The sequence below is a fragment of the Martes martes genome, assembly GCF_963455335.1.
Source record: "Martes martes genome assembly, chromosome: 16".
NCBI classification, from domain to species: domain Eukaryota; kingdom Metazoa; phylum Chordata; class Mammalia; order Carnivora; family Mustelidae; genus Martes; species Martes martes.
In genome coordinates this window covers 3,797,060-3,868,281 of record NC_137904.1, presented here as the reverse complement: position 1 = coordinate 3,868,281, position 71,222 = coordinate 3,797,060, and the positions used below count along the sequence as shown (strand labels likewise).

General features: G+C 50.9%; 2 protein-coding genes across 3 annotated transcripts in view; both read right to left on the bottom strand.

Annotated features, from left to right (window-relative positions):
* Nucleotides 1-17,186: 17,186 nt before the first annotated feature.
* USP43 (ubiquitin specific peptidase 43) lies at nt 17,187-68,124 on the bottom strand (the record flags this gene model as incomplete). Of its 2 annotated transcripts, none has more annotated exons than XM_080826475.1 (15): nt 17,187-18,954; nt 29,129-29,293; nt 30,384-30,542; nt 32,269-32,617; nt 33,014-33,140; nt 33,710-33,787; nt 36,144-36,247; nt 40,072-40,183; nt 42,317-42,452; nt 43,610-43,745; nt 46,180-46,315; nt 47,587-47,679; nt 52,905-53,008; nt 60,094-60,225; nt 67,615-68,124. In XM_080826475.1, 15 exons carry the CDS (start codon nt 68,122-68,124, stop codon nt 17,882-17,884), a joined length of 3,414 nt encoding a protein of 1,137 aa, XP_080682601.1. In that variant the 3' UTR covers nt 17,187-17,881. The 2 variants fall into 2 exon arrangements, with proteins under 2 accessions (XP_080682601.1, XP_080682602.1); XM_080826476.1 differs by having other exon boundaries at nt 32,284-32,617.
* Nucleotides 68,125-70,224: 2,100 nt separating this feature from the next.
* The window catches only part of CFAP52 (cilia and flagella associated protein 52), a gene marked incomplete at both ends in the record, with an annotated part of 35,597 nt that continues 34,599 nt past the window's right edge, over nt 70,225-71,222 (bottom strand). Inside the window, one exon of the mRNA XM_080826518.1 lies at nt 70,225-70,400. Within this exon, the coding sequence (XP_080682644.1) occupies nt 70,225-70,400 (176 nt within the window). The remainder of the gene's footprint in view (nt 70,401-71,222) is intronic.

Sequence of the window (71,222 nt, the reverse complement as noted above, 5' to 3'; positions counted from 1 at the left end):
CCGTCCCAGGACCCTGAGATCATGGCCTGAGCCAAAGGCAGAGGCTTCAACAACTGAGCCCCCGAGGCGTCCCCTGCCCTGCTTGATTATTCTTGATAGCATTCAACATCACCGGACACGAGCAAACACAGCAAGGCTGGTATACCAGATACCATAAAGCAGCACGTAAGTGAGACCACTATGTGCCACAGTTCCTGGTACCAGTATGGGGACATCACCAGCCACATGTCCTTGCTAGACGGCCGAGGGTAGGGACCCGCCGGAAGTGATTTGCTGGGGGATGAGGAACATCCGCCCTGGTGGTAGCACACCCCCCACGGGGTCAGACTTGCACCACGTGACTGAAATTTGCAGTTTGGGGAGAGCCGCTGGAATCTGGATGATTTTCACTGGTGTTACATTTGCACACCCGGATCAGTAAGATCTTGGGAGACTTGAGTCACCAACAAGCCATTGTTGTCTCTACTACAGTGGGCGACATCACCCGTACATTGAATTTATGTGCATGTAATTGATGAGAGATCAATTTCGGTGGCTTGGGAAAAAAGAGTCGAAGCATGTAGAAATACAGCCTGTAGAAATACAGGCTGATTGTAGGTTACAACCTTATTGTAGGTTATTTTCAGGGTTTTTCAACATCCGAGAAAGAGCTAGAAGGCATTGTTTCGGTGGCCAGACACAAAATCAGCGATGACTGTGGAGACGTCCTAAAGGAGAAGTGGAATTAATTTCTAAAGAAGAGTCAGAGGGATCAGTCGAAGCATTGGTGGAATGCTGCGGGGACACAGAATTGGTGCCCTGCCCTTGGCGTGTGACATACGGTAACCCCAAGGGCAAATTCGGACTCTGACTTTCTTTTTTTTTTTAAATGATTTTATTTATTTATTTATTTGACAGACAGAGATCACAAGTAGGCAGAGAGGTAGGCAGAGAGAGAGGAGGAAGCAGGCTCCCTGCTGAGCAGAGAGCCCGATGTGGGGCTCGATCCCAGGACCCTGGGATCATGACCTGAGCCGAAGGCAGAGGCTTTAACCCACTGAGCCACCCAGGCGCCCCCGGACTCTGACTTTCTAACAGAATCCCCAGGTAAGACGCATTCCACCACGTGAGCCCTAACGATTTGGAATCCTTCTCGGATGCTGCACGTGGGTTTGTGAACGTAGGGAATTCACGGGCTGCTCATGAGCCACATCTCCAACAGTCTGAGGAGCAGCAGGACCTGACAAACAAGGAAAAGCGGATCTAAATCCATTAGGAATCTGTTTGGAATCAGGATTCACCAAGTCCGTTGCCTCTGGCTCGGCGGCAGCTGTTTTGAAGAATAACGGGCAGGTTCGCACACCCTTCACCTGAAATCTCTCCACTTTCATGATACGTTTCTGCTTGGCTCTGAAAGTAGATTGTGGAGATACTCTGGAGCGGTGGATTCCTCACAAGAGCTACGAAGAGCTATTGAATGGCTATTCACTGCATCTCGTCCTCTCTTGCTGCTCTAGTAAGCTTCAGCCAAAAAGATGGAGATTGGACAGTTAAGGGACACCTGGGTGGCTCAGTCGGTTAGGCATCTGCCTTTGGCTCAGGTCATGATCCCAGGGTCCTGGGATCGAGCCCCACATTGGGCTCCCTGCTCAGTGTGGGGGGAGTCTGCTTCTACTTCTCCCTCTGCCGCTCCCCCTGCTCGTGCTCTCTCGCTCACACTCTCCCTCTCTCTCTCTAATAAATAAAAATTTTTATTAAAAAAAAAAGAAATTTGACATTTAAGAAACATTCAAAACAGCATTTAAAAACCAGCCTTGTTGTGTTTTAATGAGGGATAAAATCTGGGGATTTAAGACCAGCCTCGTCCGACACTATCGCCAAATGGAAAACCCATGAGGGCCTTGGTAACGGATTCACGCAGCACTTATCTCTGAGTGCTTACTCCGTGCATTTTCACAGCTCCTACTATGCCTTGGAGACTGGAAGCCCTCTCCGTCACAGACAGTGAAGAACACTATTACGGAACTAAACGAAGGGGATGCTATTTTAGAGAAGGTGCTCGGGGAGGACTTCTCAGTGAGCATATTTAAGACTTTCCTGAATGCTAAGAAAAAGCCAGAGCTGGGATGGGAAGGACTGCTGCAGGCAGAGAAGCAAAGACCTGTGTGGCCAGAGCCCAAAGAGGGGATGGGGTGCACGATGGGGGTTAAGCAGGATGGGTCTTCCCAATGGAAGGTTGAAGGTAGGGACAGTTGTGAGCTAACTGCCTGTTTAAAAGCTCACTCTGGATGCTTCGTGGAGAAGGCACTGTAAGAGGCAAGAGGGAAGACAGACACATTAGGAAGCTAGGACAGTCGTCCAGGAGAGGGTTGGAATACGGACCAGAGTGACAGTCACGCAGATGGGGAGAAGTAGTGTGATTTTAGGTGTTCTGCACATCTCAGAGCAAATCTGTGCCCTTTGACTGGGCTTTGCTCCCTGACTGCACTTGGCACTAGAACATGGCACTCCCTAGGAATCTATTAAGCTCAACGCCGTGCCTCCCGTTTATACAGAACTTCTCGCTTGAAAAAGTGGGTCAATAGTATCTCATCTGATGCTCACAGCATCTGTACGAGGCAGAAAAGTCAAATATTAATCCCATCTAAAGAGGTTAAAAGTCACACAACCAGAAAGCGTCTCGCCTAGCCACTCTGATTTCGAATCTAAGCCTCTTCCCTCCCCAAATAATACACTATCCACACAAATCAAATAAATGGGTTTTCCATGCCATTACACAAGGTAGTCCCATACTGATGAGGAGCATAGAGTCCAAGGTCAAAGTAAGTTAGGGAAACATCCCAACACCTTCTGAGTGTATGTGGCTGGAAATACCAGATACACACAGAAAACCACTGGATGGGAACAGGCAGGCTTTCACAAGACCAGGGGAAGTGACCAGAAGGGGGTTTGTATAAGTCCTCGAAGATGGTCGTAAGGGGATGGGAAGATAATGGAGCTTGGCAGGATATAGAGAGTATTAGAACTGGAAGAGAATCTGAGGACAAGGCGACACTATTTCATAGATGAGGTCCAAACACAAGGTCCAAAGGAGGAAAAAGAAGATGCTGAGATCAGTCTGTTGAGTGGATGAAAGGCAAGTGGGTGGGCTGGGAAAAAACAGCACTATGCAAGCCAGTGAAAAGTAGTTGTGTCTGGATCTGTAAGAGAAACAGGGAGACTGGAAGAAAATAAGGTGAGGACTACGTCAGAGAAAGGGAAGGGCAGGAAAATGGCACTCACGGTGGGAGATCGTCACTATGTCCATACTGATGCCGGCTGGCAGGCACCGTCCCCTTCGGGGAGGGTCACGAGCTTCCCGTGGACACCCGCTCCTCGGCGTCACCCTCTGAAACCACAGCCTCCGCCTCTTCCGCTCTCGGGCGGCCCCTGGTTTCTGCTTCTGGTCCACTCCTTTGATTGAATTATTCGTATCCTGAGCCTCATCAGTCAGCCTTTTGCCTCGGATCCTTTCTTGGAACTTTTTGACCTTATCGCTGGTCTTTCCCTTCCGCCTGGTAATTCTGGAAGGGGAGAAGTTTGCAGGAAATATCTGAATTAGGGGTTCCCCTTTAGTTGCCAAATAAAGTAAAAATGTCTTAGCTGACCCTATGGTCTGGCCCAAAGACACCAGCTTTCTTCCTCTCCAGGACCCAGCCCCTACTCTCTAACTTGTCAAAAGACACGACAGTTTCTCCCAAACAATCCACCCTTCACAGCTTCCTTCCACCCAGAATGTCTTCCTCCTTAGTCTCCACATATTGAAACCCTTGATTTGGGGGATAGGCACAGAAAGCACACATCTATGGTATTAGCCTGCCCAACATCCCACTTCCTTCACATGCTTCTGTGAGAAACCCCCCTTTCCTATCTCAGTCATGTTGTCTACACGGGGCCAATCCCACCGCTGGAGCCAGCCACGGACCTGCTACCCAGACCCAGCGTGTCGGCGTACTACTTCCGGCCAGTGTTCAAAGGTGGTCAGAGGGACTCCCTCGGGCCGGTCAAAGCCAACTGCAGGATGTTGACTAGAACTTTCAAGGGGAAAAAATACACCCAAACTTTTACATTTCTAGTAACAAAATACAAACACAACAGATAAATTGGCCATCTAATGACACTCAGTTTTGAAATCTATAAACCAAAAACCTAACAAATATAATGGAAAAATCATCACCGTGAAATACTTTAATCGTCTTTTCAAAAATCAATAGATCGAGTAAGGCACAAAATCAGTAAAGTGTTAGAGTATGTGAATAACTCAACAGATTTGATCCAGTACTCATCCATGGAATCTCGTGCCTAAAGAACACACATTTTTGAGGGATGCCTGGGTGGCTCAGTCGGTTAAGTGTCTGATTCTTGATTTCGGCTCAGGTCATGATCTCAGGGTTGTGAGATCAAGCCCCGCATCGGGCTCGCTAGAGTCGACCTGAGACTGTCTCATCCTCTCCCTCTGTCCCTCCCCTGACCAAGATAAATAAATCTTTTTTTAAAAAAAGAATATGCATTTTTGAAGCACACATTAAACACTAGCCAAAGAAAAAAAAATAAACTAACCATGATAATTTCACTGTGAAAAAGTGTTGAAAAATTAAAACTTATTCTTAAACTAAGGAAATAGTATCAAAAGATCTCTTAAGTTCTTCAAGGACCATCCAGGAAGGATATTTACAATACTTATACCTAAAAGGTTGAAAGGTTAAAGTCATTAACTTGACCAGAATGCCAGCCTTTCCCAGTACAAATAAGCAAGACACTGCTCATCCTAACGGGTAGAGTAAAATAAGAAAATTAAGAAGAAATAGGAATGTTAAACTGGGAGAGACAAATTGACATTAATAAGAGAAAAAACTAATAAAACAAATGATAGTCAACAAACTGACCAGATACAAGATCCACTAAAAAGAAAGCAAAAAAAAAAAAAAAAAGTATCAAAGCTACTTAAAGTGTAATAGAGAAAAAGATGCATTTCCATAGCAATAAAAACTATAAAATATTTGCAAATAAATAAAAGACAGATGTAAGACCTAGCTGAAGAAATATGTAAGGACGAGGAGAAAAGACCTGCATTAAAGAACTTAACCATGATTATGACTGCAAACACATCAGAATCCCTGGGGATAAAAGGAAATGTCCACAAGTAGGGGTTTAAAAACCCACTGGCACCTGAGCCCTATAGCGCACAGAGCATGAGTTGGAAGGAAGGAGGTTTGTCCATACACACCAACAGGGAAACATCCCCCAGCCCTACTGTTGAACTACAGAAGCAAGTTGCAGAAAAGCAAATGTGTGAACACACATATGGACCAAAATTACCTGCTTCTTCCTATAAAAACAATGCACAAGAAAGATGCGGAAGGAAACATTCCAAATAGATGACAAGAGTTACTTCCGGGGAGGGCAATGGGATTCAGGTAGGGCCAGGAGGAAGAGACTGATTCACTTAGTGCACAACATTTTGTAAATATACTATGTCGTTTTAAAGCAAAACAACTTCTCAAAATAGGATAAAATAATTATGTAATACAGAATTGTGCTTAAGGAATCACAACGTGTGGATGACAGCTACCTTGCAAATGGCAGGCAATAAACATTTATTAACATATCAAAAGGTCTATTAGTCTTTAATGAAGACATTTTTTTAAAAACACTTGATTTTTAATTAATTTCTTTTTCTTAAGATTTTATTTATTTGAGACAGAGGGAGAGCATGAGCAGGGGGAGAAAGGCAGAGGGAGAGGAAGGGCGAGAAGCAGACCCCCCACTGAGCAGGGAGCCCGCCGTGGGGCTCAATCCCTGGACCCTGAGATCATGACCTGAACAAAGGGCAGACATTTAACTGACTGAGCCGCCCAGGCATCCCCATAATGAAGAAATTTTGAAACAGATTTTCGGTTAACCAGCCAGAAATGTTGAAAGAATTCCTTTGAGAGAATTGATCAATCATGAGGAGAAGAGCCCCAGAAACCGGACTTCCTATCAAAAAGTGAATAATTCAGGGATTTTCCCCCTATCTTTTTACTTTTCTGTAATTCTTGGCTTTCTATAAGTATAGTACTTATATTTTAAAAGAAAAAAAAAAGGCTTTAGGTCCCTTGCCACCAACCCAGTGCTCCACATCTCACCCGGATTCTGTCCAGGTCCTTGCGCTGTGTTGGCTTTCTGGAAAACAGAAAAGATCACCCAAGTTACATTCTGCCAACTGGCTTAGGGTTATTTGCTGAGGGTGGTGTTTTTATGGTCAGTGCAATATCTTCATGAGTCCCAAGTATTTTTCCTAAATGACTTTTCCTGTGTCATACTTGTATTCAAATTTTTCCCAAGTCCCTGATTCTTTTTTTTTTTTAAGATTGTATTTACTTACTTGAAAGAGAGTACGGAGGGAGAGGGATAAGCAGGCTCCCCACTGAGGAGGAAGCCCAATGCGGGGCTCGATCCCAGGACCCTGAGATCATGACCTGAGCTGAAGGCAGATGCTTAATCGACTGAGCCATCCAGATGCCCCGACCCCGATTCATTTTTTTTTTTAAAGATTTTATTTATTTACTTGACAGGCAGAGATCACAAGCAGGCAGAGAGGCAGGCAGAGAGGGGGGAGGAAGCAGGCTCCCCACCAAGCAGAGAGCCCGATGCAGGGCTCGATCCCAGGACCCCGGGATCATGACCTGAGCCGAAGGCAGAGGCTTTAAACCACTGAGCCACCCAGGCGCACCGACCCTGATTCATTTTAAAAATCAAACCTAAGGGAAGCCTGGGTGGCTCAGTGGGTTAAAGCCTCTGCCTTCGGTTCAAGTCATGATCCCGGGGTTCTGGGATTGAGCCCCGCATCGGGCTCTCTGCTCTGCGGGGAGCCTGCTTCCTCCTCCCTCTCTGCCTGCCTCTCTGCTGCTTGTGATCTCTGTCTGTCAAATAAATAAATAAAATCTTAAAAAAAAAATCAAACCTAAATGCCTCATGTTGGCATTCAGGACTCTTCAAAATACGGAGTCCTTGAAGCTTGTTGTAAAAAAAAAAAATCCATTTACTAGACAGACGGCCATAAACAAATACACTACTACATATAGACACGCACGTACACATTTGCTCTCTCTCTCTCGTTCACACACCCGCACCAAGCAAGGAGCATCTCAGATCCGAAAAATATCAACACAGTGTAAGTGACTGACCACTCAGGGCCATAGGTATTTCAATAGAGACTGGCAGGATTTTGACTCACCTGATTCGAATGTTTAAACATCAGTAACAACAATGTTCTTTGTTCAAAACAAAACTATTTGGAAAGTCGGCTTCGGTTCCATGTTGTGGACTAGCTGCTTGTCGCCCCGGAAAGTCTGCCTCTCCACACCCTGTCACCGTCCTCACTGTCGTCTGTCTCTGACTCGGACCGTCCTCTGCCTGTGTCTCATGAGGACCTTGGGCTTGACGGCGGGGGCCACGCCCATCACCCAGGGGATCACCCCACCTCTCTGTCCTTAACTTATTCACACTTTTTTCCCCTGCAAACTCCCTTCTTCCATGTGAGGGAGTGGTCTCAGGTTCCGGGGATTTGGGACATGGGAGCTAGCATGCCGCAGAGCCCACGGCCTCCACCGTGTACAGCATCCAGTGCTCCCTGGGGCTCGGGGCATCTGTGTGGCCAGGAGGCGGGCGGCGTGGCCCCAGGCTCTGTACCCGGGGCAGGGCGAGGGGGCACAGCCCTCTGCCTCACTGAGGACTTCCGAGCCTGGGTGACCCCAGGAATCTGCATTGCTGATACCATGGCCACCATGCTATACCTTCCCTCTTCCCCCCATCCTCTGCCATCCTGGGCCCCGCTGCAGGAGAAAAAAAATTACACGTGGACGAAAGGCCTTCTTGTACCTAGACTACAACATGCATGGTTCAACAGGCCCTGAAGACTGTGGCTGCCTCCCTCCACCTCCCAAGGTCTGGGACTGCCCTCCAGGGTTCAAGGACACTCCTCACACCCGAGATGGGACAGAGAAGGCGGGAGAAACTTTGGCCCCCAAAACCAGGTTTTCCGACCTTTCAACACATTTAGATACACGTGAAAAGTCTTCCCCCTGCCTCTCTGTGAAATTCAGGTTTAAGTGAGTCGGATTAGATTTCATGAAAACCCGATCTGAGTGTTTAGGGCGCAGTCTCCATGGTTGAGAATCGGTATACCTTTCCTAGCTTGCAAGCCTCTTTCCAATTTGCAAATACACATTTAAAACACGGGAGATGCAGGGCAGCTGGGTGGCTCAGTCGGTTGAGCACTGGACTCTTGGTTTTGGCTCAGGTCATGATCTCAGGGTCGTGAGATCGAGCCCCTCGTCAGGCTCCAGGCTCAGCGGGGATCCGGCTTGAGATTCTCTCCCTCCCACCACTTGCACTCTCTGTCCCCCTAAAATAAATATATGTTTTTTTTTAAAAATAGTAAAATAAAATAGTGAAGATGCTTTCCCAAATGGTCGTCCTTTGCCCCCACTTGGTTGTGAAAGCACTATTTTCTGCTCCCTCCATGTGGGGAGACTCTCTCCCCCAGAGACCATGTGCCCTTTCTAAGACACTACTTTAAGGCTGAGCACGGGCCCCATTTGGGAGGTCAGAGACCACTGACGGGCTTGCATTGCCCTTAACAGGATTCTGGATTTTTTGAAGAAGCCCACGGATGCACTCAGCCTCGGTGCTCCCTCTCATTCCCGGCGAGGGCGGCAGGGAGCTCGGTCCTGACTGTGCTCCAGGGCTCGAGTCTACGGAGTGTCGTCCTCCTGTCCTGGGAAACAAAGAGGGACCCAAGGCCGTGGGCTTGCAGAGAAAATGCAGCGTGTCAGGTGGCTGGCCTCTGCGGGGTGAAAGGGGGAGGCCCATCCCTGGCCACCAGGGATTGACTCAGAGAAGTTTCCAGAATGTCCAGGAGACCGCCGTCCTGAGCAGTTTCACGGGGACTGCTCTGACCACCCCGGACCGGGGCCAGGCGAGGGTAAGGGCTGTCCAGGCCTTTACTTTCTGGCCTTCTTCTGTTGCTCAAGGAGCTTGGCTAGGTTAAGCTGCTCAGGCAGGTGAGACGGACGCACAGCTCCCACCCTCGAGCTCTGAGGGTCTCATGGGCAATCCCGATGTTCTGTAGGAACCCAAGCATACAGGGGTGTCTGGAGGGCTCCCCAGCGTGAGGTCACGGCTGAGTTGAGGCTTGACGCCTGCATGGACATTTTCCAGGTGGAGGGGGGAAAGTATGTTCCAGAAAGAGAGAATGGTAAAGGCCAAGGGGCCCGAGAGAGCCTCCGTGTTTGGGAATTGGGGAGGAGAGCACGGAGGGGAGGGAGGAGCGGAGGCGGATAAAGTCAAGACCCCATACGTGGGTCTTTGCCCTGCCCACCCTGTCTGCACTACTCCAAGCTCGGTGCTCCTTCTCATTTGTGTCTTTTTTTTTTTTTAATTGATTCATTGATTGATTTGGACAAAGACAGAGCACAAGCAGGCAGAGCAGCAGGGAGAGGGAGAAGCAGGCTACCCGATGATGGACGCGAGGCTCCATCCCAAGACCCTGGAATCAATGACCTGAGCCAAAGGCAGACGCTTAACCGACTGAGCCCCCCAGGCGTCCTCCGATTTGTTCCCAATGGTGTTTGTTCTTTTATGACGAACAAATGTACGAGGCCCCTTCCCGCTATCAAGTTACCTACAAGATGATGCTAAGAGGGGATCCTATCTGCGATTTGATTTACAAAACCACATCGTGGATTTGCAAATGAAAAGGTGTGAAATATTCCACCCGTGTCCCTGTGTGTCCCTGTGGATGTGTGCAATGGCTCTCCGTGGTGCCTGGTACTTCTGGGTCAACTCCAGTCCCCGTAGCAGACATAAAGAAAACAGTGAAAGTTGTAGGCTGTTACAATGTCCTCAATGAAGCACGGTAGGGGCCGGTAGTGGAAATGAAGTTGAAAACCAGACGTGGGTGGGAACTGAACGGCTCAGGGGACTGGAACTGCACAGAGCCTGGAGTTCATGCCCGTAGGGGTCTCCTTACGCTTTTGCAGGGTTAGGGGAAGGGCACCTGCATAAAGATAGGACCCATGACGGGTGCACTGGTCATCCAGAAGAATCCAGAACATGGGACTGGGAAAAACACAGCTGGTACCAGTTATCAACAAATTGCCTTCTAATGCACACTTCATTATCTGCTCCGTAACAGGCATTTGGACCTTCTAAATATCTCCCCTTTTCCAGTTGGCATGACGCTAAGCTTTGTCAGCAGAGGACACTGGAGAGGTGTTGTGGAAAGAAGGGGCTTCTTGTCCTAGTTCTCGCTGCTTCTCTCAGCACACAGACGTTTTCCTAGTGCTGGGTACGCGTGGTAGCCAGCAGCCCCCAAGAGCCTTCTCCAGCGCCCCCTCTGGGGGGTTGCACTGATGTGCCTCCCGGGGGCTCCCCCGAGAGCAGCTTTCCTGCACACCCTCAAGGCCGCATTCCCATCAAATTTTGCCAGGCAGTATATTTCTCTATATTAAACTTGTCCGAATTCCCCTGTGGTTTCTGTCTCCTGGTTGGGCTCCCACAACGCATGGCGACAAGATCGGGGACCGAGCACAGGTGTGGTTCTGTCACTCTGGGACCCAGCAGAATGCTGGGCACCCAGACAGCAAGTCGAGGAGTCGTCTCCTTTCGTCCTTCCTGGAGACACAGGGTCCTGGTGGGGAGCTGGAGAGAAGGGCTCCCTCGATTTTAAGAGAGAATTAAGTACGTCCTATGTCCTCGTCGCCGCGACTGAAGCCTGCCCACTGAGCACGTGTCCCCAGCTGAACCACTTTCCTTCGTCCTGAACTCTTTCTAAATCCTGCCTTGGGACTTACGAAGCTCACCTCGATGAGAAGGTAAGAGGCATAATAAAAACAAAGACCAGGGGAGCGTTTTTATAGGCTAGGCACTCTCGTGACTCTTTCAAATAAATATGATCCTTACGATAACCCCGCAGGGTGCGCCATCCGTGATGCTCCGCCATCATCCTCAAGCTACAGAGGAGGGATGTGCCCAAACTGCAAATCTGGTAAAGACCAGATCTGGTCACAGACTCCAGAAAATTTGGCTCCAGAAGCATTTTCCAGTGCAATCACATATCCGAGTTTGAAGGACCCTTCCCGCTGCAAGGTCCTCCTTCTGCATTTTGCACACAACCACAGTGAGACCAGGGAGATGGAGTGAGTGGCTCGAGGCAGCTTCGGTCAGTGCGTGGCTGGTTCTAAAACTCAGACCAGCCATGTCTCTGGTTGCAGCTCTCCCGAGTCATTCTTCGTCTCCTCGGGGCTGTCTCTAAGCCCTGTCACTTTTTCCCCACATGGTGAGCCTCTTCCCTTTACCCAACTATGTCTTCCTCGGAGCTGCCTTTATCTGCAGAAGAATCTCGAAGGAACTCGTTTTGGCAAAGCTTCCCCGGGGAGGCCGCTTACCGTGTTTCCACTGCACTCGAGGGTCGGAGACCTGCCTTGAGGCTGCTGTGGCTGCTTCTATTTGAGGCGGCATTGTCCTCAGCTCCTGAAAAAAGATGAAGTTGTGGGGTCAACTTTGCAAGGTTGCCGCGGGGGCAATGGTTTGATGGGACTGGGGCGGGGCGGGGGGGGAATGGGACAGTCACCCCAAGCGGGTGCATGCCCTTCTGAAAAGCTTATCGCTGATACCCAGCTTGAGAGATTCACAGATGGCAAGAATTAGGGAAAACTGAAATTATTTAAAATATATTTTAAATTCAAACTGAATTTTGTTGTGCTAGAGACTTGCTATAAATTATGGGATCCATTGTTCCTCATGTTTTCCTGTCCTCGTCATCTCTTGCGTTCTCTGCTAGAATTCTATAGTCATTGGCTTGGAAAGCTCGTTCCATAGAGAGAAGCTTCTGGCTCTCCTTCCACCAGGCAGGTGACCGTGGCCAAGTCATTGGACAGCAACACACGAAATCGCCATTTTGGTAGGTTAAAAATGGTTCAATATGATCCAATCTAAGTCTGCTTCTCCCTCTCCCTCTGCCTGCTGCTCCCCGTGCTTGGGCTCTCTCTCTGCCAAATAAATAAATAAAATCTTTAAAAGAAGAAGAAGAAGAAGAGGAAGAGGAAGAGGAAGGAGGAGGAGGGGGGGCCCCAGTGAGCCCCGGGAATGCAGGAGTAAACATTGCTTGGTGGGGTGGTGGTCCTGGTTTACCTCCTGAAGCTAATACTCAGAGCTAGGGCTGCCAGCTATCAAGTTATGCCCATGGAGGCTAGAAGCTAGAGAAAGCAACAGATTCAGGGCGGTCTCTGAAAGACTAGAACTTACCCTCTAAGAAGTACGTGTTCTAGAATCCAACCTACTTAAATCCGTATGTCTTCCTTTTGGGAATGCGCCTTCTAAGACAAGCTGGGAAATTGGAGGTCCTCCTTCTCCTCCAAAGTCACATAGCTCTCTGCACCCAGAGCACGAAGGACCACAGGCTGTCCCGACCCTGCAGATTTCCAGTCTCTGATGCAGAGGAATATAGTTCTAAGACAGATCTGCCAAGAGCAGGCTTGCCAGCCCGACTGGAGGCACCCACCATGTTGGAATGTATCCAAAAAGCATCACCAACTGGTGTGCAAGTAGGTGATCAGTTCTGACGGTCTATGAAACCCTCCACGTAAATCAGAGAAGGTTCCTGCTCCTCTTAATAATCTTTTCTCAATGATTGGTGCTTGATCCCTTGCAAAGCACGGTGACCGTTTCTTGTTCAATGTTACTAGCGCCCACTGTTAACGCATTCAGTTCCTTCGTCGGCACCACAAGCTGGGTGTATTATCATTGTCCCCTCCCGTGATGGAACTCTGGTGCAGACCAATGAAGTAAGTGGCCCCGGGTCTCCAGCTGGGAAGTGGCAGGGTTTGAGGCCATGATTGGCTGGTTCCAAAGCACAGACTCGTGACTGCTTGGTATACACTCACTTTCCAGCATTCAGATCCATTTTCCTGAATGATCCCATGAAAATAACAAGGGATGGTATCATAATTTCAGTGGTGTCCTGGCAGACTGGCTCTCCAGGAGAGGAAGGGGAGGTGGGGAAGGCCTGATTTGCAGCATTTGCTGATTTCTATCCTGTAAATAATTGCACCATGACTGATTTCAACTACAGGTGCCTGGTGACTTTCCAGAATATTTAACAGTGGGCTTCCAGGAGCTGGTGTGAGCCCACCCGGCACGCCACGACTGAGTTCCCATTACACTGATGAACAGACCAAGGCCCCAAGATATCCATGTACAGGCCATGAGGCCTCCTAATAGCAAACCCTGAATTTGAACTTGGAACCTCTACAGAAAGGCTGTTGGTCGCTTGCATAACTCTATTTGTACTTCCCATCCTAGGGAAGGAGAAAAGCGAGCATCCCTACCGGACACATGGGTCAGACCACTTTTTTGACAGTGGAGTGTTCTTTAAATTTGATCTCTCCCACCTTTGTGATTTAGACACTAATGGGGCTGTTCATGTGCTGGATGGACCGAATTGGAGAGCCCTTGATCAATGAGCAAAGACATGGGAAGAAGGGGAGAAGAAACAGAGGTGTCAGGTGGACAGTAAATGGAGTAAATGGAGTAAGAAACATTCCGGGTGCCCACGGCAGGGGCCGTGAGCCAAAGTGTCTGCCAGGATTCCCATCTTAGGCAAAGAGCACCTGCGTTTTCCTTCTGGAGGGTGGACGTGCTCAGTCTGTGTAGCTTGGCTGACCTAGGTCTGACGAAAGAGCGTGTGACACGGCCCCAGCCACCGGGATGCTCCAGGCACCTGCACGCCAGCCCACTTAAAACCAGCCTGTCGGGGGGAATTCTGGGATGTGGCTAGGAGGACAGGAACATGTCTGGGAGTCCTTTGCTTGAATAGCGCCTGCTGGCCGTGACCCTGCACGTGGGGTTGAACCCCCTGAAGGAAACTAGAATTTTGGGTAACGTCAAAGTGATTTCATGAGCATGACACGGCCAGCTGACTCGTCAATATCTCAGTTCAGAAAATTCCCCGGGTAGGAACTGCCTGGGTTCGGCCAGGGACAAAAATAAATATGGCCCCTAAATGGGCTGGAACGGCAGACAGATGAAGTTCCAGGATCTCTAAAAACGGAGTCAACTTTAGTCCATTTCTAAGGCAGTGGAACAGAAGGTTTTCAAACCTCCAGAATCAATTATACATCAACGGAAGTATTTACCCAGCGTCCTGTGAATGTCTCCCACTAGCCCTCTTGGGATCTACCCTCTGTCACCCTATGATACTGTAAACCAGCTGGTTCCGAGGACTGGGAGGACCTCTGGTTCTCAGAGCACGACTGACTCGGATCGTCTCCAGGCAGCTCAGAGCCGTCGTAACAGGGATTAACTAATGTTTGCTAACTAGCTCCCTTCGTACCCTCAACCACCTGATGGATCCCGTCCTGTTGTTATCCCCACTTCACAGAGAAGGAACTCTATGAACCATGGCAGAGCTAAACTAACTTCCTAAACTCAAACAGCCACACAGGGGCTTGGAACGCCAGGCGGCCCGGCACCAGGGTCTGGTCTCTCAGGGTAAGTCAAGACTCAGGTCCGGGGTCGGGGAGGATCTGGTTCAGTGTCCGGCTGGGGCTCCCAAGTGGCTGCTCGGACCATCTGAGAAGTGACTCAGGTCCGGTCCTTCTATCGGTCCAAAGTCTCATGTTGTCTAAGCGAGAATCCCCAAACGCAGTGCTCTGGTCAGAGTGGAATTACCCTTAATTTCCATCCTCCATCCTGTGAAGACACCGAGCCCGTCTTGGTCCTGCACCACAGCTGGTTATGTCTGCGTCCGATCGGGGACTGCCTTTCTCTGCAGGAAAACATGTGACCACAGAAACCTTCGGCCCTATTGTGACGTCATCATGATGTCACAAGTGATGCGGGTGTCCCTGTGGATGTATTTGGGGACCAGAGAGGGCCACGGAGATGAACCTCCATCCACGGCATCATAACAGACAGCCACAGATAGGGAGAACATTTCAGAATTCAGCTATAGAAAGCCAGAAGTGGGTCACTGCGGGGTGAGTTATTTCTAATTCTCCACACCCAGGTTTGGAGCTGGTGCCCCTCCGACCCGTTTCTCCGACCACCTCGGCGTGTTTCTTTGGTGGGGCTGATTCACCACAGGCAGGTGTCAGTCTAGAGAGTCCTTTTCTGCACAGCGCAGAGACGGGGACTCGGAAGGGAGTGTGACTAGCCTATTTCCACCATTGAATGCGATTACACACACCTTCTTAACCTATTCAGAGCAGGGCTCTCACTAGAAACCCCTTTTTATTTAAAAGGTTTACTTATTGTTGAGAGAGGAAGAGCACAAGTGGGGGGCAGGGGGAGGGGTGAGGGAATCTCAAGATTCTGCACTAAGCGCAGACGTGGGGCTCGATCCCACGACTCTGAGATCATAACCTGAGCCCAAATCAAGAGTTGGAAACTTAACCAAATGAGCCACCCAAGTGCCCCGAGACTCTTTTCTTATCTTGTCCACTCAGGTAGAAAATTGGGGGCTGGAGGGGATGTTTGAAGGACCAATAAATCTCATAGGAACCCATCAACAGGTCGATGCCTCCAACTTTGTCCAATTTACATTAACTGTGACTTCCAAAATAGGGTGCTACAGCTCGATTTCCCTCAGAAATTTTGCTCACTTGTTAAAAGAATAAGAAAACAAGGCTTAAGGAACAGACCAATTTTCCTGGAGGGAAAACGATTGAGATTCATTCTGGAAAGATCAAAATCCTTTCCCAGACACTTATTCTCACAGCCTTTCTTACCAGGCTCCTATAGAGGGAAAAGCAGGCTCAGAGAAGGGGACACCGAGGGGTCTCGGGCATCCCCGTGGAAGACCTGGGATGGCAGACATAGCCACCAAGGTCCATGTGTCATTGTCTCTTACTAAACGTCCAAATCTGGCACCCAGGGAAGACGCTCCAGCCCGTGGTGCATTACGGACACCACCACTAACACTTGGGACCTGCTCATGGTATCCAAGGGGATCCCAAAAGTTGAGATTTTCTAGGGGAGAAGCCAACAGGGTACACATCTGAGTCATCACCCAGTCCCCAAGAGGACCAAGGAAGGGAGACTGACCTTAGAAGGGCATGGGAGCCAAAGATGACAAATGAGCACCACCAGGGGAGAAAGAACTGGAAAGAGCGGGATTCCTAGACTCCCCTAGCCCACGAGGACACGTGTGGCGCACGTTGCCTGAAGACTCATCAACTCACACTTGAGAACCTGGATGCCTTTTGAAATGCAAGCGCACCGGTCTACTGGCCTCCATGTCTCCCTGTGGGGTCAAGCGGCTGCGTCCTCCCAGCTTTTGCGGGCCACCTGGCTGGGTCAGTCAATTAAGCATCTGACTTGATTCCTGCTACGGTCATGATCTCAGGGTCTCAGGGTCATGGGATTGAGCCCCTGGTTGGGCTCCGCACTCAAGTGCAGTCTGCTTGAGTTCTTCCCTCTCTCTCTGCCCCTCCCCTGGCTCACTCTCTCTAAAATAAATAAAATCTTGGGAAAAAAAAAAAAAGGAGTCTTTCTCACTAGGGAGAAAAAAAAGAGCTCATTCTTCCTTCTTAAGGAAAAAAATAAAAGTAGCAGAGACATACCAATGAGTCACACAATAGGTATGAAGAAAACTTCATTTCTGGAGTCTAATGTTTTGTACAACTGGTTCCCATCGGAGAGGAAGTATTTCTACAAAACAGACTAAGTACAGACCCAGGGTCAGGCGTAGCAGCTTCCCAGTAGGACTTAGTGACAGGATATTTGTCAGAGCACCTAGAAAGGAGAGAATAAAGCACGAGGAAACAGGGCGGTCGACTACCAGCGTGTGGGGACAGACTCAGACTCTCAGACCTCGTAAGTATGAGCCCTCCAGATAGAGACCTGAGGGGACTCCCATTTCTTTAAAGAGAGCAAAGTCAATTTATTTAAAATTTCAGGCACAACTCAGGTCACTACTTGGGTATCGACAGCACTGAGCCAACCCGGCACAGCGGGAACAGAACGAGATCACTGGTCGGGGCGCCTGGCCAGCCTAGGCAACTCCTGATCTCAGAGTTGTGGATTCGAGTCCCACACTGGGTGCAGAGAGAACTTAAAATTATAATCTTCAGGGGAAAAAAAAAAGATCAGTTGTTAAACGTGAATAACTCAGAGAGCCATCTGCATGTTTCACCAATGGGCTTTTATTAAAACTGTACACAGATCTCATACTTAATTTTTTCTTAAAGAGAACTTCTATTCCTAGTATCAAAATAGTTCTTTTTTTTTAAATACCTTGAAAAACAGTAATATAATTATTTTGCTATATATTAAATATCTTTCTATGATCTCAATCACTTCTGTTCATCTCTCCCCGGATCCTGCCTAAAGGTCACTGACGGCATCTTGAAGGCTTTATCCCAGAGAAGCATTAGAGATTTGAGAAAGAGAAGCCAGTGGCAAGAACTGATTTGATGTCTTAGGCTCCGATTTACGAGGCTTCTCTGCAGGGTTATATGCTGTCAAACTGGGCCACGTTGGAAGTTGGAATCTCTCTCCCCAGGATGTCCTCAGGCCGGGGAATTAGGGAAACAAATCCCTTCTTGCCCTGAACCGGTAATGTTGACTCAACAGCACCATCTCGTGGCTGACGCGTATGAAAGCACCCAACGGTACAGGAAGGTATTTGGACATGCTATGTTGGAGATCTAGAGGCGGGGACCAAAAAAAAAATTTTTTTTTTTAATTTTCAGGGGTCACAAGACAACTGGCTTCCAGAAAGCCCACTCTTGACACAACACAAGCTTCTTGCAGCTGCTCTGTCTCGAGGCTCACCAGCTTGGCAGGGGCAGGGGGTGGGGGTGGCTGGAACACACCATCAAAAACTGGACTCAGGTAACGTTTTCTTCCGGCTTAAGGAAAGGGTGTGGTATTTCACCTTCTGCAAGGTGCCAACAGGAGTGTGGTCCCCAGGAACTGTCCTCTGTGACGGGCCCAGGGCACTGGTCCTCGTGGGCCTGCCAGCTTTGCGAGGGAGGCGGAGAGAGCTGGGTGCTGACCAGACGTCCCTCTCCAGGCAGCTGGCGGGCGCCCTGGCCAGGCTCTCTCGGATCTGGAAGGAAGGAGAGGAGCCTCGGGCGTGCTCATCCACAGCCGGGCTCAGCCTGCTGCTCGCCAGGGACACGGGGGACGCCCGGAGTGCCGCCTCCGCCCTGTTATGCTTGTGCTCCTTCTTCCAAAACACAGATCTCAGCAGGGTGAGGGTCCCCTGTGGGAATCTGTCTGCCTCGGGGTCTCTGGCCTCCACACTGGCCCTCATCCTGGCTAAGGCATTCTGGCGGTTGTCTGCGCTGTTTCTAGGTAACACCGCAGGGCCCAGAGGCTCCTTGGTCGGGGAGGGTACCCTGCCGTGGCTCCCTGCCTGGCTACTTCCCTCGCAGTTCGCGGTCTTCTGGCCCTCGGGCCGGGCTCGTTTCTCAGTCCCCACTGAAGGCATCACCACGAGGGGCAGGTCAAACTGTTTGGGAAGCCTGATCTCCTGACTTTCATGTTCCTTGGCTTTCCTCGCTGCGTTCAGACCATCTGGGACTCTGGGGGCTGCAGAGGGGCTGGCGTGGCTCGAGGGGCAGGGCACTCCAGTCGGTGCCCTCTCAGTGGCTCGCCCACCCTCTTCGCCCTTAGCAGAGCCGACGGCGTCTGACTTCACGTCCTCGCCGGCAGAGCCCATCAACAGTGGCACAATGGACTGGCTCGTGGATCGGGGCCTCCGCCTGGACTCCAAGTACTCCACCAGCTCGACAGACGCACCCAGGGGTTTCTCCCTGGGTCTAAAAGACCATCGGAGGGGCATGGTCTTGAAGGGCCCCTGCTTGGCTCTGGAAGGGGTGGGCTCCTTCATGCTGATGCTTCGACCTCGTACGCCCCGTACCAAAGGCTTGGACGTCAACCCTCCTGAAAGAGACACCAAGAACATCAGTGGCCAAATTTCCCTCCAGGTGCACTAAGTGACTGTGATGCCTGTCGTCGAACAGACATGGGCTGAGATCTCTGATGCATCAGGCAGCACTGGGCGTCAGGGACACAGCAGGGAGCAGGACCCCAGGGTTCTAGCTCTTGGGAGCACTCATGTGTGCACCCGCTGTCCCGTGGAATCCATTTACCTATTCGAAGCCAAGACAGTGCCAAAAAAGGGAGCTACGTGCCCAGACAGCCCAGACTCCAGGTCAAGCCCAGTCTTGGAGGCATCTAGCCCTACGGCAGAGCATCATTTTCATTTATAGCTGAGTATTTGCACAAAGCAGAATGCTCAGCAAAAGTCCCTCCTTTTCCAGGTCAAATTAGGTGCTTGTACTTTTCAAGTGCAAGACTCAGATATCCTATCCTGGGCTAAAAAATAAATCAAATGTGCATTTAGTTTTATCAGAGCTGCCACTTACTGTCTTCACTATGTGTTTCAAAGCACCTGTCTGTAGTTGGAAACACATTTTTGATGTGTAATGTGAAATGAGAGTCTAGAAAAACCGTGTGATCCCACTTGCACACGTGTTTGTGATACATGCACGTGAAAACATATGAACACGTCTGGAGCGATAAACACTAAACTGACAAGGCACCGAGGGGGCCCTGGGATGCTGTGTATGGTTGATTTTCTTTTTAATTCTTTCCTAAATCTTACTGTTTCTAAAGGGAATACACAGATAACTATGGCTGTATATTTTTTCTTAAGAAATAGTTAGGAAAACACTTCCATTGACAATGGCATCAAAAGGAATAAAAATACTTGGGAATTAACTGTAAGGGGTGAAAGACTTGTACAACACTACAAACATTAAGAAGAAAGAAATTAAAGACAGAAATGAAAGGCACCCCATGTTCATGGACTCGAAGGCTTAATATTGCTAAAATGACATTACCCAAAGCAACCGATCTACAGCGTCAGCACAATCCCCATCAAAATCCCAACGGGGATTTTTACGGACACCAAAAAAACCCATCTTGAAATTCATATGGAGTCTCGAGCAACCTCCATAGTCAGTCCCAAAACGACAAACACTGCATGATTTCCCTGCATGAGGAGCTCAGAAGGGTCGAAACCAGAGAGACAGAAAGTGTGCAGGTGGTGGCCAGGGGCGCAGGGAAGGGGAGGGTGTCGTGTTACTGTGAAATGGGCAGACTTTCAGATCTACAAGATGAAAAGAGTCACAGGGATGGATGTGAACACCTGAAATGTGTGCTTAAAATGGTCAAAATGATAAACTTTGTTCTGTGTATTTTAACATAATGATAAATGCAAAAAGCAATCGGTCATTATACTGCCTTGATGTCTAAGATGCCTGTCATTGCAGAGGGGAAAAAAAAAAAAACTTTACCCACACGAATGATACGGTGCAGCGACAGTCACGTGCATTTCAATGAAGACCTGACATCAACCACACAGCCTTTGGCCCACAGCTGACACACTCACCGGTGAACACGAGAGCAGCCCTACCCCTCCTCCATACAACACCCCCGTTGTCAGCACAGCCAACTGGGATGAACTTGAGGCAGAGGGACCCAGGGTTCTCAGGGGACGGGCGACAGCTTGGGGCATGCCGGCTGGGGATGTACCACCACCTAGGCTCCCGGGGAAGAGATGATGGGAAGGCAGAGCCCAGTGCGCACTGGTGCCTGGAGGCGTATGACAGCATCTCAGAGGTTCCTGGGGAATTTTACCTGCCCTGGACCATTCTGGTGGCTTTTAATAATTTTTTTTTCACATGGTATTATTTTCTTTAAAGCATTACCTCAGATCGGTCAGCAAGAGACATAATGTCACCCAAAATAGCTCGCAGCTTCAATTTCGATGGACCCTGTTGCTCCCCCATTAAGTTCCCATCCTGGGGTCTGAGACATACATGTTTTTTTGCCCACAACCCTGGGAAGGGTAGAAAGGGAAGCTTTTATTTGGAGGACAAAGCTGTGACTTTCAGCTTTTCAGGACAAGAGGACACAGTCGGCGGCCTGGCAGGTGGCTTGGCAGTGCGGCCCCTCTTCCTGGATGAAAGGCCGGGGGCCCGGCCCATGTCGCCCCTGCAGCTCCCTTGCACGGGGACTGCAGATGCCCACACGAGCCCTTCCTCCTCTTTCTCCAGACGGCAGCAGGGGAGGCACGGTGGGCGTGGTGTACAGACGGAAGGGACTAGAAAGAGCCCACGCTGATGCTTACTGTTCACGGAGCTCTCCCTTCTGGGGGAGGGGAGGCTGCTCCCCCTGCTCGTCCCTGGGGGACCTCCTGGAGGCCGGGAGCCGGAGGCAGAGGTGGCGTTCAGAGATGCCCAAGCGAGGGTTCTTCCCCACCCTGGAATTGTGGCCTTGTTCATGCTTGATCAGCTTGAGAACCAGGAAGGGCCTAGAGCCTTAAGCCACATGGAAGACATAAGTAGTTAAGTCCTTCCTGAAGGTTATAGAAGCCCCAGGGCCTGCCTGATGGGCCTCCCAGGTCCCGTGAGGCCTCCTCACACAGGTGGCAGCTGGGCAACTGGAGCGCACGGCCCCCGCCGGCAGCCCCGCCTGCACCGTGCCTCTGGGAATGACAGATGCTGCCCTAGGAAATGCCCTATCTGTTCCCATGCGACTCTGTATCCTTGGCTAATGAAATCAGGCATCAGTCTGACCTCCTGATGCGTGCTGTGAGCAGGGGTGGGCTCCCCCCAGCCATCCTTAGTCCCCCTACAACAGGACCAGCCTCCGGGTCCACTGGTCTCAGTCTGTGCAAGGGTTTCCACTGTGCCTCTTAGAGCCACCCCCTGACGCAGTCAAGGGACACGTAACGAGAGCCTGCTGGGTGCCAAGGACTGTTTCCGGTGCTGGGAATACAGCTGTGGGGAAAAGAGCCCAAAGTGCCTGTCCCCAAGGGGGTTTGCCAGAAAGCAACAATGTTTGCTATCGTGGAATGTAGTGCTGAGAGCTATGACAAAGAATGAGGGGGTGTAGTGTGGTCAGCGACAGAGGAGGGAGGAGAGACCTGAGGGAAAGGGAGGAGGAAGCCATGTGGAGACTGGGGGGAAATAGCCTCCTGGCAGAGGGAACAGCAAGTTCAAAGGCCCTGTGGCACTAGTGAGCTTGGTGGGTCAGGGAAGCAGCAAACAGACCACCAAGGCTGTAACCAAGGGAGAAGAGGCTCTCCACTAAGGGTTTTCATCCTCTGCCCCCATCTGCATTTGGAGACATTTTCGTCTCTGCTTGCAGAGGCAACCTGGGGCAAGCCTGACCCCCAGACTGTCCTCTGGTCCCCCTAGAGGGTGAGGACAAGATCCATGGCTGAGCCTCCTCCACCTCTGTGACGAGGCCAGTAGGATGAGGCTGGCAAGGGGGAAAGGGCTGCTGCCTTGGGAGCCAAGGGCCACCGCCCCTTCCATCACTCCAAGAACGAGGGAGCCCCAATGGGCAGAAACAAAAAAAAAACACAACACGTGGAAGGGGGTCTGGGAGCCAGAGAGTAAGAATCAACAGAACCGGGACACCTGGGTGGCTCAGTTGGTTGGGCAGCTGCCTTCGGCTCCGGTCAGGATCCCCAGGTCCTGGGATTGAGTCCCACATCGGGCTCCTTGCTCGGCCGGCAGGGAGCCTACTTCTCCTCCTACCTACTGCTCCCCCTACTTGTGCACGTCCCCCCACCCCGACAAATAAATAAATAAAAATCTAAATAAATACACAGAATCAACAGACCCGTGAGAACCATCAGACCAAGGCCCCAAAGAAACAGAGCCACTTGAAGACCAGAGAAAAAGAGCCCTCGGGGAGATTCACGTCCAGGACAGGAGAGGGCTGAAGAAAGGTCTTCTAGGTTTTAAGACGCAGTAAATGCACTGAAGGCGCGCAGGGTCCTGCTGGGACTCAAATCAGTGGCTGAAAAGATAAAGGGAAAGCAGCATCTCACACCTTAGAGCGAAAGGACGCAGAAGAGTCACAGGGAAAAGCTAGAGGAGCAGAAAATGGATCCAGGGGGCCCACCAGGCAAATACCAGGAATTTGAAAAGCCAGATGATAATTAAACAAAAGAACGGTTTCCCTAAAGAAAAGCTGTGTCTGGGGACGGACAGGCTCTGGGGGTTGTAGGTTGTATATGAACAAAAACACAGACCTAGCCACATACAGGTGCAATTTCCAAATTCCAAGGTCAAAGACAGACTCGCAAATGCTTTCAGCCAGAAAGAACAAATGATTCTCAGGAAGGAAGGGGAAAAAAAAAAAAGGCTTCTCATCTGCAACCCTGGGGCCCGGTGGATGGTGGGAAGACATCAACAGACATCAACAGATAGGGAAGAATTCTAATCCAAGAGCCCTCCAACTAGCCAAGGGGCCACTCAGGCTCCGGTCCAAGGAAATACCCGTGCCTCCGCAGAGGGAGAGGGCGTGTCACCCACCCTTGGAAAGGACTCTGACCTAACACTGAAAGATTCAGAACCCAGACCTCAAGACGGAGGAGGACAGAACGAAGACAGACGGGGTGCTCCGCAGAGCCTGCCGCCCGTGTACCATGTACCCCCGTCGGGTCTCAGGATGGGGCTACAAAGTGATGTTTGCTTGTGTGGGATCTGGAAAGGCTCAGCGCTCACAGCCTGAAACCGAGGGCTGGAGCATCTCTGAGAATCTAACAGGGGAGGGAATAAAGTGGAGGAGGGGGGCTTCTAAAACAGACCAGAGGGAACTCTCAAAAGCATTTCAAAGTGCTCATTTTGGGGCACCTGGGTGGCTCAGTGGGTTAATCCTCTGCCTTCAGCTCAGGTCATGGTCTCAGGGTCCTGGGATCCAGCCCCGCATTGGGCTCTCTGCTCAGCGGGGAGCCTGCTTCCCTCACTCTCTGCCTGCCTCTCTGCCTACTTGTGATCTCTCTCTCTCTCTCTCTGTCAAATAAATAAATAAAATCTTAAAAAAAAAAAAAAGTGCTCATTCGCAGGGAGGGGGATGACATGCAAGCATTATTAGGTCTCATCTCACTGCGGGGAATGAACTATGACACAGAATAACACGACCTGGCTTCTCATAGCACAGAACAGGGAAATGCATTTGATTGTACACGTTGTGAAGAATGAAGGGACAGGGTGCCTGGGTGGCTCAGCGGGTTAAGCCTCTGCCTTCGGCTCAGGTCATGATCTCAGGGTCCTGGGATCGAGCCCTGCATCAGGCTCTCTGCTCAGCAGGGAGCCTGCTTCCTTCTCTCTCTCTGCCTGCCTCTGCCTGCTTGTGATCTCTGTCAAATAAATAAATAAAATCTTTAAAAAACAAAACAAAACAAAAAAAGAATGAAGAAGGGACAATGAGTTAGATGGGAAAGCAGGGTAGAACTTCCAAATGAACAAAAAAAGGAACAAAGAGCAACGTGATCAACTCAGCAAAAATAAGGAAAAAAGAAAAAAAAAGTAATAAGAAAAAAATTTTTTAATGAAACAAAATCAAGTTTATGGTTGTTACTTTAAATTCTATGAATGGACACGGGGCACCTGGGTGGCTCAGCCGGTTAAGCATCTGCCTTTGGCCTAGGTCATGATCCCAGGGTCCTGGGACTGAGTCCAACTTCAGAATCTCTGCTCAGTGGGGAGCCTGCTTCTCCCTCTCCCTCTGCCTGCCACTCCACCTGCTTGTACACGCTCTCTCTCTGTCAAATAAATAATATCTTTAAAAAATATGTATGAATGGACTGAATGCTCCCCTTTAAGACAGGCTCTCAATTTCTGACATTAAAAATATAACAACAAAAATGATGAAACTGCAACAGTGTTTACTGGAAACCACTTAAAGTTAACTCCAAAGGAAAAATTCATAAAGCAAAGGATAATAGCAAAATGATACCAGATAAATGCAAACAAAAAGAAGGAAAGGGCAGAACAACTAATCTTGAAGAATACAGCATATTCTTTTTTAGACTTTTTGTATTTAACTTGAGAGCGAGAGCACAAGCAGAGGGAGGGACAGAGGGGAGGAGAGAGGATCTCAAGAAGGCTCTCCATGGAGCCCAGAGCTGGATGTAGAACTCGATCCCAGGACCCTGAGATCCTGACCTGAGCAGAAATCAAAAGTTGGACCCTCAACCACTGAGCCACCCAGGCGCCCCTTGACAAAGTAGAACTTAAGATGAAAAGCATCAAGCAAGATAAAGAGCCACATTATAATGAGAACAGTTTATAAAGAAGACCTAACAGTCATCAGCTTACAGACACCTGTTAACAAAGCAGCAAAAATACAAAGCACAAATTATTCAAGTCTCTGGATACTTGATTAAAAACACGGCCACACAGGAAGGTTGCAACAGACAGACCTCCTTCCTAGCCAGGCAGTCCCTGATAAAGTCAATTTAAAGACAAGGTGAAGTGAATCCCAAAATCAACGCACCTCATTTAGCAGTTACGACACAAAGCTCATATCCCTCCAAAGGACACAACAGGCATTATTTCATGCGTACACAGGAGACAGACGAAATAATGAATGTGTACTTAACCTGGTCATAAAGGAGGCAATGCTTTTTTGAAAACCACATTCTTGGGATCACAAGCCATAAAATTAGAAAGAATTAAAGGGAGATATCACCTCCTCCCAAAATCATAAATGCTTGAAACTCCCAGATAACCTTCAAAATGGAAATAAAACCCAGAAATAACACAGTCTGGAACCAGTAAAGCACTGATAAAATGAAAAACAAAGCCTCCAAGGCCCAATAAAAACCACAGGGATAATTCACCATCAGAAGCACGTCTGCTGGAGGGATGAAGTCCCAGGGCTCCTTTCTGGGTCGGGGCGGGGGCTTCTGCGAAGGGCCCCAGCCACTGTTTTTCACAGGGTCTTGCTTTTTTTAAAATAAAACTTGGAAAAGTAAGGTGTTTTCACATCCTCCTCCTTTTTTTCTTTTTTTTAAAGATTTTATTTATTTGACAGAGATCAGAAGTAGGCAGAGAGGGAGGCAGAGAGAGGGGGAAGCAGGCTCCTCGCTGAGCAGAGAGCCCGACTCGGGGCTCGATCCCAGGACCCTGAGATCATGACCCGAGCTGAAGGCAGAGGCTTAACCCACTGAGCCACCCAGGCGCCCCATCACATCCTCCTTCTTGAAGAGCTTCTCCCTACACCCGTCTTCAGTGACAAAAGTTGCAGTCCCCACAAAACGTGGGTCCATCCCTGTTGGTTAAAATGCACTTAGGGTGCCTGGGTGGCTCGGTCGGTGAAGCGTCTGCCTTTGGCTCAGGTCCTGATCCCAGAGTCCTGGGATGGAGTTCTGTGTTGGGCTTCCTGCTCGGCAGGGAGCCTGCTTCTCGCCCTCCCTCTGCCGTTCCCCCTCGCTTGTGCTCTCTGGCACGCGCGCACTCTGTCAAATAAGTAAGTAAAATCTTAAAAAAATAAATAAATGGACTTAAATGCCTTTCAAAATCTAATAGTATAGCTACTGGAAAGACAGAACTCCCCAGCTGTCCGCGTTCCTCTCCAGAGAACCTGAGTATTCCTTTTGACGGTGACAAAATTCTCCCCCAAACCCATGGGGACAGGGCACGGGACCAACCGCCACCAAAACCTGTATGCTGGAGTCGGGTCCTGCCCAGGCCAGAAAATAAGAAAACGAGGCTGGATTCGACTGTCTCAACAGGTTCCAAAATCCCATCACCATTTCAGTCAAACCTCGAGAGGGACGCTCCCTTTGGAAGCCAAGCTACTGCAGAGGCCACGCGGAATAAACTTGGTCTTGGAATTTACACCAGGCAGCCACGGAGTGGGGGGTCTATGTGCAGCCCTAAGCCCTATTCCAAGGAGGCGAGCCGGCGACTGGTAACTTCCAAGGCTCAGCTTTCTCACGTCACACTCCTGGAGATGCGGGTGACGAGCTGAGATACCCTAGCCCTGTCTCTCTGGAGGGTTCTCAAACGCTGGGCCTGACCGCTGTCTGAGCACCAGGCTGAGAAGCTGGACCATCTCGCAAGCTGGCCTCCCTGGGGGAGGGAGGGGGTGGGTGTGAGATGCCTTTGTGCCCGGGACGAGTGAGAAGTGGCCCGAGGCCCCACGCCACTGGACAGAACCGGGATGATCTATGAGCTCGCCCGAGGCTCACGCTGATGGGGATGGGCAAGCTTGGAAAAGAAGGCCTTTCTTGTTCTCCAGATGTGACCCTAAATGTCCATCACGAGAGGGGAAGAGGAATGCTCGGACAGGGTGAGTCCGAACATAATGCATTAAACATTTTGCTTCCACAGAAACGCATTCTAAGGAAACTGGACAAATGTCATAGGCATGCAGGGGCACTCCTATCCGTGTTCTGCCTACTCGTCTACCAACATGCCAAACCCCGAGAAACACCGAACCAAGCCCGAACCGGAAACGACCCCAAAAAGCAACCACAACAAAACGTGTAAATGAACCGTAAACGCCTCTTGCGAGGTAGGAGATTTTGATGCTGGAAGCGGACCCGTCCACCGAGGTGGAGATGCCGGGAAGGACGGCAGCCCACCTCCCACACAGAGGACCCCTCCTGTGGGCTCCCCGCAAACCTGCAGGGATTTCTGGACAGTCGCCAAACAACTGAGGAATCTCTCCGCCTGTAACTCGAGGTGCTTCCCTTGATGATGAAGCCGAACTTTCCAGGCCAGCCCCAGGTCCGTTTCAGAACCCACGGAGAGGAGGCGGTGGGTCTCCCCACCCACCCATTCACGCTTGCTTTCTTCCCAAATCCCTGCTCTTGGCTTTTGACCGGAGTGAACAATCAACAGATAATGTCTGTCTGTCACTCGCTTACTTGTGGACACTTAAAAACTTTTGTGCAGAGAACTTTCTGTGTCCCAGTTGCTTGAGGTTGTTTTTGTTTTGTTCTGTTTCGGACCCATGGAACGAAGTGGAAGAAACATTGCTACACGCAGCATACATGAATCTCACAGATCGCTGAGCAAAGAAAGCCTAATGGGAAAGAGTACGGACGACAGAGCCCCACTGACGCCAAGTTCCCACAGGGTTATAAAAGTCAGAACAGTACCCCCTTCTGGAAAGGAGGGAGACGGTGATGCTGAAGAGAGATAACCAGGTGGTGGGGGAGGCCCCGGACCTTTCACGTCGTCGCCAGATGACGCTACGTGAGTGTGTACATGTTATGATAATTCATCAGATGGACGTATGTGATGAATGCACTTTTCCGTATATATGTCAAACTTCCTTTAAAAAATAATCTTATTTTAGCAACGAATTCTGGAGCTAATGGGAAACACGGAAACTATAAGTAATCAGAGCACGTTGTTGCTTTCCTTTCCGAGGGAAGGAACACACAGGCCGAATGGCAGACACACACACGCACTCAGGCACATGCACACGCATGCTCGCGGTTTTTCCAGAAAGACTCTGCTTCTGTAGGTACCCCTGGCTCTTCGACGCCGGGTGTGGTGGCAGCTGTGGGGCGTGGTGTCAGGCTCTCCTCTTTTCTGTCCTCCCAGTTTCCCTGGGCTTTCGATGCCATCCACGTGCTGAGGGCTCTCAACTATTTACGGCCTCCCCTGGTTACCATCCCGACTTGGGAGTCTCACAGGGGTCTCGAAATGACCATGTGGAAATTCCCTTCCAAAACGGACCTCACCCTCTCCTGTCTCACAAGCTGCAGTGCCGGCCACCTGGTTAGATGCTCAGCCAAGAGTCCTCCCTGACTCCCCTCCTTCCCTAATGCCCCAGAGCGGCAAACCCCGTTAGCTCTAGCTTACCATACACCCAGAATCTGACTGCCCCCTACCCAGCATGCCAGTGCCAACGCCAGTATCTAGCTGGGACAACCATGGTCAGCCCTCCACCTGCCCTCCCACACTTGTCCCCGTCCCTGTGATGGGTACATCTTACTCCTCCCCACCCCCGCCTAGAAAACTTGTCCCTCTGATGATCTACCATTCCCCCGGTCCCTGCTTCTCATCATGCCATTAATGCATTTACTCATTTACACATCGTCGTCCCCATTAGACAGAAGGCCCCAGGGAGCCGGGAGGGAACACACCTGCGACTGGAGGGCAGGGGACAGGGGAGGGGGAGGCTGACGGCTGGTCTCAGAGGAGAGATGGCAGTCTTTATACCCAATGCCACTTAGTCCCAGAAATGGAAAATAAAAAGCAGCCAATCTGGCTGACACGAGAGGACATACCCTTTTCCTGATCGGAGAGGCTGGTGGTGAATTTGGGAGTGTCGGGCTCCTGGGGCCGGGAGGGGCCGGGGCTGGAGCTCCAGGACAGCAGGCTCCCCCGGGCGCTGCCGTGGTTGCTCTCCAGCCGAAGGAGCCAATGATCGGAGAAGGTAGAGCTGGTGGAGCCTGCACGGTAAACACAGGGAGAAGGCTGGACCCGGCCCCACCCGGTCGCTGTTCGGAGGAGCCTCTCGTGGCTACACCCCCGCCCCCAAGCCCTGGGACTACAGAACCAGAGCAGAAGGACATAAACAAATGTTAGGACCAGAGGAGAGCCCCCATGACAGCTCTGCCGTGTGACCGAGCTGGAAATGTAGGGAAAGGCATTTGGGCACAGAGGTCAGGGTGCGGATGGGTCCTGAAAGGCTATCCCTCCCCTTACTTTTGTCACCGATTCTGGTTGTCTAAATAAGTTATGTTTTCATTCATTCTGTCTCCTGCAAAAGGCAAGGAGACAGATTCAGACCTCTGGGGGCGCCGGCGGTTTAATTTGGCTTTCTGATGATTATTAGGAAGAAAATGTGAGTATTTTTTAAAAAAAAGCTCTCTCATTCCAAAGATAAGGACAGGACTGTGAGTGAGATGAATCACCTAAGGAGGTCAACTCTGACCTCTTTTTTTCTCCCTCTAGACAGCCACGTTGAGGCTGTTTAGTGAACATGTCACTGGGTATGGTGAAGGCGCTAAGTTTGTTACTGAGGCCCCGAGTCCCTCACAACCACCCCGCCCTTCCTAACAGGCTAACACAAGGGTGTGCACAAGTGTAATTAAAGTCTGGCTCGAGGGGCACCCGGGGGGCTCAGTCGGTAGAGCGTCCGACTCTGGGTTTCAGCTCGGGTCACGCTCTCAGGGTCGTGAGCTGGGGCCCGCGTCGGGCTCTGCGCTCAATGCAGGGGTCTGCTTGGTACTCCCTGCCGCCCCTCCCGCTAGTGCTCTCAGTCTCTGGCTCGAAAAACAAAAAAATAAATCTCCCAAGAAAAAAAATTAAAGTCTGGCTCGAGGAGAGACGGGGAAACTGAAACCCCCAAATCGCCAAGAGGCACCTGCTACCTGGTATTGTTCCTTCTGAATGGGACACTGGCCCGTCATGCCCAAATCTCCGTGCTGCGGGAGGAGCTCCCTGTGCCAGATCCCATGCGTCCCCCTGTCCTGGTCCTCGTCATTCGGCCGAGTACCTTCCTAGCTCCCCTCTCCTTCCTGAGCGGTCAACACCTACCTCTCAGGGAGCTGCTGGCTGACCAGAGAGGGATGCTGTTCCGTTTCTGATAGAACAGGATGTAAGCCCCTCGGCTGTTGACCTCGTCCTCTGGGAGTGGTTCCACTGTGCTGTCGTCGTAACTGTACCACTGGCCGTCCAGAGAGTTCCGGCAGTAGGCTGCAAATGTCCAAACCCCAAGTGCCAATTACTGGCGTCCCCTGACCCCACCAACAAAAAACAAAACAAAACAAAAACAAAAACAAACCAAACCGGAAAGGCATTTCAGACAAGCAGAGCTGAAAAATGGACATGTTTGTAACCAAATGAGAGAAATTGGTCCATTTTTGGCCAGAAATAAATTTTGTGGAGTCAGAAAGATCCATCTGTCACGCTCCCTGATGCTGACTGATACAAGTGTGCCGTGACTTTAAGCTGAATCCTTACATTGTAGCCCTCGCTAAGGCAAAATCTCCAACAATAGGGAGCCCTAAATTATGGAGCCAGACAATAATGTCAGTGTTCACACGGGTCCTCGAGGAGTTTCGAAATGCATTATCTGTGTCAGTATGCAAAAAAAAACAAACTCATTTGGGATTACGGTATGCCTCTTTCCTGCCTAAGACCCCCCCCCCAAAAAAAAAAAACCATTTAGGAAAAATCCCATCAATAGGATTCTCGCCACCTCCTAAACAATTATGACAAAATATTCTCCTTTCCCTCCACGTCTCAGTGAATGAGCCAGAACCCACTAAAGCAGAGTCAGCCCACTTTTCTGTAATGAGCCACAGAGCAAACAGCTCAGGCTTTACAGGTCAAGTATGGCCCCAGATGGTCCCTGACACAGATTCTCCTTTGTTGTTGTTGTTGTTTTTATCACCTTTTAAAATGTAAAGACCTTTTTAAAACTCATGGGCTATACAGACACAGGTGCTGGACTGGATCTGGCCCACGGGCCACAGTTGGTTGAACCCTGTGCTACTCCAAACCAGGCACCTAGGGGCTCATCTTTGCCCTTCCCTTCCCCACCACCAACCGCCCCCCCGCCCCAGTCCAAAAGCCAGTCTCACTGATCCTACTTGCAAAATGCATCTCGAATACCCTGACTGCCCCCTCCTGAGTCCCAGCCAACACCATCTCTCATCAGAGCCCTAGCAACTGGGATTCCAACTCCCATCCTTGTTCCCTTCTACCTGGTTTCCGTTGAGGAGAGCTACGTAAACTAGATCATGTCTTTAGGCCTCTGCCTAAAGCCTCTTACTGGCTTCCGATACCCTTTGAAAGAAAAAACCCAAACTCTCACCCATGGCCTACATGTGGCGTCTACTTCTCCAGCCTCATGTGTCCCTCAGCCCTGGGTCTCTAGACTTCAGCCACGACAGGCTTGCATCATTTCGTAAACACATCTAACTCCACCCCAGGGCCTTTGCACATACTTTTAGCGCTTCCCATCATGGTCCTCCTCCCCTTATCCACTCTGCTAGTTCCTTGAGCTCTGGGCCTATAGGCGCCATCCTCAGAGAGGCCATATCTCCACCACAGACACGGTCAGTCAAACACCCTCTATAATGCCAGGCAGGCAAAGAGCCAAAGCGACAGGCTTCTTTTCACTGGGTCTGCAGTTAGGCTGCAGAGCCATGAGGGCAGCACTCCTGTCACTCATAGAAGCTCCAGCGCCACTCACAGAGTCTGCATTGAAGGGGAACTTGCCTGTGTACCCCCCAAACCCCAACCCTGCCACCCCTGTTCCTGGCAGGTGCCCGGCATGCGACCAGGGGTCCGCGTGGGCCCAGGACCGGTGGAAGCTCGGCATTCCGGGAGACCTCTTCCCGGGGGGCAGCTGCTAGCTCGGGCCCCCGTCAGGACGCGTGACCACGGCGGCCACGAGCCAAGAGGCAAGGCTCACCTGTGTAATGCCCACCTTGCAGACTGCCGTGGTGGTTGCAGACGGCGTACAGGTCGTACAGGAAGTCCAGCGGGTAGCCGGCGGGGAGGCCGGCCGGCTGCTTCCAGGGGGGCCAGGGGCCCGTCCCAGGCGGGGGGCCAGCGCCTCTCTGGGCCACGTGCGGAGCCATGTTGAGCCCGGCGAGCGGAAACTGGACCAGCGTGGACAGCTTGTTCCTCCTCTCGCCCACTTGACAGAACCTCTTGAGGTGGATGATGAGGATGTCGGGCAGGGTCCACAGGCTCAGCTTCACCATGCCCTGCTGCAGCGCCTGGCAGTGCGGGCACTTCCACGCGTCGTCCTGCGCCAGCTGGAAAGGAAGCCACGGGGACCGTAAGCGCCCCCTTCCGGCCCGCGGACGCTCCCTTCTGGTCCACGAGCGCCCCCTTCCGGCCCATTATGGACCCCTTCCGGCCCGTGGGCGCCCCCTTCCGGCCCGCGGGCGCCCCCTTCCGGCCCGTGGGCGCCCCCTTGCGGCCCATTATGGCCCCCTTCCGGCCCGTGGGTGCCCCCTTCCGGCCCGCGGACGCTCCCTTCTGGTCCACGAGCGCCCCCTTCCGGCCCATTATGGCCCCCTTCCGGTCCACGAGCGCCCCCTTCCGGCCCGCGGACGCCCCCTTCCGGTCCACGAGCGCCCCCTTCCGGCCCGCGGCGCCCCCTTCCGGCCCGCGGCGCCGTGGCCCACCCACCATCCCAGCCGCGCCACCTGCTCCTCCTTGGTGTAGAACTGGAAACACTCGTCCAGGGTGCAGCTGTGCTGCTGGTGGGCCTGCTGCTGCCGCCACACACTGTCCGCGTCCTGGACCCGCTCCTCCTGGAGGCTCCCGAACAGGCTGCGAGCAGCGGGGACCGCTGGCATCAGGGGGAGGCCCCTCGCGCTCTCCCCCCACCCCCGATCTCCCGGAGGGACCCCGCAGGGGGATAGTCATGAACACCTGCTGGGCGGACCCGGGTGCTTTTTCCGGAATATGGACACGTGCACTCGGGGGGCGACAGGCACGGCCACGCTGAGAGGGCCTGAGAGCGCGGACTTGCACCAGGCGGCCTGGGTTCGAATCCCACCCGGAGCTGTGGGACACTGAGCAACCGCGGACCCGCTCTGTGCCTCGGTTCGCACATCTGGGAACCGTGCATTACGGCGGGGCCGACATGTGTGTTCACACGTGTGTTCACTGCTGTCACTGCCGCCGCTCCTCACACCGCCCAGCACGGTCATGACCGCGGCCACTAGCGTGTTTCCCGACAGACGCTGGTCATGAGGGTCTCCCAGAGGCTGGGACCAAACGGCATCAATGCCTTTGGGCATGTCAGGGGAGCCCGGGCACGGCCAGATTCATCTGTGCACGCAGGGCCCGTGATTCGTGGGCCTCCCCCACCATGGGCGCCCCACTCCTGCACTCACCGCTCCTTGGTACAGCTGTCCCACTCCACGGCCAGCTTGACATGGGGAGGGCCTCCCGGCCTCCTGAGGTGCAGAGCCCTGAGGGGAGAGAACACGGAGCCCGTCAGAAATCTCGGGGCATCCTTCCCCCAGCTGGGCCTCCAAGCCCAGGACGGATGTCCCAAACGCAAGTGCCCGAGGGGAGTGTGAACCGAGGCCAGGGCACACACACGTGTGACCAGAAGGGACGTGGCCCGGGGGAGGCCTTCCTTGAGCGTGGTCCACCTTCCGCGGCTTCTCAAACTACCTGTGGCCAAAGACCCGTTTGTTGGTCTGTTTCTAAACCATTACAGACAGATCCTTGGGTAGAATACAACAAAAATAATGGGGGGACAAAGTAAAAGTTCAATTGAAAAAATTATTATAGAGAATGCAAAATGATTATACATTCATCGTATTTTCAATGGCCCTGACCTATTACCTTAACCCACCTAAATGTTCCCTCTCCAGTTCTGTCATAGGCTGGGGACAATCAGTGGACAGGCAGGCATCAGTCTGTGGAATTTACTCTGAAGCCAGAGTGCTGCCAGGGGGGCCCCCTCTCAGAGCCCGCACAAGCCCCCGTGTTCCCTTTTCCCATCAGATCCAAGCAGGATGAGCCAACACTTCTCCAGCTTCCCTAACTCTGTAAAGCGGGTCCTGAGCAAAGAGGGTGTGGATGACACACAGGGCACAGAACCTTCCGGCTTATGCCCTACCCTGCAGGTTCCTGGTTTTTACAAAGGGAGGGGTCCTTCCTCACTATGATCCTGACTCCCATTCGGATTCTGACACCCGTTCCCATGTGTGCCTTCTGTCAACACAATCAAGCATCCAACTCAATTCCAGCATCATCTACCCGAAGTCAGCATCAGACCCCACAGGTGAAGGGCTCCGTCCTACAGTAGGACTGCCCCCTCCCAGTGCAGACGCCACCCGCAAGTCCGGGTTGTCATCTGGGCGTTCTAACGTGCTGGCTGCAGCTGGGAGTTTCCAGGGCCCCCTCCTCCGGTTTGATGAATTTGCCAGAGCAGGTTACAGATCTCAGAGCAACATTTCACTTACTCGATCGCCAGCTCATTATGAAAGAAAGGCTGTAACTCAGGAATCAGGTACAGCTGATGAAGACAGGCAGAGGGCGACGTGTGTGGGAGGGCGCCAGGGTTTCGATGCCCTCTCTGGGCCCGCCACCGGCCCTCCCAGCCCCTCTGTGTGCTCCCCCACCTGGCAGCTCCCCAAACCAGCCCTTCTGGGTGTTCAGGGAGGCTTCCTTACCTCGGCACACTTGATTAATCATTGGCCGCTAGGAAGTGAATTCAGTCTCCAGCCACTCCCCCTCCCGAGGACTGCGTGGGAAGGAGAGCTCCAACCTTCAATCACAGGGTTGGTTCCCCTGGCAACCTGGCCCCAGCCTTACGTTCCTTCCAAAAATGACCTCATCATTAGTGTAAACTCGGGTGTGGTCGAAAGGGGCTTGTGAGCGAGAATAAGACACCTTTATCACTGATCACGGAAAGCATTCCAAAGGTCTTACGAGCGCTCTGCGACAAGACCAAAGACATATTTCTGATGATAAATCATAATATCATGCCTGTGTTAAGGGTTCACTCAGCTTCAGCTGGCCCAGCCAGAAAGTCAGAGATGTGTACTGGCAGCTTTGTGTCAGTGGGGAAAATGACCAGAAGTACTAGACAGTTTACAGAGAAAAACCGGCCCCAGGTACTCTGTGGCATGTGTGCATCGCCCGACAGAGCCGAGACAGGTGGAAAGCCGTGGCGGTGGGGGGCGGGGGGGGGCACTGCCGTTACCCCTCAATCATAGACGCAGTGTTCTATAGCTTGAGCCAAAGACTCCGCGGCAGAATTCTCCCTGACCCCAAATGGGACATTCTGGCTGAATTCGACAGCACGAGCTCACGGAAGGAATTTGGGTCTCTCCACCAGACTGAAATGGGTTCACGTTCGGGCTGGACCATTAGCTATGTAAGTCGGAGCAAGTTAGGGGTGCCCAGGTGGCTCTGTGGGTTAAGCATCTGCCTTCGGCTCAGGTTATGATCTCAGGGTCCTGGGAATGAGTCCCGCATGGGGCCCCCTGCTCAGTGGGGAGCCTGCTTCTCCCTCTCCTTCTGGCCCATCCCTCTGCTTGTGCTCTCTCTAATACATGAATAAAAATCTTAAAAAAAAAAAAAAAGTATGAGCAGGTTAACTGATCTCTGAGAACCTCAGTGTCCCCTCATCTTCAAGGTGGCCATCACAGCATCTCTGTAGACTTAAGGGTCGAGAGCACAGAATGTGTCGAAGGATCTAACAACCAGGAGGCAAGCAACCAGGAGCAGATACGATAATCAATGTACAGATACAGAACCTCTAAGACCCTGGTCAAATACAAGGACGTCTGTTGTCTTACCCCCCCTTACCTGTCCACTGCCCAGTGACAGAGGGGATGGCTGTCCTGCGGGGATAAGTAGCCGCAGCCCAGAGAAAGCCCCACAACCCGGACGGAGAACAGAGATCCCGGGTTCTGAGGAGACATCAAACAGAGGAAATAAGTCAGCATCACGTGGACTGCACTGAGACGCTCAAGGGCAAAATAAATTACCCAAAGACCATCACCCTTTTTGCTGATAGCCTATTTTGAGTATTCCCTTAAAAATTACTATTCAGGGGCACCTGGGTGGCTCAGTGGGTTAAGGCCTCCGCCTTCGGCTCAGGTCGTGATCCCAGGGTTCTGGGATCGAGCCCCATGTTGGGCTCTCTGCTCAGCGGGGAGCCTGCTTCTCCCTCTCTCTCTGCCTGCCTCTCTGCCTACTTGTGATCTCTGCCTGTCAAAATAATTAAAAAAAAAAAAAAATTACTATTCAGTGGGGCGCCTGAGTGGCTCAGTCATGAAGCGTCTGCCTTCGGTTCAGGTCATGATCCCAGCATCTTAGGATCGAACCCCGCATAGGGCTCCCTGCTCAGCGGGAAGCCTGCTTTCCCTCTCCCATTCCCCCTTGCTTGTGTTCCCTCTCTCGCTGTGTCTATCTTTGTCAAATAAATAAATAAAATCTAAAAAAAAAAAAAAAACTATTCAAAACCTGCACATATAAAGGTCCTTTTTAAAATTTTTATTATAATTTTTTTAAAAGATGCACACCGTAGGGGTGCCTGGGTGTCTCAGTCAGTTAAGCATCCGACTCCTGATTTCGGCTCAGGTCATGATCTCAGGATCACGGGATCGAGCCCTGCTTTGGGTTTCGCATTCAGCGTGGAGCCTGCTTGAGATTCTCTCTCTTCGGCCCCTCCCCCCTTTAGAAAAAAAAAAGGTACACACTGTACCTTGTAACACTTGTAACATAGCAATCTTGTAACACAGCAATCTAACACTGTTTAACATACTGAATTTTCCCAAACAAGGAATAGCGTTTTTAAATACTGACGTTTAATTGGAGATGCTGGCACAATCAGTGGAAATAATCACTCCGTTCAGTAACGATCCTTTACCTGACTTGAAGATGATTATCATCCTCACCAAACGGCCCAAACAAGGCAAGGATCTAAAAGCAAGCTAGGGTCTATTTTATACCCCAAATGCTTCAGGAGTATTTATATACTTCAAAATAAGCCACATAAGGAAATACTGCCTATGTTTTCAAAGATGCATGTTTTTAAAAATATTCTAACGTTTTTGAAGTTGAAGGGAGCCTTAAGTGGCGTTACTGAGAAGAGTCAAAATGTGGAAACAACCCCCGTGTCCATCGACAGGTGAATAAACACATGGGGTCTAGACACACAATGAATATTATACAGCCTTAAAAAGGAAGGAAATTCAGACACGTGTCCCAGCACGTGCTGACCTCGGAAATACCCTGCACCAGACTCAGAAGGACAAACACTGTATGATTCTGCTTCATGAGATAGTGAGACCAGGCAAATTCCTAGGGACAGAAAGTGGGATGGGGGTGACCAGAGGCTAAGAGCTGGGGGACAGGGTGTTGTTAAATGGTCACAGAGTTTTGGTAGTGATGCTGAAAATGTGGGGTAAAGATACAGTGATGGTTTTACAACATCGTGACCGTAACTAACGCACACTTACCAATGGCTAAACTCAATGTCGTGTATATTTTACCACTATTAAAAATAACCGATGGAATCTTTAAGTAAAGTAAATACAGTCCTTTTTTTTTTTTTAAGATTTATTTATTTATTTGAGAGAGAAAGTATGTGAGTGTGTGGCAGGGAGGGACAGAAGGAGAGGGAGAAAAAATCCCAAACAGATTCCCACGTGGGGCTCGATCTCACTACTCTGAGATCACAGACCTAAGCCAAAACCAAGAGTCAGACGCTTAGCCCGCTGTGCCACCCCGGCGCCTCGCAAATACGGTTCTTAAAATGGTCACTGATGAGCTTAGCTTTAATCAGAAAAACAATGAAATTTCCTTCCAAATTCTGAAAGCGATCAAAGATAGACACATCCGTACTTACAAAGCACTGGTGAGCTATAGGTTGAATTCAGACAGGGGAGGAGGGCAGGGAGAGGGTACTGGAATTCCAGGAAAGAGCGACAGTGCGTGGGCATGACCCAGCACACCCTCAGACAACCGTGACCTCCTCCTCACGGCAGCTCCTCTGTGCAAGGAGCAAGGGGACACTGGTAAGGTCCACGCCCGACGGGACCATAACCTCATTCCAGTTGACCTACAGCCTCCACAAAGGCAAAGGCAATGGCGGGAAGCAAGCTGTCTCCAGAGGCTTTGATCCATGGGTGGCCCTGGAAGGGTGCACTTCCTAAGGAGACTGTTTCTTAAATCTGGGCATGGTGAGGTTTGGGCGTGGGAAGGGGGGGCTCTTTTTCCTAATTGAGCCTTGCTGTTTGGAGAGCAACATGACCCACACAATCAAGGTACGAAACTGCATGGAGACGCCTTCCCCCATCTGCACACAAAGCAAGTTTACACAGTGACCACGGGAAATGTCTCGACAGCGATAAACCCCTGCTTTTCAGGATTCAAAACAAATTCAATGTGTCCAGCAAACTGGTCATTTTTGGAAGACGTTCTCCTGTCTTCCATCCCTAGTTGGGAAAATTCATTTTAGAACCTTCACTCCAGGTTGAGGATTCCGAATGCATTCAAATAAATGACCGTACCTAGCCAGGATCTTCTAAGGTACGAGAGCCTTATGGGTGAAGTGGGAGGGCTATCCTAGGAACCCCACCACTGTTTTAGAACGCCCTTCTCCCACAGAAAATCAGGCCCACCCCCACACTGACCAATGAGTCTGCAGAAAGGCACCCGTACTCCGTGGGAGGTGGCCTCTGTTAGAATTCTCCTGGCCCCACAGTTTGCCCGACGGGTTTCTGCAAACCCCAGGGAGTTGCAGAGGCAGATGTACGTGTGTGACAAGGTGGAGGACAGGGACGGCCAAGTTCACATAACAGTGGTTTCATCCACTTGCAAAGATCAGGAGGACAAGGTTTGCAGAAGCCTGGAGCTATTATTAGAAGATATTCTGACCTATTTAGAGGAAAGTTAGAGGCTCTAATTTGGGCACCACGGCAAAAAAAACCTTCAGAGATACAGGTTGGTATGAACGTAGAGAAGGTCTTTAACAAAATGTTATTTCGCGTACCTCCTGAATCAAACGTATGGTCTTCCCCCAGCAGGAAGGAGCATGAATTAAGAAGAAATCACCTCTGAGAAGTTCTCACGTAGAGAAGCAAAATTCTGAGGCTCCTGACCTGCCCCCCCCCCAAAATGTCAACATCTTCTGAACACAGGAATGGTTTCTGATACCCCAGGGGCCAAAGGGAATGGTTTTAGCGTGTGTTGGGTTTATCTGTTAACTACTTACCTGGGAGTAAAAAAACGAGCAAGACAAAAAAAGGTGTTTTGCCTTGAGTTTTTAATCTTTAAAAAAAAAAAAAAAGCCACACTGGGCAAAATTAGTTTAATGTCTAGATATTCTCATTCGGACATAAACACCCATTTTCATTTTCCACAGAGGTGAGGCCTCAAGTCCCCTGAAATTCTGGATGCAAACGTGTGAGTTACAGTTTACTGTAATTCACTATGCTCCAGGAAAAACCACAGATAAGCCATAAATGTAGAAAACGGAGAAGAACTATATCAATGCTATCCCAGTGGTGTTTTTAAAGATTTAACGAGAAAAGGGCTCTGTCCATGAAAGGCAGTGTGATGGGGCAAGAGTAAAAGAGCACAGGCCGTGGGATGGTTACCTCCTTGCCCAAGATCAAAGCCGTTTTATCCGGCACTGTGAACGCCCTCTTTAACAGCAAATGCCCATCTAGCCTGAGCTCCTCCTAGATCCCAACCCCCTTCTCTGTCCCCCACGATGCACACTGACCTGGATGGGGGCCTCACTCTTCATGACACAGCGGACCTTACTGAGAATGCACTGTTGCAGCTGCGGCCAGGAAATGGCTCTGTCTTCCCTTAGCAGGAAAGGTGGCCCGAACCTGAACGAGTGAAGGGATCAGGTTAGCCCAGCGAAGGAAAGACCAACACGGCTCAACAGGGACATTTCTCCACCAAGTACGAGCTGAGCACAAGCACGGTTCGAGGCTGCCCATCAGAGAACCTCGCTGCAACAGGACACGCTGCAGCATTCAGAAAGGTCCCGAAATACAAAGCCAGAGAGAGACGTGGCGGTGGAAACGGATGGCTGCCAACGATCGGCCAGCTGGGCGACTCTCTCCCCTGCAACAGGGTCAGAGGACACCAGAGCCAGAGGGAAGCGAGGCAGGCAGAGAAGAATCCAGAGGCAGGCCGGTCCAGCGGACACCCTGATGGTTTTGTGCAGCAGGAGTCTTCCCGGGAAAATGTTTTCCCGGTGAGCCCAGAGCGCCCAGATCACCAGATTATGGCTGTGGTCACAGTCCTGGCTTAGCCACGGGCACTGCCGAGACAAATCACCAACAGAATGTCCTGTGGCTGCATCACACAAGGTTGTACGAAGACCCGATGGGGTAAGAATGTTGAATAAACTTGGCAAAGTCAGCACAAACCCAAGCTGTTAGGGTCCGGAGCAGCAAAGGGACTGTGCTGCCTGTAGTGGGTTTACTCCCCTCATCCTCTACGGACAGGCATTCAGATCACTGCCCATCTTTTAACTGTAGCAGTGCCCGCTTATGGGGGGAGCTCTGTGTTCTTGCGCATACACCTTTGGGTGCACACGACAGCTCGTTTCTTTGGGATAAACTTCCAGAAGTAGAAATGCAAGCTCAAAGCTGGTCATGCCCTGGGAAAGTCACACCCGCATACCAGTGAGGCGGGTGCCCTGTTCTTTTAACACTTGCCCAGAATGAGCCTTATCAAGTTTCAAAACTCTTTCACAGATCCGAAAGGTGAACAGCCTCTTGCTGCTACCATGAGAATTTCTTCTACTACGCACAAAGCTGGACGTTTTAGCCCTATGCTTGTGTTTGTTTTGTGAGTTGGCGTGAATCTCCGTGCCTCGTTTTACTAAGAGTATCTCTCTCACTGATTTCGAGTGGAGTTTTTATACCATGGATTGTGCGCTCTCTGCCTGTCACGTGACATAAATACGTTTTCTCGTTCGTGCTTAAAATTTTCAATGTGTCTGAAAGGTTAGCCTTTCCCTTTATAGCCATAGCCTTCTGCCTACTTTTGGTGTTAAAATAGTCCTCTCAGCCCAAAAGCCATAAATACTTCCCTACATTATCTGCAAGTCATCTTACGGTTTCCTTTTAATCAATCTAGAATTTAAACATGTGAATGTATGGCGAAAGTAAAAACTTGATTATATATGATAAAATCAATTTGCCCCTCCTTATATACTACATAATTCATTCACTCTTTAGTAATATGAAATGTACCATTTTTATCATATAATACCTAAATATACTTCAGCCTATTACATTCCATTGATTTAAGTATATATTCTTCCAACTATACTACAATTTTTTTGGCTTCAAAATTTTTTCTTATGTATATAACCTTCATCATAGTTTTTTAATAATCGAAACTTTATTCTGGTTTAATAAAGCAACCTCTCAACCTTCCTCCTCTCTCCTTCGCCCAGTATTTTATCAATGTCCTTATGAGTTTATTATTCGAGATGAATTTTACAAACATTTTATCAGTACAGACATCTTTGATCGGAGTTATAGCTTTCAAGCATCTTATCTGGGCTAGCAACGAAAGCGATCTGGTCTTGACTGTTACGTAACCACACCTGGACCCTTTCACTACTTTGATCACTTCCCAGTTCCTGGCTCTCTGGACAGGCCATGATGTAATCTGCAGACAGTGGCCATTTTATCTCCTCTTTTCTTACAGCCAGTTTTTTTCTCTCGTCTTACTGCACTGCCCAGGCCTCACGATACCGTACAAAATGATAGCAGTGGGAGCCATAATAATTATTTCGGAAATTAACAGGGAAGTCTCTGATGCTTAATGGTGAAGGGTGACGTCTGCCATCTATTGATTAGAAAGTACCCTACTCCTCGTGCATTAATCTTGAGAACAGATGTTTGATTTTATCAGATTAGAATTATTCTAGACGGGCTCCCAAGCACGTGTCTGCACAGCCCAGACATCACGTGAGAAGATGATCAGGTTCTACGTACCTGCTGGCCTGCTGGCCTGACCCCACCAAGTTACAGAAGAGGACTAGCACCTTGTTCTCGCTATGGATGGGCAGGGAGGACCGCAGACCATCACGGGCTGCCAAGCGTGGGGAGACCGACAGACCAGATGGATGAGCTAGAGAGAGAGAATTATGTTCACAGACTTAAAAGATATTAAGTTACATGCAGCACTTGTGCCTTCTGGTACCTGGTACACGACGATCATACACAAGGTAGTGAATCTGCCATTGCGTTCAGCTGGTAATAGTAAAATGTGGGCAGGGATGTTAATTAAGGCTTCTCAAAGTGGATCCGAGAAATACTCCAAAATGATCTGGGTTGCTTTTATGCCTGAATCAGAGAGCCACAGTGGGCTCTGGCTTCCTCAGCTCACAGAAGTACAGAGAGAAGGTCAGAACATTTACCCTTGAGGACGTGGAAGAATTAGACTCTCCTCAATTCCCAGTTGTTCTGAAAATCAGACTTTTCAAGCACAGGTGTGTGACCTTTGACTGAACTTGAAATGAGGGTCTTTTCATTGAGCTATCACATAATCAGGGCCAGGGAAGGTCCTGCTACAAATTCCAGGCCCAGGGGTTCCCTGGTGACTCAGAGCAAGCACAGACACCTGGTTCCCGCCGCCTGCACCGAGGTTGGCTGAAGACACAGACCCGGGTACAGGATTCTCGTGGGCTATATGGCAACACTGGCGGAGGGTCCTCCAAATACGGGCCTTCTTGACCGGCGAATTAGGCCAGAAGATATACTGAACTGCAATCGAAGACTGTCCGTCCAAAGTTCAGAAGTGGGATGTTAACAAAAGTCACGTCATAACCTCTTCAGCCATCTACTGCTCCAATTTGTAAACATTTGACTTCAAGCACAGACCTTTAACTACAAGAGTCCTGAAGACAAACATCACCCTGAATAGTGATTCTTATTCTCAAAGGGTGGCCTCAGGACCAGTAGCAGCATCCCCTGGGAACTTTTTAGATGTGCAAATTCTCGGGTCCTACCCCAGACCTACTGAACCAGAAACGCAGTGTGTCGGACCCAGGACTCTGCCTTAACAAGCTTCTGACGTGATTCTGATATTCACCAAGGTTTTGAGAACTCCTGACTGATGGAATACTTTTTAATCATCAACCATCTGTACAGCAAACACCAGAGAAAACTAAGCCTGGCAGGTCCAAGTAACAAAATGAAACATCTTGTGCCTCACTACACAAGCATGTAACTCTCAAACGTATAACTCATACTATCCAAATAAAATTATGGGAGGCACTACTGTACCTGAGAGCAACTCCTGGCCAGATGGTGGGGGCGCGTGGAAGGCGTACACATTATCTCCCTCTGAAATGGTATTCAGGTCCTCTTCATCAAAGAAAGACCGCTGGAATCCACTGGGACACAGTTCAACCAAGATCACCTGGAATGAGGAGGATCATTTTCCTTCTTAATTTCTCAAAGGGAACTTAAGCAAGAAATCTAAAACTGACTGAGAGTCTCTTTTACCCTTTCTTCCCTTTGAAGCGGGAAACACTACTTATTAGTCGTAATAAAACTGCGCAGGCATAACAATAAGACTGACCACAGACTATCTCAATGGCAACAACAGAATCTCAGACTGCTGAGGGAAGGGATGGGGGAAGACAATGGAAGGGGGCAGGGGTGTTAAATCTCAAATTTATACCCAGCTAAACTATCATGCAAGCAATAAAATAAAAATAAAGCTCTCTTGATATCCAGCTAAACTACCCCACAAGCAATAAGAATAAAATAAAGCTCTCTTCAGATTAAAAGTTTAAAGTGTTTACCATTAACAGATCTCTACTGAAAGAACTTCTAAATAGTTCTGCCAACTTTTTCCACATCATGGCATATGCGGAACATATTTTTATGGAACGCTGAGGTAAGCAGGAGAAGCTGTTCTCATAGCAGAGAAGAGGGGTGACCATCTTAAGGGTCCTGTCACCTCGAGGGCTGAAGGAATCAACATTTCAAGCACCTAAGCCATTTAAGGCACACTGGCTGGGAAATTCTCTTGTAAGAGATACGTTTCAGGGTTAAAACAAAAAACTGAATCAAAAAACAAAAACAAAAACAAAAGAAAACACTTGAGTTGTAAGAAGAAATGATGAGCCAAAGAAAATGGTAAACGTTGGTAAAAGTAAACACATACTGACTATATACATCCATAATAATTCATACTAGTTATTACAACCAGAAAGGGCAGGAGGGATTAAAATACTGGGTAATAATATCCATCCACAGTAATACTAAAAAAGGTGGAAGGGAGATTTGGGTACATCAAGATCCTGGCGTTGTTTCAAAAAATTAACATATGACTTTGCTAATTCCACATGTTGGCATTTTAAGGACAACCACTAAATGACCATAGAAATAGACTCTATACGTTCCCAAACCAGAAGAGACGGAATAAAAATTGCTCAACAGAAAAGAAGCAGTAAAGGAGAGGGAAAGGAAACAAAGAAAAAGCAGGGTAAACAGAAAGTATAAAATAAAGAGGATATAAATAAATCCAAATATATTCAAGATCGTAGATAATGTAAGAGGAATAACCCTGCCAATTAAAACACCAGAACAAAATGCCCACATGTGCACTTAGGAATCCCTAAGTGAGTCCTACTTCCTGCACAAACACATCACACTTTGCAAATTCCTGACAATTCACTGACTCTTGCAATTATTCAAACTCAAAGTCACATCCTCCTTTTGGTATTTTTTTTAACTGCCATTTCTTCCCCAAGACTCTCACCCCGTCCTATTCTCTCTCTCTTTCTCTCTCAATATATCCCCGTAAGCACTTTGAGTTCACTGAGAAAGCTACACACTTTTCCCCCTACTTGAATCCTCCTAAACACAGTGACAAGATCAGAGGCACTGACTGGGTTGGGGGCAGGAAGGAGCCTGCAGGGTGAGTAATCATGGTGGTTACATGGATGGACACACACGCAGAAATTCAACAAACTATAACCTTAAGGTGTGCGCCTTTATTGTATGTGTGTTATTCCTCAGCAGGAAGGCTACAATTTTTTTTTTTTAAATTTGGAAAAAATGCCATGAGGTCATCAGGTAAAACTGTGCATTTTCTAGTTAAAGACACAGGGGAGCAGTTGCTTGCTTCGTCCAAGGTCAGAAAACAGAAGAGCCCTATTCCAAACCCTTCCCATTACGCCACATGGCTGCTGACCAGCGTCACCTTGCGTGGGGGCCCCCGTTACGAGTTCTGCTCTCAAAGTCATAGTAAATGCAACGTCTTTACCAAGACTCCTTAAAAAAAAAAAAAAAAAATGTACTCAGCAGCCCCTCATGTTTCACTTCCGGCCCCTTCAGTATCCTGGTTTATAGTCTCAGGAGCGAAAATACATAGCTCAGGTTCCAAAAGCACACCATCTCCATCAAATCCTGGTCAGCGCTGACAAGCTCTGTGACCCTGGGAGGGTCCCTCAACCTCTCAGTGCCTCCTCTCTCGCTCACTGATAAAAGGAGGATAATTGTGTTGACCGTACAAGGTGGTTGTGAGGATTGAACTGGCTACGAATACCAAGGTCCCAAAATGGCGCCCAGCACTTGGGAAGCACTACGAGCGTGCAGGGTCGTGGGGATCACTAGGATTGTGACCATCATCCCGGTCCTCATCCTTTTCTGGTGATTCCGTGTAAATGCAGGGAGAGGTCAAGGCTCAGTCATCAAGGCACCAGGGGTGACCAATCAAACAGAAACTCATGAGTCATGAGGAGTCACCCAGGAATCAGAAATTAGTCTAAACAGCCCTAGACAGGTGGCCCAGTTAGCGTTCCGTCATTCGGTGACCAGGCCCCCGTGCCATTCCGTCACACCTCATCTGCAGGGACGCCGCCTTCCTCTGCGACCATCTTCCTCAGGGCCGCCACTGTGCTGAGGATCGGCACGGCCAGGCCAACACGCAGGAACCGCTGGCTCTTAGAGGGGAAGACCAAGGTGACGCTCAAGAATCTGGAAAATAGGAAGGCGTCCACATCCTTAAAGGACGGCCATGAACTGCCAACACCATTGGCGTTGGGGTCAAGTCCAACAGTTGGGCTGGTCTCGGCTCCCTGGTTGGGTCACTGTACTTTAGGTATACTGTCACCAGGTGGCAGCAGAGAGCCAAATCGCCAAAGGGTCTCCTCTCTGTTATGGTTTCCGTAGTTACAAATAAAAGGTACCTGGTTAAGAATCACAGTACAGACCTGTGATCTCAAGGTTCTGTCTGTTAAACAGATCATGGTATGCAAAAACAAATTTGGAAATTTAAGATGTAAAAGGGTCAGGCTTCCATTACGGTTCAACACCGCTGCTGATGCCCTCCTTATTGAAACTCCCCTTGGTAACAGGACTCTGTCTTTCCCTTCTCCCCCTGCCCCCTCCACACACACTTTCTGGAATCTCTAGTTCTACTTGGTATTGTCCCCACCAGCACACTGGGGCCTCCCTCCTCCAGCTCCTGCTTCTCCTTTCCTTCCTGCAACACTGGTCAGTTCACACAGCTCACAGCCACAGCGGGGGCTGGAGCCCCGGGCAGTCTAGCCCCTGAGTCAGTGGTCCCAACCCTTGTCCTGTGCTGCACGAGGCCCAGAATCTTAGAAATGCCACCATCTCAACACCAGTGCGGGACTCAGCAAACTTCCATGACACTGACAATGGCCAGATGCCTTAACGGCCTCAAGACCCAGGCTTCTGGAATGCCTGCCCTGAGTGCCTCTTACACTTATACAGCCGAGCCTGCCATGCCTCTTACCCGACCTGACTACCCTCCTCTCTTCTGTTCCTCTCCTCTCCTTCCACACCCCCTTCCCTTTTTTATTTGCTCCTTAAAGAAACCCTTTCCCTGTACCTTCACGAAAGGCAAAAAGGACGTGGAAACAAAGCCAGGAAAACAGGTGGCAACAGATTTTTTTTTTTTTTTTTTTTTTTGCAGATTTGCCCCTGGTTCCGCCGAGAGGCCCCGACTGGCCCGTGCCTGCTTCTGAGCAGCAGAGACGGAAGCCCGGCCATGGCGTGACAGACAGAGGCTGTGGATCATTCCCTTGGGGGCTCAGGAAGGGATGCAGTAACCTTTCACTCGGTCATACTGGGTCGCCAGACATCGCCAGCTTTCTAAGGCTGGTTTCTGCAGATGTGTTGGCTGAGATGCGCGAGAGACAGAATGGCAGGTGCGAGGCCAGAAGGTACCCAGGGAGGACTAAGGGTGGGAGTCCGGTTTGCCGCTTATGACGGCCACGTACCTCGTCTGGCGTAGGGGGATGGGCAGTGACACACACAGGAAGGGGTCGAAGGTGTTGCTCTGTTTCAAGCAGTGGGGGCAGGTCAAGGAAGATCTGTGAGGGCAAAAGAGTAAGAGTTTCACGGTGAACGGCACCCACTCCGTTCGGCAGATCCTCAAACAGTTAAATATAACACTGCCGTGTGATCCAGCCGTCCCCCTCCCAGATACGTACCCCAAAAAGAGTTGAAAACAGGGATTCCTACAAACGCCTGCCCACAGACTTTGGAGCAGCGCTAGTCACGAGAGTCAAAGGGCGGACACAACCCAAATTACTATCGGGGTAACCGGATAAATCCAGAAGCAGTAAATCCACAGAGACAGAGAGCGGATCGGTGGCTGCTGGGTACAGGGGAGCAGAAGACAGGGCTTCACGGGTATTGGGTTTGCTTTTGCGGTGATCAAAATGGTCAGGAACTAGACAGAGGTGCTGGTTGCACAATAACGTAACATCGGCGCCACGAAACTCTACACTTTAAAATGGCTAACTTGGGGCACCTGGGTGGCTCAGTTGGTTAAGCGACTGCCTTTGGCTCAGGTCACGATCCTGGAGTCCCGGGATCGAGTTCCACATCGGGCTCCCCGCTCGGCAGGGCGTCTGCTTCTCCCACTGACTTCTCTCCTCTCATGCTCTCTCTCTCTCTCCCAAGTAAATAAATCTTAAAAAATAATAATAATAATAATAATTACAAAATGGCTAACTTTACGTCAGGTGACTTTGACCTCAATTTTTTAAAAAAGGTTGATTCCTGCGTGGCAGTGTGCTGAGTATGGGAAGGCGAGCGAAAACCCCTTGAGGCAGAATCAGCGGGCCGACCTGAAAGCCGGAAGGGATGTTAGGACCATGCCTTCTCCTGGTTCTCAGCCTCACTGGGCTCCAGAATCACAGAGGGAGCTTTTCTAAAAACGCAAATGTCTCAGCCGGCCTCCCAGAGAGTCTGTTCCAAGCAGGGGCGGGGTGGGGGGAGCCTCCCCGGGTGATACCTGTGCTCAGCCAGGAGGCAGAACCACCAATGGGCGTCCAACATCCTCGTTGTACCAGTGAAGGACCCAAGGCTGGAGAAAAGCAGCTAATATGGAAATAGCGTTCACTGAGAACTGGGCCTTCCTCGGACCACTGTGCTTGTATCAACCCACGTTCTGCCCATAACCCCCAGTATTAGCCCCGTTTTGCAGACAAGAAGACTGAGGCGCAGAGAAGTTAAGCTCCTCTCCCAAGGACCACACAGCTCTTAAGTGGCAAAGCCAGGCTCAGGGTCCGGAGCGCACGCTCACCGCGGTCCCTCCTGTCCTTAGCATAAGCAGATGAGGCATCGGCCGATTCAGAGCAGGAAGACACAGTTGACTTACATTCTTTGAACTTTCACACTTAACACTTCCTTACTCAAGAGCATGAAACCCTGAGGTTCTCAGGTGCTGACCAAGGAGACCCTACGCGAGCCGGGCAGAACCACTCAGCAACCCGGGGGACGAGTTACCAACCATCCATGACTTTAGAAAACCAAGTATTAGATCTGAGTGTTTCATGTCCAATAACTTGCTGCTTCTGGTAAATTTCCCGTTGGGAGAACCACGGTGATCTTTTGGTAAAAACAGTGCATCAGACACCGAGCTCCAGGCACTAGGGGGACCTGACGCTTGTGGGGTCCCCTCTGCCACCCTATTTCTCCTGATCCTTCTCCTCCTCCCCTCATCACATACCTAGATATAATGCAGGACCGGAAGACAGATTTTTGGTTTTGGGAAATTTCCAAATCGCTGTTTTCGTCCTTAAGCGAACCAATGGAAAGGACTGTTTTTCTCTGACTTGTCCATGTTTTAGAGCCGACTAACGCTAAGCTGGGCTGCATTTTTCCTGCAGTGTCACACCGTATGAAACGGAGATAAGGTCTGTATGTATATGGAGCCACAAAACCTCTGTAAGGACCAAGGGACGTGTAATTGGCAAAAAAATGGAATGTCTAATTTTACACACAAAGAATGAAGAAAACATATGGTCTTTATAATAAATAAGCTATAGAAAGGGTGTGAAATACACCTGTCTTTCTGAGATGAGCCATGAGGACAGAGTGAGTGGGACCAACAGACGAGGGGCAGAGAAGACTCTGGACATTCCCGAGCTTTGGACATCCTAACATGTGGCCCGAGGAGTCCTTCTGTCCTTGCTATCCTGGCCGGACAGGCGCAGTCCTGTCCTATTGTCCCCCAAGCTTGTTATGGGGGAAGGGGCCGAAACCCACCCCGCTGCCTGTGGGCCTTCACCCGCCCATCTCCCTCGGGGAGTCCCTCTTCTCGTCAAACTGCTTCTGGTGCAAAAACCAACCTTCCAGCCGCTACTGAGACAGAGAACCGTGCTTGGCTTCCCGCCGGGTACAGACGCCCAGAAACAAGCCCGGGGTCTTGGTGACACGTCTGTTAGCACTCCGACCTCTCCCCGCGGCCAGCCGAACACACTTCCCACCCCTCAGACGCACCTAGCACCACCTGCTCCCCGGACAGGGGATGTCTCTGCCAGCGCTCGTGCCCCTGACAACACACGGGTCAGATGTCACCCCTCCCTCCAAGACTTGCTCTGAGAAAGCCTAGCAGGGATTGCCGCCTGTAATGGGGACCAGATCAGACTCTCTGTGGATCAAAGGCACAAACGACTAAGCAATGGGCACACGTGTGTGCGTGTCACACACACACACACACACCCTCTCATACACAAACCCCACCATAGCACCAATCCTTGCTTTTTAAACTCACAGGTGCTTTTAGGTTGTGGTACCAACCCTATGAAATAACCAGTTATTTCTCCTCTAGTCCATAACCCAGTCCTGCACCCTGATCCCACTCCTCCTTCTTCTCCTCCTGCCAAAGTCAAAAACCCGACACCCTAAAAAGGGGAGCAGGGGCGGGGGAGCGAGAACCTCCCTGAACAGGGATCTGTGAATTAACCCACAATATATCCTCTAGCTTCTGATTTCATCAAAAAGGGCTGATACCACAGCGACTCTCCATCGCGGGCAAGCCCTCCGCAGCGGAGAGCCAGGCTCCGGCACCCAGAGCCAAGGCACCCCCCGCTCGAAGGCACCTGCTCAGCTCGGAGCCGGCCCCACCCGCCGGCCCCACCCGCCGCCCCGGAAAATCACTTCCCACAGCTCAAAAGCCCTCACTCGGACGGACATCCCTAACTCGATTTTTTTCTGTACTCCCCGCGATCCCGCTCAAAGTGGGTATTTTCAGCTGTCACTGGTTCCTTTTTGGAAACTTGAATGCCTCGGTTCTTACTCATCACCCTACGGGCACCTACCCAAACAGCGCTTGTCGCTTCCGCGGGAACCCTCCCCTGACTCCCCCCACAGCAGCCGGAGACCGTGCGGTATTGTGACTTATAATAAGAAATACGTGTTTGGTCTTTGTCCCAGGTCCTGGCGCCGAGCTCCTAAAACCCTTGGAAAACCACTAGCATGATCTCTGAAATTGAAAACGATGCCACAACAGGCTTCAAATTCTGCAACAGCTTCCTGTGCCCTTAAGGCGAAAACCCACACCGGGCAGGACACCTGCACCACCAGACCCCTGTCCACCCCTCCAGCCGTTCCTACCTCCTGCCCCCTCCCTCCCTGCCAGCTACCCTGCCCCTTCTCTCCCCTGCTGTGCCGACGTCATTCCAACCCCAGGTCCTTGGCCTCGGCCGTTTTCTCTGCCCAGATGACCCGGTCCCCAGATACGTGAACAGCTAACTCCTCGTCACTCCGCTCTCGGCTCAAATGTCCCCCCTCTAAAAGGAAGCCTCCCCGGGCCACCTTATCTAAGGCTGGCTGCCTCCCCCACACTCCGAGCCCTGTGTTATCACCACTGCGAGCCGCTGTGACATGTGTGCTGTGTTACCGAACACCTGCCCCAGCAGAACGCGAGCTCCATGAGAACGGGGGCCGTGCCCGGTTCGCAGCTCCCTTCTGGCACTGAGAAGGAAGTGGCCCGTCGTAGGTGAAACGGTCAAGACCGAGGGCGTATTTGGAATTAAAGATCCACAGAGCACGCCAGGGGTACCTGGCTGGTGTGTCTCGCTCTCGTGGGCACAGAGGGGTGCTCCTCACTTATCCAGGGGACCCAGCGTAAGAGCAGACGCTCGAATATCTGAAAGAAGGGACGAGAGGGAGCACGTGCGCACAGGAGCCACGGGGGCTGAGAGAACAGGTGGGTCGAGGAATAAGCAAACTCACTGTACAAAGACACCGGTGAGCGGTACCGGGTGGCCAATTCCTGGTGTCCCTGCCCCGCAGTCTAACCTACCCTGGTGTTGGACTCCCCTTTCCCTCCTCCTAGACATTCTTTCTCCTCCTCTCTCCTTCTCCTGTCTCATTTTTGTTTCTAGGAGCCCCCGCGCCGGGCACCTGCAGATAAGGAAGACCGATGCCCAGCACATAGCTTTCCTGGCTAGCAACGGTCGGCCGCTGCCAACACTGAGGCTCGCTCTGAGCACGCCACTGCAGGAAGGAAATGGGCTTTCCTTCGTGTACAACAATAACACCTAGGCTCGTTTAGAAGCATTTTTAATTACCCACTAAGCTCAGAGACCAACGGTAGCGTGTCACCAAGGGGAGGTTCTCTGTAACCGATGGCTTCCCCGAAATCCTGATTACTGTGCTCATTCCCACGTGTGAACAGCTTCCGTGCAGGCTGGAGACACTCCCACCTGTTCATTCCTAGCCATCCCTCGAGCCCATCAAAAGACACGCCTCCTCCAAGAAGCCCAGGGGGGTTTCTCTCCATAATCCCCACTCCCTGCAATCCGTGCTTTTACTAGACCATCCCAGTGCTTGGAAATATACTATCTTATCTCTGAACCTGGAAATACGCTGCCTTATCTCAGTCTCTGAACTGTCACATATATGAAAGCCTGAAGAGAACGTTTCTGATGTCAAAGGCAGTGTAATTATCCTCCATGTTGCTGGGAAATCTTGAACTTGAAAGAACTTGGCAAACTGGGCTCTCCGGCTGCAGGAATGAACGGGAAAGGTCTTGCCAAAGGCTCAATGATTGCCTTGCCGGCTGGGGAAGCCCTGACCTCCACGGTCAGGTTCTAGAACCCCCTTCAGAGGGAGATGGGAGGCCCAGGAGCCAGCAAGGCTAACCACCAGGGCCGGCAGGAGGGAGAGGTTAACTGGGATCTGTGACGGGAGGAGAAGGGCGCTTGGGTCTCTTGTCTTGGGATCAACGGGAGACCAGTTGTGGGCATCCAAGTCCGGGCGATCCATTCCAACCCCATCCCACTCTCACCTAGATTCTTACCTATACTGTGCTTGAAAGTGACTCTGCACAAAGCTTGGGCCTAGAGAAGGCTGAGCGGATGGTGATGGGAGGTTCTCGGGGCTTCTGCTGGCTTCAGGCTGAGGCTGCAAAGAGATGAGGGAAGGAAGCAACATTAGACACGGCTCCCATCGCTCTACCGCCTCCGGACCGCTGAGCCCTGGCCCTTCTGTTGACTTCGCCACAATTCCACGGCTCCTTTGGTCTCTAGACCTCCCAAATCCCCTCTGACGGAGAAGGTGCTAAGGGAGCAGAGCTGAAGCGGAGGCGTGGGAATGCTCCCACACACCTGGCCACCTCCGCCATGACCTCGGTCTCACCTGTCCCTGTTCCCATCCCCATCCTGCTGGGCCCCGCGTGTCTACACCCTGCATGTCTATACCTGCTGGACCCTGCGTTCTATACCTCCCATTCACATCTCCTTCCTGCTGGGCCCCACGTGTTTACGCCCTGCATGTCTATACCTGCTGGACTCCATGTATCTACACCTCCCGTCTGCATCTCCTTCCTGCTGGGCCCTGCATGTCTACACCCTACGTGTCTATATCTGATGGGCCCCGTGTCTACACCTCCTGTTTGCGTCTCCTTCCTGCTAGGACCCACATGTCTACACCTCCCATTCACATCTCTCTCCTGCTGGGCCCCATGCGTCTATATCTCCCACGTCCACACCTCCCATTCGCATCTCCTTCCTGCCAGGCCCAGTGTGTCTACACTGCCACCGCTCCGAACGTGTCCACACCACATCTCCCATCCTCTACCTGCTGACCCGCCCCACCCCCATCTCCCGGCAGCCAGTCTGCATGTGAGCATCGGAACACCAGGCTTTGCCCCTCAGAATCACGCGTAAGCCTCCTTCACCCCGCATCAGTCCTACTGTGCCCCACTTTGCATCACCTTCTGTACTCGCTTTCTGGTGCTCCTGCAGCAAATTCACACACACTGGAGGCTTAAAGCGGCAGAAATGTATTCTCTCACAGTTCTGGGGACCAGACATCCAAAATCAGCATCCCCAGGCCACGAACGGGGATGAGGGGGCTCCGGGAACGCGTCCCTCGGCTCTCCCAGCCTCTGGCGGCTGCAGGAATCCCACGGCCAAGGGCCACATCACCCCAGGCTTTACGGCCAGCATATTCGAAGGGCCAGGAGAGGAACGCACAGAAAGTGCGTGCGGTAAAACATACCGATGTCTGAAACGTCATTTAAAATTCATCGAGAAGCAGTAAGATGAGGAAAAACACAGAAGGAGTGCGGCGTATACAGATGGACAGAGACACGATAATACAATGTTAGTAAAACGTAAACTGTAGAGTCTTGGTGATGGGTAGGAGGTATTCACTGTATCGTTCGTTCACTTTTTCCATCATACGGAATTTTCCATAATAAAAGACTGGGGCAAAGACTCAGGATGGAACCTTCTTACTGGCCCCACGGTTTTGTGAAGCTGGGTCTTAGCACACGGGACGTGCGAAGGGACGTGGAAATCGGGGCTGGGGGGCAAGTCTGGTGCCACGCTGGGGTGGGGGTGGGGGGCTCCCATGTCCTAAAGACGACTGCCCGGTTCAGTGAACAGCCCAGAAGCAGGATTCAGAACCCACCTCTGGGCTCCGGCTGCCAGGGACCCAATCCCTCGGAAATCGCACTCCTTGGGAGCGCTGCCCAACCTCTGAGCCGCACGAGACCGGTTACTTAACCCCTTGGCCCCACGACTTCCGACTTCTATCAAGGGATGCTGAATGACGGTGCCCACCTCGGAGGGATGTCCTGGAATTGAAGGAGTTAACATATATGACACTTCGAACAGGGAGCGCGGTCTGTGGTTGCCGAGACCTGGCGGGGAGTACCTGATGGCTTTTGAACCCACGGGGTGGCGACATGCACGGTGAGATGATTTACCCTGATGCCATGCATAGAGGCGAGAGGGCGGGTCTGGAGGGAGGACACAGCTCAGCAGGTTCAAGGGCCCGGGACACAATGGGGAGAGCAGGAGTCACGAAAATGGAAGTGGGGGATGGACTCCAGACGCCCTGTGTCCGCAGCTCCGAAGCGAGCACTCGGTGGGGCAGCAAAGAAAGGGGGAGGGGACACGCAGCAGCAGCTCCAAGGTCCCATCTGGTACCCGGGGCATGCCTGCCTTCCGTTAGTGCACGAGGGAAAATCGAAGGGAGAAGTGGGTCCGGGAAGGGCAGGCCGAGTTTGAGCGGGAAAGGGATGGACCCTGGATGCAGAGCGGACGCTGGGATTTGTGGCTGTGCAGGGCTGAGGCCCTTTCCGTGGTCACAGCGCCCCTTCCGGAACAGGGAGGTGGGGAAGCTTTTTAATCGGGGGTCCCGCCCTCCCATCACAAGGGACAGGCACACGGCTCGAGTGAGACCAGTGAGACAGTCCTGCCCGGCAATCATGAGCAGAGGGACCGAAAGCCTGAAAACACGGCATCCAGCAGTGGTGTCCAGACCAGGATCCAGCAGCTCCTGCCACCGGGACCCCCACCCCCACCCCCAGAGCTGTCTGGTTCTCGGCTCCCCTGGGCGCCTGTTGCACCTCCAACCTCTTCCCAGTCAGGCAGCCGAAGACCTCACAGCAGCACAGGTGCTTCTGCATCAGGGTGATAACGTGGGGGGCTGGGCGCGGCAGAGGGCAGGACCACCCAGGAGGGGGTACGGAAGGAGAAAATCCCTAGCGAGGCTGGGCTGCGAGGCAGCAGGGTCATTTGAGAAGCTTGGACAAGGACGTCAGACCAGGCTGACTCCACTCTGCCAGCCAAGCCACACTGGGTGTCTCTGGACCTCATTCTACATCCAAGGGGAACGGGAGTGGGGTGCCTGGGTGGCTCAGTCGGCAAAGCGTCTGCCTTCGGCATGGGTCATGCTCCCGGGGTCCTGGGATTGAGCCCCACATTGGGCTCCCTGCTCAGTGGGGAGCCTGCTTCTCCCTCTCGCTCTGCCTGCTGCTCCCCCTGCTTGTGCTCTCTCCCTCTTGCTCTGTTAAATAAATAAATAAAATCTTTCTAAAATAAATAAATTAATTAATTAAAGGAACAGGAATAATAAGTAATAAAAAAATTTATAAATGAAGAAATAAAAGGAAAAGGAACACCCACCTCCCGAAGCCACCATGAAAATAAAAAAAGACTCTCTAGGGGCACCTGGGTGGCTCAGTGGGTTAAGCCTCTGCCTTTGGCTCAGGTTGTGATCTCAAGGTCCCGGGATCAAGTCCCACATGGGTCTCTCTGCTCAGTGGGGAGCCTGCTTCCCCCTCTCTCTGCCTGCCTCTCTGCCTACTTGTGATCTCTGTCAAATAAATAAAATTAAAAAAAAAAAAATTCTGTGTCCCGCAAGGAACACAGTATATGAGTCATAAATGGTGGCTTCCTGGTCCTCTCCCCAGTCCCCTCCCGTTCTTGCTTAAGAGCGGCAATTTCTGGAAAATTAATATCCCCAAAGGTTGCCTACGTGAGACCATGTATAGGAAGGTAAAAATATGCCCTTTTCGCCGCATGAAAGCATTTGAGAACCCTTCGGACGACGGAGAAGAAAGTGGTCCTTATGTTTTCTATACCCGTTTCACGTACATCTAGCTGTATGGCCTTCACATGTTTTGAAACAGAAATAACCTCAAAAAGAAAAAAAAAAAAAATCGCTCGGTTACAGAGGACAGTGCCTTTCCTTCCTGGAAAGGGAAAATGAAGTTTCGTGCCGGGTCTGGCTCTGCCTTCAAGCGTCCCCAGCCGGGCCTCCGCAGGCGGCCCAATTTTCCGAGAGCAAACACCAGGAGATGCTTCCGCCCCAGCTGGGGAAAAAGATCTTTTCCGGTCTCAATCAGGTCAAGTGAAGACCCGGGAAAGCTCCTCTCTGGGGCCAACAGCCACTGCCCCCCCATTCTTGCCCAGGACCTCAAGGCTTGGCCTGCGGAAGGCACGGAAAGCAGTCGGCGTGCCCAGAACGATGAGCAAGGAGCAGAGGGGTCTGAACGCAGGCGGGGCCATTGGCAGGCCCAGTCTAAAGTCTGGATTTTGTTCGAAGTACGACAGGAAGCCACTGGAGAAATTTAAGGAGAGTGACGTGATCTTTTGTCCTTTCTCAAAAGACGGCCCTGGCTTCAGCGTGGAGAACATCTAGCAGAAGGAGGCCAACCACGGCTGCATTTACGTGGGTCCTCAAGCTGGTAAAAAGAATCACTGGCAGGTCCGCTCATGTTAAAGAAACTCAAGATCACCTTAAAGAAAGGCCTGAGGGCGGTGTACTGTGGTTGCGAGCAACGTTTACAGAGCAGAGGGTCTCAATCAGTGGGCGCTTCGGCCCTCCAGGGGACACTGGTTGTCAATCACAGCCGGGGAGTGCCACCAGCATCCTGTGGGTAGAGGGATATTGCGGAGGCCACACTGCACAGGACCCAGATGTGGAATGTGCAGAATTTGAGAAACCCTGCTCTAGAGTCCCATTTCCCGGATGTGGACCCTGGCTCTCCCATGTACCTGCTGTGTGACTTGGGGCAAATTACTTAACCTCTCTGTGATCTTCCCTGCCCATAAGCCCAATACCTCTTTCTGGCCCCAGAGGCCAGCAGAGAAGACTGAAAGGCAATTTGCAAAACTGTCTAGCCTTCCTATTCTGCTTTGCAGGTAGGAAGCTCTGCTTGGCACAACCAGGGAGGAGGAGGGGAGGAACACAGGATGAGAGGCTTTTCCTAGCCACCTGTCTGGTAAGGAAAGGGATTCAGCCCAGCTATGAAACGGACTCAAGTTTGATTCTAATTCCCCCAAACAGAAGTTGGGTAACCTGGGGCAACTTCCCTGACCTAACTCTTCCTTAGCTGTAAAACATGAGCTATCCTCGCAAACGTTAGAGCAGGATGGCTACGTAACGTAGTCACCACTCAAGAGTTTAGTGGCTGTCTCTTACGAGTCAGTAGTGAAGTAAGTCACGGAAAGCAAGAGAGGAGATGCATGGCACACAGGCATTTTCAGTACACGGCATCTTTCTAAAAAAATACATCACACAGGCATTTTCAGTACACAGTATCTTTCTAAAAAAATACATCATTCTAATTTCAAAATGTGTTCACTGTAAGATTGTGGGATACACAGTGTGGCGGACATATATTTCTGCTTAGCATTCCTCTTTTTGGAGAAGGGACTCAGCCCAAAGACGATGTGAGCACTGGGGGCGCCTGGGTGGCTCAGTCAGTTAAGTGTCCAACTCTTGATTTCACCTCAGGTCATGATCTCAGGGTCATGGGATCGAGCCCCGCACTGAGCTCCATACTGGGCTCGTGGAGACTGCTTAAGATTCTCTCTCTTCCTCTGCCCCTCCTCCTCACCCCCAACTCGTGCAAGCACACGCACACTCTCTCCTTCTCTCTCTAAAAAAAAGACTAAGGGAGCATTGTTGAGGTTGCTCTTGTCACCATGTATGCGGAGCCAATCTGAGAATGAAGCCAAATAGCAAGTCAAAGACCTGGGGACCTCATCTGAGTTCCTGGATCCAGCCTTACCTGAAGCTGCTGCAAGCCTTGGATTACACGTTATAAAAGCCAATATGCCCTTTCCTTAAGTAGGATCAAGTCAAATCTCTGTCACCCGCAACTGAAAGGGTCTGAACAGAATAAACAGAAAATCACTGTATTTTAAAGAAGAAAAAGCCCACAACCCAGAAGCACAATCCCACAAAACACCGTAACTTTTGAGTGTGTGGCCCTCCCAGGTCCCGTCATGGTGCTTTGTTTCACTTTTGTGTTTTAGGGGTGACCAGGAGGACTCTTGTTAAAATAAGAATATAGGCTCAAGCTTGACCCCCTTGTACTTGGAACACTGGCTCTGTCCCTTCTTGAGCTATGTTGCTTTGGGAAAGTTACTCGACCTCTCTGATTCTCGGTTTTCCATATACAATGGAGGTAATAATCCTAGCAGCACTCTGTAACGATAAGAGTTACTCAGACTGTATATAACACTCCTAAGATGTGTACAATCTCTACTTTCCTTGAGCAATGGGTTCACCTGCTGTCCTGAGCGTAAGGGCTGTTGTTACAGGTCTGTCAAACTCTGAGCTTTTAATTACATTATATTATTTAAAAGAGGTCTATTCTTATTGGAGACATCTATGCTTCTCCCCTCCTTTTCTGAAACTTGCAACTGGTTGTTTTATTTGTTTTTTACTTTTTTAAGATTTTATTTATTTATTAGAGAGAGAGAGAGAGAACAAGTGGTGGGAGCAGCAGAGGGAGAGGGAGAAGCAGGCTCTCCACTGAGCAGGGAACCCAAGGCAGGACTTGATCCCAGGACCTTGGGATCATGACCTGAGCCAAAGGTCAGACACAGGTGACTTGTGCCTGATTAATTACCAAAGCCTGTGTGACACCTCTTAAAATTACAGCCAATTATTCACGGATGTTGTTAAAATAACTTTGCTCACTCGCGGGATAATGACTTTGCTCGCTTTGACTTCCTTGAGAGATAAAAAGATAGCATGAAAGCACAACCCACTGTCGATCTTTATTTAGTGAAGCCCGGAGAGAACACAGATGATATCAATTAACTGCAGCTCTTACGTAGTGCTTTCTTACTCCCAGAGATTTGGGGTTTCATCAAAATCTGGGAATGCTAAGTACACACATGTAATCAACCATCCTGTGTTTGGAGAAAAAAAAAAAAAAAGACTGGAAGAGGTAAAATGGTACCATCTGAAATACTGATGGCTGCGGCGCCTGGGTGGCACGACTGGTTAAGTGTCCGCCTCTGATCTCTGCGTTGTGAGATCGAGCCCCACGTCAGGCCCTGTGCTGAGCATGGAGTCGGCTTGACAGTCTCTCTCCCCCCTTCCTCTGCCCCTCCCGCTTGTGTTCTCGCTCTCTAAAAATAAATAAATCTTAAAACAAGCAGAAGAAAAAGAAAATAATGGTTAAAAAGAATGAAGTGCTCACGGCCTCAGATGGCTATCCTAACGCACGGAATATAGACAAAAAGGAGATTTCCAAACTTTAAAATGAAAGGAAAACCCTCTTCACTAGACAGATCCCTGGGAGGCCAGAGGACCAGAAATCCTGCGGTGGGAGGAAATGTCACGCCTGTAGCCCACAGAGCTAAGAGAAAGGAGCACGGAACAGCTTTGTGGACACAGGAGGCAGAACACAAAGGAGCCTCGAAACACGACGCGGTGTTCCAAGAGCGACCCACCTTCTCGGCCCCCGGCCCCCGGGACGAGCCCTCCAAGTCCTCGTGCACCCGATCCAGCAACCAGAGCAGGAACTCCAGGGCGTCGTGCTGGCCATTGTCTTGGAACTGAGAGCCGTACTTGGACACAGCGTTCTGAGAGGAAAGAAGAAAGTCAAAGGGTCAGTGTGGCCCTGCGAAGAGTCAAGTTTGGACCTGGAAGCACCAAGTCTACCAGGGGTCACCGCCCAGCCCTGAGCGGGGCTGACAATGCGGAAATAGCGTGGAACGAGAACCATGGGCCAAAGCCTGCCCTTGGGGGGCAGTGTCTGCAAATGCTCTCCAGGCGTTCTGTACAGAAGGCACCTGCTGATACAAGTCCCGTCCTTCGGAAACCCACGGGGCTGTCTTGGTTGACTATCTGGACGCTCTTGTCCCTTCATGGCAAGGATGCCTGCTCCCCTTGGCCGCCTCCATCAGTCTATCTCTATTCCCTGGTTCTCAGCTCCCGCAGGTGGAAGCATCTGGCCCTACTCTCTCCCTCAGTGACTCATTCACTCCCGAGGCTTCGGCTCTCTGCTTGGGAAAGACCGCCGGGCGGGTGCCCTAAACACCCCCTCTTTCCAGTGGGTGTGGAATCACACTTCTGTGGTTAGATCGCACGAGGGCTGAGCCAGCCCTTCACCCGTTCGGTCAATATTTACCCGGTGCCCACCACGTGCCAGATACTACCGTAGGGACGGGGTTACAACAGCGGAAACAAGGCACACGACAGCCACAGGGCTTTCATTCCCTCCGCCCCTCCTGTCAAACTGTGCCGCAACTTTGTCATTTGTCATTTTCTACGGGAAGGCATATTCCGGGTTCGGGTTGTTTTGTTTTTTTTTTTTTTAAGATTTATTTTAAAGGGTAACATATGGACATACTTAAAGAATTCAAGACATAAAAAAAGACGATCATGAAAAGTCTTCCCTCCACCCAGCTCCCCAGCTCTGGGAACCCGTCCCGGGGTGGGGGGCAGGGAGGACTCTTAGCATTTTTCTCAAGCATCTTTCCAGGGAAACTTTTTTTTTCAAATGCATGTGCAAGCATGAGCATCTGAGAGTAAGCGAATCCCCTTGCCTGCGTGCGCGCGCACACGCAGGTGCACACAGGACACGGTGGTTGTTTGCCCCGCCCCCTTAGACACCGCCTGCCATCAAGCCCCGCCCCATGCAGGGTTGTCCTCCGCTCCCTTGGGAGCTGTCTAAGCTCTGGACCCAGATGATCCTCGCCAATCAGACAGCCTGGGCTTTTTCCTTTCCCCTTTAATCCTTCCACTGGGATTTAAAGGAAACTTTAGGATATGACAAAGCAAAATTCAAGATCGATTTAGCTGAAATACCGGCTGGGAGTCTTCTAGGTCATTCTAGTTCGGGGTTCAGTGGAGGATCTAGTTTGGATTCCTCCTCCAGGCTTCGTTGTCCCTTGACCCTCCAAGGAGGGCTGCCAGATTTCGCAAATAAAAATACAAGGGGCTCAGTTAAGTGTGAATTTCAGATAAGCAAATGGTTGTGTTTAGTATAAGTATAGCCCATGCAGTTATTTGGGATATATTCACCCTAAAAAGTGACCCGTTGTTTAATTGAAATTCAAATGTAACTGGGGCATTACCATCCCACTCTCCATCCTCAGTACCAGCACTGTCTGGGCAGGGTGGGGGGCGGGGAGCAGCCACCCCCAAGCCAAAATTTCCCAAAATTTCCCAAAACCAGCTCTCCCTCTTAGCATCAGTATCCTCTCTCAGATTCTCTCTCCAGCCCCGGTAGGTCAGTGCCAAGCAGTCTCCGTGGCCCCTCAGCAGAAACCCATTCCCGCCAGGGTCCTAACTGCTGCAGACCCAGATGATGGCACCTTCCAGGCTTGGGAAGCCGGCCCGTCCCCCGCCCTCACCACCAAGCTGGGTAACTTCACACCTTGGCTCAAACCTCCCCTGACTCACCACCTAACAATTCACCCTCCTCCCATCTGGCCCCGACCCCATCTTTCACCACCCTCCCCCAGGTTTGAGAGCTCGGGCTAACCCAGCCACTCGGGTGCCCCAAACCTTGTTCTTCCCGGTCCTATGGTCTACACCTTGATGTATTCTTCCTCCCACGTGAAACCCATTCCCCTCCCCCAAATCGTGTTAATCCTTCCAGACCTATGCTCTTCCTTTTAGCCTGGTGGGGAGGCCACGCAACCTTCCCAGAAAGAATGTGAGAATTTCAAGACAGACAAGCTGGGACCTTGAACATGTCCTTCTAGAGAGACAGGGTGATTCTGCTTTGGGGGATCTGGCATAAGGAAATGCGAGCTAGGAGCAAAGATACTGCTAAGTACTTATGTCTCCCGGGGAAGACTTACGGCACACTCAGCGGGCCTTAAAAATGATGAAATGATGAGAAGAAAATCAATGAGCCTATCATTTTTTTCTTAAAGTGCAAAAATACCTACTTGAGGTTGTTTGATATCTATCTATATATATCTCCACAGCTAGAAAAGCCAAAAAATACATGGAAGTATATTAAATGGTTATCACAGAAGGATGGGGCCATAAGTGATTTTTTTTTTTTTGTATGCTGCAATTTTTTTTTTTTAACAGTGAATTTTGTTCTTTGGCTTTTTTCTGATTAGAATGGTCTCTGGCAGGTATTTGTACAGAGTTTGGGCTTTTTCAAAATAACTTGACCTATTGATTCCTAACAGAAGACACACAAAGTCTATGAAAATGTTACCAGAGAGGTATTAAAGCAAAATCCTCACTTGGGGGAGATGGACGGAAATATCTCGTCCTTCTATCCCTCAACCTGACATAGCTCTAGCTGCGTATGTGCTTCTCTCAACATTGATAATTTCTAACACGTCTCTTACAAAATTATTTCTAGTTATTTGCTATTTCCAGTGGTGTTCATGAAGGAGATCTGATTTTCATATGTTCTACATGGTGATTACTTTTGATTTTCTATCTTGCTTCTGACCTCATTAGTGACCGCCATAATGCCACAATAGGGATTTCTAGACCCATCTAGCAATTTCCTTTCTGTTCAATCTTTTCTATTCTGTTTCCATCTCATGTCTTACTGTTTCATCCAGAACTTTCAAAATATAAGAGCAATGAAGAAGACATCCTTGCCACGTGAGGCATACTGTATGTCTAAAACTGTAGGTCTAAAAGTGATGGTTAAGTACATAAGCTAAGATAAACTCCAGATGGCTGAAATCCTTAATATAGCCATGGGAAAAACTGGAAATACATAATGCAGAACCTTTACCAAAAGGTATGACGTAAATAAATCTACAACTTCCAGGATTGGGGATACGAAGGAGAGAGTTTGCAGAAAATATCTGTGGCAAGCATAAGGGTTAAAGAACTCAGAGGAACAAGTAAAAAGAGCATTGAGACCCAGCAGAATGGACAGTCAACATGGACAGGAAAACCCAGGCGCAGCCTCACAACTAGTAGAACAGCGTAAAAATCCTGTACCTCACACTTAAAGAAATAGACATAAAAGTGAGATGCTATTTCTTTCTGTTCAGTAAGCTGAAACAGAACATTAGCCTTTGTTCCTGGCCCTGGAAAAAATGACCACTGTGTGACCCACCATAGAGATGTTATCTAATGCTAACTATGGCAATCAGATTACAACAAACATATCAAATCAATTCGTTGTACACCTTAAACTTACAGAATGTTGCATGGCTGGGATAGCTCGATTTTTTTTCTTTTTTAAAGATTTTTATTTATTTATTTGACAGACAGAGATCACAAGTAGGCAGAGAGGCAGGCAGAGAGAGAGAGAGAGAGAGGAGGAAGCAGGCTCCCTGCTGAGCAGAGAGCCCGACGCAGGACTCGATCCCAGGACCCTGGGACCATGACCTGCGCCGAAGGCAGAGGCTTTAACCCACTGAGCCACACAGGCGCCCCTCGATTTTTTTTTTTAATGGGTGCAGTGCACTGGACATAAGTTAAACCTCAGCAATGCTGATTCAAAAAGAAAAAACACATAGAACTAAAACAGTCACATCTTTGCTTTGACCACCTAAGTTCACGTCAAGGGATCAAATGTAGGAAATGGCCAGAGCTGAGGACAACGATTAAGTAGAAGGATTTTCAGTACAGTGTGATAATCAGAAACTTGTACAGTCAATGTCTCTGCAGAGACTGGCTCATTGACTGAAACATGACACAATCATTTAAAATTAAGTTTTACAGAATGTTGTAATGGCCAGAAGAGAGACTTAGGACAATATTTACATGAAAAGAGCAGGATACAAAACTGGAAATTTCCAACATGTAGATGTTCTGAAACAAATCGATGTTTATGAAGGCTGTCTCCACAGGGTCCAGTTCCAAATCACTTTTGACGTTTTTAGCACCTGCCAAGTTTTTATACTATGCACATATTTAATGACATCATTAGTGAAGCAAAGTGTCTTAGATAATATTGTGGGCAGGATCTGTTTTGAGGTGTTTATTCATGTGCTGTTGAGACAGAGTGGTCCTACTGTCTGCAGGCTGCGTGTCTGGGAGGTTAGGAAAGAGGACACTGCAAAGCCATCCCACATGCGTGGCTGGGATTGGGGTAACTCAGTCCAGCATGCCGGGCCCTTCTCCATTCCCCGATTCCCCGGTCTGAAGCGATCAATCCCTCCTCAAGACCCAACTCTTGGACAGAACCTTCTGCGCTTGTCCCCAAACAAGTCTCCATACCCTCTACCCAGGGAAAGAGTCTCCCATTAATTAATTAATTTTTTTAAAGATTTCATTTATTTAATTGATAAAGAGGGAGAAAGTAAGTGGGGATCGGGGGGGGGGTGGTGGGAGAGGGAGAAGCAGACTTCCCATTGATCATCAGGGAGCCCCGTGATGGGCTGGATCCCAGGACCCTGGGATCAGGACTTGAGCTGAAGGCTGGTGCCTAACTGCCTGAGCCACCCGGGCACCCCTTCTGTTAATTTGTTTAATCTTGCATTTATGCTGCCCCGACCACAGAAGACCCCTCAGCCCCACCTGCCCGGGGTGATCGCAGTGATCAGTGACTGACAAGGAAGACACACCCCCACGCTCCCCTGACCTTGCTTGACCTCTCCTGATGGCTACTTCTCTGGGGACACGCCCTTCCATGTCCCTCCCACCAATCACCACCTCCTGCTGCAACTGCCTTCTGAGTGCCTTGTATTTTGATTTTCCAGCCCTTGTCACCAGCTCTGATCACCAGCCTGTGGGATCACTGCATTAACACCACCTCTCCCGCTGGACGGGGACCTCCTAGAAAGCAGCCCCAGGAGGTTTTGCACTCAGGGCTTCTCGTGAGTTCCTTGTTCCTGGGAGAGTGTCGGGACACTCCAGAAATATTTGCTGGGTGAAGGGATGTTTCCTCACTATAAAACAAGAGGAGCCCACCTAGTTTGTAATCAGCAGGGTTTACTGAAAGCCCAGATGCTGGCCTTGTCGGCTCCCTCCAAGCTCTGGCTACCCCAGAAGTCCCAGGAAACCTCAGATGACATCACCCTTGTTAACAATTAACAACCAGACTAGCCTTCACTTCCCTGGGGCTCAGAGAGCAGGGGTGAGATAGGAAATCCTGGTGAGTCACCGAGAGAGCATTTACTAATTTGGAAGATTTTTTTCAAGCTACTCCTGTCTCTCCCATGGGGGCAGGACCTGCATGAGAACAGGAGAAGAATACAGACATTACTTCCCTCCCTCCCTCCCCCATGCCTCTCTAGGTGAGAGGGCAGAATGGCAGGAATGACAAAAGCTTCCTAGGGGGTCAGGCACTGTTCTAAGCACCGATGCAGAGAACTCACCCACCCTCACGATGATGATGCAGAGAACTCACCCACCCTCACGATGATCTGATAAGGCGGGTACCGTTCTGTCCCATTTCCCAGAGGAGGACAGTTGAGGCACAGTGGGATTTGGTAACTCACTCGAGATCACAAAGCTCCAGAGACCTTGCTGTTAACCACTCTACCCTACAGCAGTCCCCCACATCCTACGTTTTCTGTGGTTTCAGGTACTCGAGGGCAAACCTCGTAGGGAAGCAGATGAGACTCCCGACTTAGGTCAGAAGCTCAATGGTGTGGCAACGCCGACATCACTCGCCTCACCTGGCCTCATCACCTCGGCATTTTATCACCTCGCATCCTCGCCAGAAGGGTGAGTACGGCATATGATATTTGCAGAGAGAGACGCCACATTCCCCTACCTTTTATTACAGTATGCTGTTATAACTGTTCTCGTTTTACGATGAGTTACTGCTGTTCCTCTCTTACGGCACCTGACTTACAAAGTAAGCTTTACCGCAGGTAAGTATGTATGTGTAGGAAGAAACATGTATTAATCTATGGCTTCAGGCACCCACTGGGGGTCTTGGGATGTATCCCCCAAGCATAAGAAGGGGAATACTGTAGTGCCTCATTACTGAGAAGGCGAATGCTGCCACAGGGAGATACGAATGACATCCTGTTGACCCACTGACCTGCAGAACAGAGAGGAGAGCGGGAGGCTGGCACCCTGTGGGTCACATGGCAAGGACTGCTTTTTCAGGCTGAAACTCAAGAGCGTGATGCCTGTGGAATGAACACTGACAGGTTCCCCTCCCCCAAGAACAATCCTTAGTCTATGGGGAGCCTCAGCTCTCTGCCCAGAGCTGTGGTTTTGGTAGCAGGAAGCAAGCCATGTGCATCAGTGATCAGGAACTCTGTAATCCAACTGGGATCCCAAACACGCGGCTGAACCCTGGGGGGGTTGGTGTGACATACAGAACTTCCAGGGCCTCAGGGCCCTACAGCGTAGGGTAAAGTAGACGGTGATCCCGCGGCCAGTGAATTGCAACCCCAAACCAAGGCATGGTGGGCGATTTAAGGTGCACTTTCTCCAACAAGAGCACGCCCACTGTCTCTCCCGGGGGCACTCAGCACAGTACCCGGCCCACGTGATCTCAGCTTCCACTGGGTTTAGAATAAAACCCAAACTCCTTACCACTGCCTCGAAGACCTTGCAGGATCTGACCCTCATCCACGCCCCAGGTCGCTAGTTTTCTTTTCGCGCCTTCAGGCCTGAGGCTCTGGGGCTCTCTGTTCCCTCTACCTGGGGCACTCCTAGCCCCTTGACCCGGCGGCGTCCTTGTCATTCAGTTCTCAACGCCAGCATCACCTCCTTCCTCCGAGGCCTTTCGAATCAGGCTCGCCACACCACACCCCTCCAGACCGGAAAGGGCCCCGCAGCGCTAGATCGCCACCGGGACCCAAAGGCCTTCAACTTCAACAAATGTTTGTTGAATGCAAAAATGCTGAATACACCCAAATCGACTCCCCCTCCCCCCTCAAAAACACCTGGGAGAAATTCACAGAGAAGACTTCGGCAAGCCATAGCACAACACATCACCGCGGAACAAAGGCGGCGAGCCGAGCTGCCGCGCTGGGTGCCCTCGGAAAAGAGCCCCCAGAAGACCCTTTCCGGCCGGGGCGCGCGCTTTGGCCATCGCGGCGGGGGCGGGAGGCGGGCGCGCTGCCTACCTTGAACTCGGCGGAAAGTTGGGGCGTGTACTCGCGCGTCCAGAGCGCGCGCACCAGCGCCGCCAGCTGCTCGGTGACCTCGGCGCGGCCCGGCGCCGCCCGGTAGCGCCCCAGCGCCAGGAACTCGGCCAGCAGGTCGGTGTTGCTGAGACACTGCACCACGGCGTTCATGAAACAGGTGTTGCCGTGGTTCTTCAAGCCCTGCGCGCCCGGGGGCCGCGCGCCGTCGCCGGCTGGGGGCTGGGGCTGGGCGCCGGGCGGGCGATCCTCCCCCGGGCTCCCGCGCGCGGCCGGGGCGGGGCCCGGCGCGCAGGCGAAGCCCCCCTCGCCGTCCCCGTCGCCCTCGCGGGGTCCCGGCTGGGGCCGCGGCCGGGGCGGCGAGGCCCCCGGGCGGGAGCGGCTGCCCAGCGCCAGCAGGAAGCGGCTGAACAGGCGACGCAGGGAGCGGCGGCGGCGGGGCCGGGGCGCGGGCGGCCCCTCTCCCGCCGCGGCCCCCGCGCCCGGGTCCATGGCTCCCGCCCGCGCGCCCTCGGAGCCGAGCACCCCGGCCGCGAGAGGGACGCGCCGCTAACCGGCCCTGACGGCCCCGGAAAAGCGGCGGGTTCCGACTACCTGCGGGCCAGGTGTGCCGGGACCGGGCGGAGGCGGAGCCAGGGGCGGAGTCGCCCCGCCCCGCCCCGCGCGGGAATCCGGCCGCAGGGCCCGCCCAGGGCAGCGCCACCAGCCCCCACCCCTCCGGGCGCGGCCCCGCGGCGCCGCCCGCGAGCAGAGGCGCGGGACTCGCCCGCTCTGGGTCCCCACCCTTCCTTACCTCTTAACCAACCGACGCCCCGAATTTCACTCCCACTCCCGCCCCCTGCAAACTGCGGAACGGCGGGGGAGTGGTACATGGGAAAGCGCCTGCTGGACTGCCCAGCCCCGGGTAGCCTGTTTCTGGGAATTACACGCAGGTGAATATGAAGAACGGGAAAGGGAGACTCCCCAGGGGGCAGCCTCTGGCGCGGCGAGACGCGCGCACCGGGAGCTGGGACCGGCTCGGGGAGGGCACCGTGGGGTCCTCCCACCTGCAGGAGCAGGTGTGCGCGCACAGGTGGCGCTACCTCCAGCCCGTCTGCCCCGGTCCCGGAGGCCTTCCAGGACTGGGAGCCGCGCGTTGCCCCGGGAAGAATCATCCGGGATGGTTGTGATTCCCTTCTTTCAACTGCGGACCAGGGTCAGAGTCGCTTCCCCAAAACCTGCGAACGAGACTTCAGCGTCCTCGCTTCAGCGGGCGGAGAAGCGGGCCGGGGAGGTTCGCGCCTGTATCGAGGCCAAGAAACCGGAACTCGACCGGGCTCTGCGGTCGGCCGAGCACACAGGCTGGCTCTTTCCAACCTCGGTGTTTGCTTACCAGGAAGTTTTCCGGATCTCAGGCGCGCCTCCTGTGCGGTCCCCTCGCTGAATTGGTGCCCAATCAGAACTGGCTTGGCCTTGCCCCTCCCTTGGTTCCCTGGGTGACCCTGGGGGCCTCCGCTCACTTGACCCTGTAACTGTCAGGTTTATAATTAATCAGGCAAAGTCTTGCAGACGAATTTCTCATCAATTTCTGGCTCAGAAAGACATCAGCGGGACGCATTATTACATCAACGCCCCGAAATGTTACTTATTTGATAAGTGATCATTTATTAAAATATCTGCCAGATGACCTGATGCAAAACAAAGCCGGGGGGGGGGGAGGGGGAAGCATTAGTTAAAGGATTAAAAAAAACAGGCCTAGAACAAAAAAGTGTACTGTGATTTGGAGACTTGAAGTGTTTCTTGAAAATGCCATGATTTACCCTCTCTGGGAGAAAAAAAAAAAACAACCCACAAAAACAAAACAAAAAAAAACACCTGTGTGCATGATCAGTACACAAGGGCCATCCCCTTGCCTTCCCTCACCCAGAAAAGCATCTGTGAAATTTCACCTTTGATGGTTACCCTGGGGTCCCCAAGAACGGATGGTTTCTTTGAGAAGGTACCAAAATTCAGGTTTTACTCTACTCCATCAGGAGTTCTGACAACGCTTTAACTCATTATTTCACTTAATTTGCAAAATAACCTTTTAAGCAGGTATTCTCACATCACAAAAGGCCAAACTGAGGCTCAGAGAGTTGGAAGGAAGACGGGAGATCCAATATCCTACCCACAATCTGGACTCAAACCAAGTCTTGCCCTATTGCAGCTTGACGGATGAAAGGCTGGTTCGGAAGGTAAACAGACCCTCCTTATTTTTAGAGAACAGCAGCAGTGCCGTGTGTGGACAAATGATGCAGAAGGGCCGTGGATTTTACTGTGGTAGAGCAGAGATTAAGACAGGAAACCAACAACGGGGAATTTATTCATAATAAAAAAAAAACCTTTTAATTACAGTCTGGATAACTTATTCTTGAACACATTCCCATTTTAATATACAATCTAAGAAGGTAAAAATGCATCCTACAAGAAAAGGAGAAATTTCACCGCAAAAATATTTTGACTCAAGAACAGAATCACGGAAGTGAGGAAACCCAAACCAGTGTTAAGAGTTATCTAAGGTCAACTTTGAACAGAGCCGTAGGCAGTGCTGCAGTCCCAGAAGTCTCCTCGGCCTCAGGAGGAAAACGGGCATTTCCATCTCAAAATCGCTCCGTCAGCACTCACGCTAACGATGTACTGATTTCCGGGACTTATCCGGATGCCGGTGATGTTGCCGCTGTGTCCCACCCCGACGTGAGTCACTTCACCCTCATTATAATCCCACACTTTGACCAGATGGTCATTTCCACCTGAAAAAGACCAGCAGGTGTATGTCATTGCTGCCCCGGGGTTAGGGAGGAACAGCCCTGATTCCAAGCAAGTGGCTCATTTTCAACACATGCCCCCACGTTCCCATGTAAAGGAAGAAAAATCTGCATAGGAACTCTTTTGCTTGATTATAAAAATCTAGGTCTGTTGTAGTAAATTGGGGGGAAAGAACCACAAAGAGGTGACATCCCCTTTTAGCCCGCCGCCCAGAAATAACCACCTAGAAGGCCTTTGGTTTCGCTCCTAATGGTCTTTCCCTACTAGTATACAGGTCTACCTAAGCTCCTGTATGTGCGGTTGGGGTCACACCGTGCATAGTTTTCTATCATGCTGAAAGGAGATGTGTTTGTGAAACTTTAATTCATTTGTAACATTTATTCGTTAATGTCCTGAAGAATCAGGGCCTGGCAGGAAATGATGGTCAATGATATTCCAGAAGGTATGTTGCATGGTCGATGCCCACCTCCTGGAAATTCTGATTTTTAAGACTTCCGGAGGAAATAACGGAGCAAGGCATGCCAGATAACCCAGACCATTTAAAGGCCCATTTCTGCATCGATCGCCACCACCAAAAAAGGGAAGCAATGTAAGGCTTAGCTTTTCTGTGTGCCCCCAAGGCTCGTGGACAGAAGTTTCCTCCCATGGAAGCGTGACTTCTGGAACTTTCTTTTCCAGCCACACCACCCGCAAGGCTGGGGCCTGACTCTGCACCACGGGGGCCTGTAGACACTTGTGTCCTCACTTCCTGTTGCCTCCCACCTTCTAGGGGGTTCTAGGTTCCCGTTTAAATAAGCAGGGCTGGG